At 34.8% G+C, this 72089-nt stretch overlaps 2 protein-coding genes and 1 pseudogene across 4 annotated transcripts; all 3 read right to left on the minus strand.

Annotated features, from left to right (window-relative positions):
• Positions 1–5770: 5770 nt before the first annotated feature.
• Positions 5771–11660, minus strand: LOC135585650 (probable inactive receptor kinase At5g58300). Of its 3 annotated transcripts, none has more exons than XM_065190174.1 (4): positions 11352–11660; positions 11061–11152; positions 8657–10006; positions 5771–6809 (listed from the first exon to the last, which is right to left on the minus strand). In XM_065190174.1, the coding sequence occupies exons 3-4, from the start codon at positions 9927–9929 to the stop codon at positions 6181–6183; spliced, it is 1902 nt and encodes a 633-aa protein (XP_065046246.1). In that variant the 5' UTR covers positions 9930–10006; positions 11061–11152; positions 11352–11660; the 3' UTR covers positions 5771–6180. The 3 variants fall into 3 exon arrangements, with proteins under 3 accessions (XP_065046246.1, XP_065046253.1, XP_065046259.1); XM_065190181.1 differs by having other exon boundaries at positions 11235–11660; XM_065190187.1 differs by lacking the exons at positions 11061–11152; positions 11352–11660 and adding an exon at positions 10635–10848.
• A 10236-nt stretch (positions 11661–21896) lies between these two features.
• LOC135677798 (uncharacterized) lies at positions 21897–33341 on the minus strand. Its single transcript, XM_065190197.1, has 5 exons — positions 33031–33341; positions 32837–32927; positions 31068–31191; positions 22633–23673; positions 21897–22470 (listed from the first exon to the last, which is right to left on the minus strand). The coding sequence occupies exons 1-5, from the start codon at positions 33215–33217 to the stop codon at positions 22057–22059; spliced, it is 1857 nt and encodes a 618-aa protein (XP_065046269.1). The 5' UTR covers positions 33218–33341; the 3' UTR covers positions 21897–22056.
• A 1674-nt stretch (positions 33342–35015) lies between these two features.
• On the minus strand, positions 35016–42856 carry LOC103973310 (BTB/POZ domain-containing protein At3g08570-like; annotated as a pseudogene).
• Positions 42857–72089: the final 29233 nt, after the last annotated feature.

Here is a 72089-nt window from a genome sequence, read left to right on the forward strand (position 1 = left end):
GGAAGCCTAACATTTGTCATATTCTATTACTTCTTTCCCATTCCTGTAAAGGCCGTCAAATCCTCGAGTCAAACTCATTGAACGAGGAAACTGTCGTTGCTTTCGTCATTGCGAGTTTCGTCATCATTTCTGTCGTGATTGCCGTCATCGTTGTCGTCGTCATCATCATCACATCACCCTTCTCCGATGGATGCACTAAGCACATTGCTCGAAAACAAGGACCAACGGGAAGCCAGGAATGGTGTCGTGGCCACAAAAAGCTCCAAGGATATGGCCAAAAGGTGATACAGTGGCGACGTCTAGCTGAACAGCTTGTTGTGTACATGTTAGAGGCCGGATTAGTATTACTAATTTGGTATTGCATAGCAACACTGTTTGTTAGTGATGGCTACCGATCAATAGCTACACTTTCTTCCTCAAGGCTTTTCTTCTAAATCTGACATCTTCAGGTTGGTTAGTTAATCGTGTAAATCTGATCAGATTTAGAGGTTCTAATTCCCTTCATTAGATTGAGCATTTGAACCTTCACTATTACATCTTGTACTCGGGTAGCTTCTTATCCTCTAAAGCAAAAGCTCTATCCTATGTTGGGTCATCCATACTGTTTATTATAGTATTTTCTTCCCTCGTATGAGATCTGATGCACCTCATTGGATCGCTAAAAACAAATAAGGATTGCACTATATATATATTTTCTTTTTCCCTTTTTTTTTTTTGAAGATTTGGTGTGGATTGATGAAATGTTGAGGCCCAACAAGTTTGTTGTTTTTGTTTTTTGTTTTTGTCAATTTCCATGAGCAGAGGCATAGTTCTGGGAAAACAAGAGAGCTTATTTTCTTATTCATAGACAAAGCAATTTGCATGTTGTAAGAAGCTTTTACACATAACATGTATTAGTTCAGTTATGGTTAATGATTTTAAGCAAGTACTTACTAATGCTTCTTAAAACACCTTAACAAGTGTGATTACTTATTGGTTGAGGATAAATCAAATATATATATATATATATATATATATATATATATATATATATATATATATATATATATATATATATATATATATATATATATATATATTGTGAAAAATTTGCTTAATAGAACCTAATATCTAGAATAAGTAAATAATTTAAAGATTATGATCATCAGTAGCATATTAGTTCAGAGTTTAAAACATATCAAAGATGTTGAAATTGTAGAATCACAAAAGAGAATAAAAGAAATATATAGAGTAATTAATAGTCACAGTTTCACTTGAAATATACAAAAGAAAAAAAAAAAACTTAGAACTAATGCACTCATGAAAGTTTTTCAACTTTAAGAGAAGAATCTAAGTGTAGGAAGATACTTCTATAGTCATGACTAACACATAGAATGTGATAATTTTTATCTTATAGTTAGATCTAAATACCACAGGAATGAGAAATCAAAGAGACATGTTCCATGTGGGAATCAAATATAATAACTATGACACTAATAGATATATTGAAATATACCGTTCGGTATACAGTATAGTATTGTATCGAGTATTTCTCAAAATTCCGATATGGTACCAAAATTTAAATCATTGCTAATAACAACCTTCCCCTTCCTTATCACTATTCTAGGAGAAAAATTATTAGTCAGATTGCATTGCATTCTCTAATTGAGGTGCATTATTAGTAGGATGGCCTCGTTAAACTCCTCATCAGTCTCTTGAACCCAAATAGTATTTGTGCCATTTTAAATAACTTTTTAACTATTTCCATAGATGAAGGTAATAAGAAAAGATAAAATGAGAGAAGAGAGGAAAAGGTCAAAAAAATTTGATGCAAGAGGCACTTAAGAACTTGATTTCTTCATCTTCACACACACACACACATATATGTATATATATACATATATGTATATATATATATGTATATATATACATATATGTATATATATATATGTATATATATACATATATATATATCTACATATATATATATATATCTACATATATATATATATATCTACATATATATATATATATATATATATATATATATATATATATATCTAGTAATTACTGCCAATATATTTTTGGATCAAAATTTTAATATGCTGGTCTCTTCAAGGATTCAAACATGAGTTTTGGTTAACCAAAATATTATACCTCTTCTACAAAGTCATTGGGTTTCCCTTAAACTTCATCATACTGGTGATCAAGGGATTCCACAATTGATTTTTTTTTTCACCAACATAATAAAAGTGGATAAAATAAGACTTGTGTTATGATTCCGACTATGATAATTAATGGCCAAAATGATTGACCTAAAGTACCAAACGATAATGGACCTAATATGAATTATATCAGATTTCTTTCATTTCATACTCCCATGTCTTAACAATGTTTGTACCATCCCAAACAAAATTTAAGTTTGTACAATTTGGAATATCCAAGACAAGACTTGAAGCAATCTTTGAGAAAACATTGAACTGAAATTAAACGATGTAATGTGTGTGTATTATGTTATATATGGTTGTCCTTTGATAAAACAACAAGTACAAGGATGGATCTAATATTTTTGTACTTCGAAGTAGTTCTCATTGTACATTGGCTACTCATGGAGCTGCTAACTCAGAGATTAGTAACTTTATTACATTTAATGCTACCAAGTTTTCGAGGATTTAACACAATATTTGTCAACGTCTTACAAATTCTTTATGATATATAGAAGTCAGAAGAGGAGGCTTGCTTCTTTGTATAGAGAATAAAAAGGAAGAATACATGCATCTAGAACTTTTATTTCTCTTATATTTTAGTGAAAAGAAGAGACATACGAAGACATGCATGCCTACAAAAATAAGACCCTCGAGAAACAAGTCTAGCTTTTGATTGGTAAGACTAATGAAGCCTCTAAATTACGTACATAGGAAGCCGATCAGCATATGGATGATGCTATTTTAGTACTGACTGCAGCAGTCAATCGTACCTCCTGTTGTAAAAGAAGAAGTCACCTCGAAGGAGGTCGATGATGGTAATGACGACGATGGCTTTTGGACTTCTCGGTACGTCGGTGCAATGAAGGAGGATAACGTGGATGATGCATCAACGTTGACGGCAATTAGCACAGGAATGATGACGACACTTGTAATGTCAACGCAAGACGAAAGCATGCACCGGTTTCCACGTTCTATGAGCTTGGCACAGCATTGTTTGTCCCCTTGGCCAAATATCTAAGGTTGCAGGAACGGGGAAGAAGGAATGGAATATGACCGTGACTCATGGCTTCCTCACTTGGGTGGGACTCTCTAATGGATTCATTCCCATTGGTCTCCATCGTAGCGTCAGATGGATTACTCCGATCTTGTTCTCGAATTAATAATACATCATCATACGATTTATAGATTATTGTAATTGGGAAAGATCATTCGGACTTCGAAGTACTCCCATGTACATGTACTCTTGTTCTGGTGTTATGTTACCACCACCAACTCATCGAGATGTAACCTCGCATCACATTCACACACCTTGTCTAATACAAATATTTGTTTGACTTGTCAAGAACATGCGGATGGATGATTGGAGTGGATATTTTGTTTTCAGAAATAAAAGAAATCCAAAACAAAATTATAGTATTTCAGTTCAATTGAACCATCTATAATGACTTAAGAACATTATAGCTCTATTCAAAGATGTTGTAACTCCGTCTTAATTAATTCAAATTCTCACAAACATTAATTATTAACCTTATTATATTTATTAAAGTATATATAATATTTTATTTTGAGATTCTTTAGTGATTTTGAATTGAAAAGTAGAATATTTTGACATATTCCAAAATAAATGGTGATAAGTTCTTCTTTCTTTTTTTACATAACCTTAGATTTAGGCATATAATTAAAAAAATTAAATATTTATTTTATTTTTTTTAAAAAAATAGTTTCTAATTAAATTTTTTTTTAATAGACTTACAATAGCTTTGTCAGTAAATTAAAATATCATAACCCTTATTTTAAAAAAACGTTGTAATTAAGCTTCAATTAATTGATGTTTTCACTAACAATAAATATCAACTTTACCATAGGTTTAGAGGTATTATCAAATTATTAATATGATAATTTGAATGATTTTGGATGAAAATTATAAATGTCTTGGCATATTTCAAAAGAAACTATGATAACAATTCTATTTTTTTCCATTTTATCTAGAGTTTAGATCTAAATAATTTTAAAAACCTTATAATATTTATAATAATTTATTATGAAGGAATGATAATAAAAAATAATGAAACATTATCTAGTTTTTCATCTTAATTTGGCTCATATTATGTCTAATTACTCCATTGACCTAAATTAAATTATGTTAACTATTTAATTCTAGATAGCTACGTAATCAATAATCCAAAATATCTTATATGAACTCAGCTGGACATGTTAATTGGTCAATAATGTATCAATTATCATCTTCGTTTCGATCGATTTAACATGTTGGAATTAGGCTCATATATATTGACAATGGTAGACGAAAACAATCCTCGATAAATCTACTTGAACATTTGCTTTCTTAGATCCGATAATTATCATGTGAGTTTGGTCAAACTTTTTTTATTTTGCTTATATTATGTATCTTTTCCCTTTTTTTCTATTTATCCTAAATTTTCTCTGTTTTTCAGATTTGGTTGAGCTTTTGTCTCTTCCGTTAAAAAAAGGGAGCCAGTAATAATAATAGTTCATCCAACTTGTCAAGAACAAAAATATGTTTTCCGATCATATGATTACAACATGACATCATATATCTTTTTCAGTATAAAAATAAACTATAAAATTATAAAATAAAGTATAAATTTTCACAAAGAATCTCTTACTTTACTTTTTTTTCTCGATTACCACCCCTTTATTTCCTAATGGATGAGATTACCCCTCGCCTTCGTCTTTCGTCGTCATCCTCGCTTGCATGCTCTCATCGTCATCCTCGTCCGTACACCTTCACCCTCATTGCCCATGCACTTGAGATGAGAAATGATTATAGCTTTTGGCTTTTGACAAAAGTGTTGGATGGAGGCAATAAGGCGATCCTCTCCTCTCCTCTATGATAAAGTTTCAAACGTGAATGATATGCCTCACCAACGGTTTTTGGGAAGAGGAGAAGGATCGACGAGTATAGAACAACATAGGGGCGATCGAAATGCAATGGTCACTATGAGAGTGGATAATGAAGGTGGGACCGAGGGGGCTAATTGAGGTAGTGGAGAACAGCAACGAGGGTGAGGTAGCCACGACGAGGGGCGAAAGCACAAATCAATTGGAGCAGTGAAGGAGCGGATATAGCATCTAGCAAGGAGAAGGTTAGGAACAATTTCATCCTTTAGAAAATAAGAGACACTCTACAAGAATAGTGAAAAAAAAATTATAATCGAGAAAAAAATAATGCTAAAATAAAAAAGAAACTATTGCACCAAATTTTTACTCTATTTTGAAAAACTTGTCGAGATATAACATATTTGTTATTCTAAATTTTAATACAATCTATGTAAATCCCTCAAAATATTAAGACACTTTATATCTTGCCATTTATATCCATTCAAAAAATTCAATTAGTTTATTTAAGCCAAAAAAATGAAAAATAAAATACATTAGAACTCTTGAATTTTTAACATCAAAATCAGTTATAAAACTGTTAATCTAAACTAAAATTTTAACTAATAGATAATATGTTGTAGCTAATTGAGATTAACTAATATGAAAAATACACACATACATACATACATACATACATACATACATACATACATATAAAATGAATATAAAAACCACTTCATGTATCAACTCAAAAAATTACTACAGTTTCATGTCCCAAATCTTAATTGCCAAACTCACACACACACACACAGAAACCTTACCATAAGGCTACAGTGACCATTTCTACAAAAGATGGTAGTTTTGTATCAACTTTGGAAGGATCCTTCAAGTATACTTGATCTCATTCAGAATTTTCCATGTCAGTATGTGAATGAATCAAATATAATATGACATGATGGAAACAAATAGAACAATGAAAATTATCAACCACAGTGTGTATAAATAAACCCAAAGCAACTACTGACATTAATCAAGCTCAGCAAAAGCCATGCATGTGTATCTCCCCAAGCACTCAATGCTATTATTTTGCTTGCACAAGATTTCTTGATAAGCAACTGCTAAATCACTGAAGCTGCTACTGGCAGACCTCATCGTCATCCTTAGCCTTCTCCTCCTCTGAGGATGGTCGGCTCTCTGAGTTCGAGTGCCGAACATCCTCAATCATCCTAACCACATCTTCCATCGTGGGTCGTCGATCTGGAACTCTTGCAACGCATTGCATTGCAACATGAAGCATCTGAACCATGTCCTCCTCGATGTTGGGATACTTCATCAGCTCCACATCAAAAACTTCAGCAGTCCACTCTTCTCGCACCACAGATTGGACCCATCTAGGTAGGTCTACCACTTCATCATGGCCCGGAGTCTGAACTGGAGATTTCCCAGTGAGTAGCTCAAGCAGGAAAACTCCAAAGCTGTAGACATCAGACTTCTCAGTTGATTTTTGTTGCTCAAGGACTTCAGGTGCGCGGTAGCCCATAATTCTTGATGGTGTTGCTGCACAATTCATGAGCAGGGCAAGACCAAACTCAGAGACACAAGCACTGAGTTCTTGAGTCAGAAGCACGTTTGATGATTTGATGTTGCCATGGATGAGCTTTCCACCTCCTTGAACATGAATATGGGCAATTCCTCGTGCTACACCGAGTGAGATCTTCACCCTGGAGTCCCAGTCCAAGGGAGTTTTTGCAGCATCTCTACTTCCTGCACATTACAGTGGACAAACAGGAATGATCTCTCAGATATTCAAGAATTATGGTAACGCAGGAAATTTGATGTTTAAAACTCCAATCCGAATAGCAATTCATTCCGTTTAAGTTTCATTTTATATGGAAGTAGGTATTCTATGTCAAAAGAGAAATCTTCAAAATTCAGTATAAATGGAAACTCTGATGATAAATTATACTTGGACATATATTAATAACATGGTTCATCTAACAAGCATAGAAAATATCATGAAGCATGAATTTTGGTTGAATGTGCATTTTACATATTATATCTCCGTCGTTTATCCCATCTGGTCACAACTTATGTCTGACATTCCCTAGCAATTATAAACTAAATTTCATTTTCTATAATTTCCCCTCTTGAATTATATTTGAAAAGATTATGCATGTATTACAGACACTGTTAAATATCCGCAATTCAAATCAAAACCAATTCAACTTGGGTTTGATTGTGTTTTGTAAGGTGCGTTCGCTGAAAAGGTACCCAAGCAGACCTTAATAATATGTACACTTAGCAGCTTCAAGTACAAACATGTCTTCCATGAATTAGATCCGGCTACTAAGACTCCTGACAAGTATTAGATGTTTAAAATTAGTAGTGGATAGGAACTTGGATAAAATCTAAGACCTTGTTCCAGCAGATCTACAAAGAAATAGCAAGAAAAGGAAGCAAAATTAAAATATTCTGGAACCTCACTAGTGCATCTAAGAAAGTCATTCTCCTAACAAGGACCCTGAAGATATAATAAAATAGACCATATGATCCTGCATCAATGATCTCAGCTATGGAGTTTCATCACTCTGTTTTAGCAGAAAAAGATGCTCCCTTTTTCTTAACTAGCTCACAATCCTTCAAATGAAGAAGAATACATTAAATAGCAAGTAGGACATATAAATGACAGTAGAAGTCTTGAACAATGAATTAAATATAATGTAGTCCAAAATGTGATGAGAAAGAAGTCTCAGTGACCATAAACGACATTCATGTCCAAGCACATAGTGCAGATGATACTCCTCTTAATTGAATTATGATTCAAGTATGATAGAGGCTAGAGATAAATTGTCTAGAAAGTTGAAAGGTAAGAGTAATTCTGAGATCCTCCTTTTTATTTTTGTGTTTGATGGATTTAAGTATTCTGCATTTAGCTTTGTGCTAATTTGGTGGTACCATGGTAGAAATGTTCTAAGTTCACAATAAAAATGATCCTGAACTTCAGCACCCTAAACAGCAGAAACTAATGATTTTAACATGCAATTTGCACAAAAGAAGTTTCTATGTTCAACATGTAAATTATCGGTATCTTCAATTAAGAAAATGCCCTCAATTATTGATGTACTTGTTTCCACACTAGAAGGTAGAATTATGATAATTTGTTTGTTAAATGGAAAATAACATCTATCATACTGAATCATTATTCTATGGGTCACAAAAGAGAGAGAGAGAGAGAGAGAGAGAGAGAGAACATGAGAACTTGCAGGCATCATAGAGTGTCGGTCAGCTTAAAGGTGACTTAGTAACCATGCATTCTATTGGGTGAGGAATCTTAGCATTCATCATATAGAGAAACACAAGCTTAGCATAATGTATGCAAAATAAAACTCAAATAACATAATCAAACAGCCACTATATATATCAATCAGACTTCTAATTTTGCATAGTAATTTCATATAAAAGCAGGAGTATTTGACTCTTATATGTGCAATTTATGATGCAAACTTGGTTAAGAACTTCAATGTAACATTAAGGGACAGCATTGGTTTCAAACAAAATTTTTATCAAACTAAACATTCGAGAGAAGCAGAGTAGGTTTTTGGAAATTATACCATGCAACAGCGCAGAGAGGTTCCCGCAAGGGGCATAGTCATAGACCAAAAGCTTCTCATCCTTGGAGTAGTAAAAAGAACGAAGTGGCACTACATTTTGGTGTTGCCCAATCCTTCCTATTATTTCCATCTGCTGCTCAAACTCTCTCTTCCCCACCCCCACCTCCTTTAACCTCTTCACCACCACTGTCACCCCATCTTCAAGAACAGCTCTATACGTTGTCCCATAACTTCCTTTTCCAAGAACTTCAGCAGAAGCTCTTAACAGATCTTCTAAGTCAAAACTGTGAGTACATCCCTCAAAGAAAACCAACTTATTCTTCTCTGCCTCCATAGCACTACTGCTGTATTCCTCAGTTTTCTCACTTCTTCCACTGACTGAAGCCTTTCCTTTTGGTGCACCACTGCCATCTTTACTTTTTCTCTTCGAAAGGCATCCCAGGATTATAATCAGCAGCAGAAATAGAAGGCTTGATCCTCCAGCAGCAATAGTTATTATAACCCCTGTGCTTAGTTTCTTCCAAAAACTCTTTTTGGGCTTTATAGGTAGTGCAGTTGGTGATAATCGTGGAGATGGAGGAATTGCAAAGCATTGTGCTAGAGAAGTCCCACAGAGGAGAGGGTTCCCCAAGAACGACTCGGCAGGGAACTTCTGGAGGGATACTGGTATAGGCCCACTAAAATTGTTGTAGCTTAGATTCAGATGCTGTAGCATGGGAAGTTGAAGATCAGGGATGGGTCCAGAAAGAGAATTGTTCTCGAGATACAATGCAGTAAGCTGAGTAAGATTTCGAATTGTCAATGGAATTTCTCCGATGAAAGAGTTGTAGGAGAGGTCGAGGAATATGAGATTGGAAGAGAGGGAAGAAGGTATAATTCCAGAAATATTATTGTGCTGAAGATACAAAGAATGAAGAGAAGGAATGTATGGGACATCGGCAGGGAGATCTCCTACAAGGTGGTTGGATCGAAGACTTAAGGTATCCAGGGCACCAAGCTCACCTAGTGTGTCAGCAGGGATTTGGCCAAAGAGCCCAATCCCTGGCAGATGGAGGCTCCGCACACGGGTTCTATCTGGTGTGCATGTGATGCCAACCCAAGAGGTGCAGACCGGTGTCCGAGAACTCCAGTTTAGTTTCCGGCCATGAGGTACAGATGCAGCAAACTTAAGGAGGGCTTGCATATCAGAAGTCAAGTTACCAGCAGCCGAAGTTTGAAGACATAGCAGGAGGACAAACAAAGGAATCGATAAGAAAACAATCTGGTGATCCATAGCTAACCAGAAGTGATTGACACGAGAACATCAACTGCAATCAATTGAAATTATACACAGATCTTCATCCCTGACTACTGCAAACAGAAGAAAAAGAAAAGGAATTAGAACATGCTCACAGCAGTAGCGTCAAATATAACCTTAAAAGAAATAAGTCAGAAGAAAAGAGTGATCGAATTCATTAAAGCTAAAAAGTAGCCCTACTTGATTGCCAACACTAAAGAGAAGTATATACTTCTACAATGAATCTATTAATCAACAAAGAAATAAAAATATTTCACTATATCAATGACCAGTACCTATATTATCTCCAATTCTCCTTCATGATCTTCTCAAACATCCTAAGTTCTACTTCCCTGTATAAGCACAAAGTTCACTAGCCGAAAAAGATCCTCTTTACGAATGTAAATACACTTTTCCTAATAATTGCTAGGTGGGAAGCCACCTCAAACTGCAGATTGTTCAAATATTTATTTCCTAAGAAAGCATTCTTCTCTTTGTCTGGCATCTCTAGTATTCCTTAGATAACCTGGTCTGGTTGCACTAGATTATGAACTACTAAAGGGGAAAATTCATCATTTTTTGAAGATGAAGAACAAGATTCTTCTCAAAGAGAACACCAGAATTTTAGGTAAGGGAGAAAAAAAGCCACAAAGAAGATTTTCATTATAAAGCATATAGAAAGCTTGGCCAAAGAATTTGTACCAGCATGCAACAAGACGAAAGAGGAGCAAACCAGCAACAAGCCTTTCCACATAATCTACCCTCCGTTGAATCTAATCCACTAAAGTGAAGCGTCATTTGAGAAAAGAAACAATCACTACACTACAAGATCATCCTATATCAAAAGCAGAGGCACATTCATATTTCTCTTTTCCCCTTTCCCCTTTTCTTACCAACAAAAGGAAAAAGAGCTTGGAGTTTGCTTTGGACCAAGCAGGGGGACTCAACCAACCGATGGATGTGGTAACATGAACCAGCCTGGCTCATGGTAGACCCACCCATCAGAAAGGCACACAGAGAAACCACCAGAGAGAGAGAGAGAGAGAGAGAGAGAGAGAGAGAGAGAGAAGGATAAGCATAGTTGAATCACATTTTCTAATAGAAGGAGCTCAAGCCTTGGACTCTGACCTGATTCAAAGAGGAGAACATGGTCATACAATTGTTTCCCTTAAGCATTTCGCAGAGGAATCACCAGTACAGCTCTCGAGATCTGCAGGAACCTGCAAGCAGAGATGCAGACGTTCGAGACACATTCGAAGAAAGAAGACTGTAAAGGTCACTGAACACTGAATTGGAACATACCGACCAAAACCTTGAAGCTGAAACTAGTAAAGAACTATGAACAGACCAGCGCAATATAATTGCTCCACAGTTAGTGTACTCCACCAAGATACGAAGAAAGAAACGGGGGGTTCTTACCGGAACCTCGACTTCGCCTCGAAAACCACACCAATCACCGTAGAGTCCACGGAGCTAATCTAAAAACGAGATTGTTTAGAGCTTCCGATCGGCCACTGGAGCCGAAATGGAAGACGTCTCACGGAACCCGCAGACACCGCATCAAAATCCCACCTTTAGATATCTCCCCACGGCCCGAGCTACGAACGAAGCTTTCCCGCCCTCGAGATCCTCTTTCCACATCTCTCCCGAGATCCGCTCCTCAAGCAACCGAGTCCACCACCGGAGCTCGACTCGGAGCCGCTCTACAGACAGGCTCTACAGACAGGCGGGTGGTAAAAGGAGGCGGCTTCTCAGGAAAATGCCCGAGAAAGATAAGTAAATTACCATTTTGGCATTGCATTCAATCACGTGCATGACACGAGTCGGAAATCACGATACGGAGGTGATCGTAGCCGTCAGATTGGCGACCTTTTGGCGGTTACGAGTCATGGACTTGGTGGTGGTAGTAGTAGTAGTAGAACACAACTCATCATTGGGTTGGAAGTCCACAGTATGACACCAAAGATCCTTTGTACTGCCACTGTTGGCAATGTGATCACATAAATTGTTTTGTGGTTAGAAAGAGGGAAAAAAACAAGAAACAAATCCCATGGTGTGAGGATATATAAATGCATTAATTTTTAGATGCTGACATGTGTGTGTTTTGGTTGTATCCTTTTGAATCTTAGTGATGCCATAGTAGAAAATTGGAGGAAGCCAAGAGAAACTTGTTGGCTTTCTCAACCATACACTTTGTTTATGACAGTGATTTGTCAAACAAAAGAAGTCAATGGAGGGGATTAGGTAATCTCATTGGCATTGTGAAAGCTACTGGTACATGATCTGTATGAGTTACAGTAGGAGCTGAAAGTGATTAAGTTATTGGTGATGGATGATGACACTTGGATTTCTTTTGTTTAAGCACAATTATTGGTACTGATCCCATCTTATTAAATGCTTGATCACATACTTTGCCTATCTATCTACTCATTGCATAAAAGAGATTAATTTGCTTATTCATCTACTTGATTGTCAAATAAATGCATATTACATTCTTATGTGTTGTAATCAATAAAATCATCTTATTGTGTTTAATTATTAAAGAATAATATCATAATTAATTGTAATACTAATAGTGTTTCTGCTTCTACCAATATGAATATGTACATTAATCTATGTACTGTGTTATACTCACTAGGGTTAATCATACTTAAACTCATAATACAAATAGTGTTTCTGCTCATAGTTGACTCATATAATATATATATTTGCAGTTAATATCATCTATACATTATACATATTAGTGCCTTGCTTTGTGCTTTAACTATTCTATAGAAGCTATCTAGCTCTTGCATCAATTAAATGGATCTTGTATTCCATTATGATTAACATGATTTTCTTACATATATTATAACTACAAACTAAAGAATGCAATGGTTTGACTAAGCACATTTACCTAAGAGTACATTTATGAATATATATATATATATATATATATATATATATTATAGCTAAAAGAAAAATGTCATTGAAGCTAGTAGCAGATGAAGAATGAATGTGGACCACCTACTTGTCCTTGACTTTGTGATAATGGATTGTGAAACAAGTTACTGGAACATGAAGATGGAGATGACAGCATAGTTAGGGCATCTGAGCATGTTGCTATAAATTATGTCCTCGATTGTGTACTAACCCGCCTTTGTTAATGTGCCTTCCTACCCTAAGAATTAATTGTCCTACTTAATTTTCCTTAACAACTCAACCACTTCTCATAAGATAGTTCTCTAGGTGAAAAAGGAATATTTAGGTCATTAGATGGTATAATATATACCTCAAAAGACATGGATTGAAAATGCATATAAAATGTTGAGAGATTGCCTTAAAAATATCTTTAAAATTAATTTTTTTTTTAAAACATCCCTTATTTATTTATTCTCGTAAAGAGCAAAATAGTCTTGGATTTAGTCTTGAGAAGATAATAGTGATTTGAATCAAGTAAAAACTCAACTATTTATGTCATCTTCTCCTCAATGCGATATTTTTCTTCTAAAGTTATATTGACATTTGAGCTCTCACCTTAGCTTTGTCTTCATATATACTATTCATTGACGATGTCTTTGTCTAGACATCTTCATCTTTTATCTATTTATCTTTGTCTTAGATATCCAATATAGAAAAGCTTAGGAGAAAGTGCCCGTAAGGTCTTTATTGATAGTATTTCCCTTTAGAAGCTCTATTCATGATATCCCTACAATTAACCCTATAGGGTTTTCTCAACATTTGTAAAAATCCTAAATTGATTCCTACAAACCAAACTTCATATAAATAGCTATTTCATATAAATATCTGTGTACTTTAATGAAATTTGATGACCAAGGATATTAAGTAGGTATTTCATATAATTTTTTTTGTATTTTATTGAAATTTGATAGCAAAGGGGAAATTATAGTTAATTTTTCTGTAATTTATTCTTAGTTAACTTTAGGCTTTTAAGGATCTAATGACTATAAATTTATCATTGTTAAATAATTTTAGTCATGTTATTTAGAGCTTATTATATTCATAGGAGCTATAAAGGATAATATTAAGGATATATCTATTGTACATATTGTATATATTGTAAAAATGATAATATTAAGGATATTTGAGACTTTTATCAAATGTATATATATATATATATATATATATATATATATATATATATATATATATATACATATATATATATTTATGTATGTATGTATCTTATTTTGTCAAAGTATTTATGATTTGCTGGTTTCATTATTATCAATTATTGATAATTTAAATGAGTTCAACTGGATGTTAATTTTTTTATTTTTAGAAAAAAATTAATAGTCAGAGATAGAATATATAGAGTCAAATGAAACAAGACAGTATCTGTCGATTATTTAAGAGAGTGCTTACCGCTATTACCGGTATGATGAATTAATATTTTCATAAACATTTAACATTTATCTTGATGGCTGATGGTTTTGTAAGCATGTATTGTGCTTGGCAAATATTCATATCATTTGTTATCATCATACATGGCGCTATTATGATATTAAGGTGATTTAACCCTTTACCTATTATATAGGATATACAAGTTGATGATGTACCACAAAAAGATTTTTCAATGGAGGAAGGCCAATTTCCGGATGTTGCACCTGAGGTTGTCCTAATAGCAAAGTCAACTCTATGTGATGCTACTTCCAAATGCCAATCTTGTGATCGATATCTTGGGAAGCCTAGCAGGTTTCTTATAACCTTAGTAGAACATGAGCTCAATGATATCATTACCGAATTCCTTGGTAACGAGGAGAATTTAGAATAAAAATGAATTATATATCTAATAAAATTAAGTAGAGGTCGCAGTCCTAACAATTTGAGGAAGTAAAGAAAAAGAAAAACTAAGGAGAGCTGTTGTGAATAAGAAGATTGAGTTAGATAAAACTATCAAAAGATAAAATTGGGTTCAAGGTAGTTATTATAGTGAAAATTTTGGATGAACAAAAATGGAAGAGAGTGTCAAGGAGATTCTTATAATTGTTCATGAGGGCATTAGAAACCATGAGGAGAATATGGAGGAGAAGAATAAAGTTAATGATATGACTATATGATACTATGACATGATGACCAAACTTTGAAAAAAAAAAAAAAAAATAGACATGGATATCATTATTAAGATAAGTTTAATAATTTATTAACAATGAATAATAGTTTTTCTTAATATTATCATGTTAGATAGAAATGTATATTTTTTATATATGAATGAATAACCATAGCTGAACTAAATAATTACACCATGGTTTAACTTAGTTGAAATGTCATGGATGAAATTATAAAAATCTATTGAGTAACTGTGTCTAAAACAAAATGCTTTGCGAGTATTACATAATTCTAAAATTTTTAGTTTAAATAATATATCAATATAATGATTATGTAATTTTTATTACGAATGATTCGTATACTATTTGAGTTTGATACTCTATCAACTTGTAACTGTTAGAAGAGGATAGAAGATACAAATTATGGAAAAAGTTATATTGCATTGACATGTTCTCTCCCTATTTATACAGGTTAAGAGGAAAGATTTTCCTCAACGTAAAGAAATTTTCTTATACAATTAAGGATATCTTATCTGCTATTAGTAACCATCTCATAGATGGAAGTTTTGATAGAGTTACACTTTTATTGTAATAAATAAACTCAGAAAGGAAAAATTAATTTACTATTATTATGCATTTAAAGTGCCTAAATAAAAAAATAAACAAAAGATTCTAGATAATGATTCCTCATAAATTATCATACGATAAGCATGGATAGATCACACTCCCAGTAGAATATAGGTTGTTATCAATTCTCTCCCTTCCTTTCCTCCTTTTACTAATCCGATAATACCTCAATAGGACTATTATTTGTTGAGGTTGCTATTATGTCTTTAGATGTCAAAGACAAAGATAAAGTTATTAGTTTTTTAATGGTTTAGAATTCCATGACAGATCATAAGATTGTTGCTAGAAAAGGGCCACTAAGACTTTCTTCCTCTTCTCCTCTTCTTCTACTACTCTTAGTTAGGAAATTGTCCTAGGTTGGCTAAAAGGCTAGATAGAAGAAAGAATGTCATTGCTATTGTCCTCCTCTTCTCTTTCTTTTCTTCTCTCCTCTCTTCTCAGCTTAGGGTTGGTTGGATGATGACTTAGATGACTTTAAAATATTTTAGATGGAACTCTCCTCCTTTTATAACTTGAGATAGGGGTGGAGTCCTAGCTAGTTAGGCTATGGAGAGTTCTAATATCTTTAGAACTTAAAAGAATCTTAATGCATTTAGGATTTGGAGCTACATTGATTCTAGTTGGACTTAACCTCTTTAGATTTGAATGAGCTCAAGGTGGGTCTAACCAAATTAGATTTGAATTGGACTTCCATCGGAACTCAATTTGAGCTGAATTTAAGTGAGGCTTGAGCTAACTTGAATCTAATCTTTGTGCTTGATTAGGCTTGAGCTAACTTGATTTTAGCTTGATCTTAAATTAACTTGATTAGGATCTAATTGAAATCCGATTGAAACTCGAATCGGGTCAAATGGAGTTTGGCTTATAAAGTACATGTGAGTATTTGCTTTTCGAATTTTCACTAAAACTCAAGTAGGAGAACATGAAAGGATTCCAATTGCAGAATGCAGATTCAATGTTGATGGATAAATATTTTTTGAAATATTTAGCGACTTCTGTAACTAAATTATGGCTCTTGATTTGACATTGATTTATAGCTGATGTAGAACTAAAATATTGTAAGTGATTTGTAAAGTAACAAGAAAGTATATTGATAAGTTAGATAATGAATATGTTGATGGACAATTATTTGAAAGTGAGATTTTGTGTAATTATTTTGTAAATATGTTGACTAATCTAATAGATATATTTGTCAAAAGACATATTTCTGGATAAATATTTGCAAGTGATTTGTAAGATCAATGTAAATCTATTCAAAATCAATGTAATTGGCATAGTTTTTTTAGTTTTGATTTCAAACCTTTAGAAAACCTTGAAAATGAGTCCTAAATGAGCCTTTTTTTGAGTTTCTAAAATATTAATATCTCATTTTGAAAAGGTCCAGTAATAAATAGGTTAAATTTTTCTAAAAAAACACACTTATAGAGTATTTGGATGTTTCAAGTTGAACTTTTTACATGCAACATCTTAATTATGTCAATTTATTCATATGAGATAAGTTGTACCTTCTAAAAATCAATTTAAGCCCAATTACATTGGTTTTAAATGGGATTATATATTTTTTAAACAGGACCCAAAATTAGTGTAAACCTATTCAAAATGATATTTTTTATCTTTTGGAAACATTAATAACTTCTTTTGAAAAATCTAGCCATAAATAGGCTAAAATTCTTCAAGAAAAAATCATAGTTATGGACATTTTGATTATGTCTAGTGGTATGTTTGTACCTTAAAACAATAACTTTGAACCCAATTACACATATTTTAGTATGATCTCAAAATTAGTATAGCCTTCTTTAAACTAAGTGTAACTGGTCTCATTTTTTGAGTTTTGATTTCAAACCTTTAGAAAATCTTGAAAATAACTTATGAGGGCTTGAATGATATTTTTAATTTTTAAAATATTTATAACTATTTTTTTGAAATCCAATCATAAATGAGTTAAAATTTTCAAAAATGACCCAAAATATATTATCATATTCAAATGTCTCAAAATTACATAATGAAACATAAAATAATATTGTTACCAATTTTTACATAGGTGGAAATTTATATGAGTGACGATTATGTTGTTAGCACGTGCAACGATTTCTCTTAATATAGATTCAGCCATTATTGTTTTCTTTCTTCGTACGGCCTATAATATATATCTCAATGGTAATAATATAAAATCATCTTCTTGTTATGTCTAATATAACTTAATTTTAGTGAAAAAGATTTTTTCGTTATAGACCATCCTATAAGTTTCAATTGTATAATATTTTTGCACAAAATAAATATGAATTAATATTTTTATACCCAATAGTTATCATGACATGAGACCATAATAGTATTCCATAGATATCAAAATGACTATATGAATACTATTTTTTGTCCATATCTACCATAACTGTCTCACACAATATCTACTTATGATTCATTATTGGAATGAGGAAAACTCTACAATTTTTAATCTGTCACCTATTAGATAATACAGATAGAACCATTTGACCAACAATTTTCTTATAATTTCAATCATATAAGAAATAAGTAACCCTCGAACAATTCAATAATGAATTTATATTTTTCGGTCACAAGATTTTTCAAACGATGAAAAAACTATGCAATAAGTATGATTTGCTTTTCAAAAAATCTCCTTTACAAGTTAAAACATTCAATGATACACATATTCTCAATTAACGCAAGAATCACTCTCATGAATTTTTACTTTCAATCTCGTTGATAGCAAATATAATTAGAAATTATTTATTAGCTTCATCGATAATTATAATCATCATTAAAGTACTATGTTCAGTATCAATATTAGAAACAAGTCGCATATAATTCTTAAAACTCGTAAGACATGCTAAAAATATTCTTTATAAATAATTCTGATGCCATTATAAATAATTCTGAATTTGTAACTCCTTTACAAATGAAATTACATTATCATATGAGTAGTTTGAAGTCACCATAAACTTTCTTAAATGCAATATCTCATATAAGCCTTTTTGTAAGATACAATCAATTACTCTAAATTTTTTTAATATATGTAATAATCATTTGTCAAAACTTATTCTTTAATTTGCTTTGTAATGAAAAGAAATATTGCATTCTTTTGATTCCTATTTATTTAATCTTGACAAATTATATTGGTGCACTTTTATAAACTTTATAATTTTGAAACTATCGATTCCATCACAAGTTACTATTATCCAAAGTGGTGTTTTTTTTTTACCTTATATCATCTACTCGCAATATGTTTGATCTTAAAGTTTATACGAATAACATACTCATTTAATACTTTTTTGAATTAATTTTATCTCGAAATACCTGTACAAAATTAAAATTAGACAAGACATTATTGTATAACCTAATATCATTAATAACATGTATATATCACATATACCTAACAAATGAAAAGATTATTTGAGGCAAATTCATCTTCTTCAACATAAGGAATCATCATAGCATTTAAATATCAAGCCATCATCTTGACTAGTAAGTACTATATTCAGCCGTCGTTCCTTCATAATTATTATTATACATATCTTGACTAACAACATCAAATAGAATAAATATTAATGTTTATGTCACCTTCAATCACTTGTCTTATCCTTTCTTCATCAGCCACTTTTGTTTTCAGACAAGCCATCATCTTCATCATATTAATGTGAGCTATCAGCAGGCACTTCTTTAACATAACCTTAATGTCTCACATAGATTCTATAGCTATCAATGTCATCAAGAACAAAAAAATACTGGATGGATCATCCCTACTACAATGAGATCATTAGAACATAGTACTAATAATAAATACAAGAGGATAAGTAACTTTTTCACATAAATCATTTTAATATAATAAAAAATAATAAATTAGTTAAATAGTAATAAAACATTAATATATCAAATAAAATAGTAAAAAAAGAATAAAATAAATAAGGCCATAGGAACCCTAGCTAGATATTTATCATGCTACTATATTTTTGAAACCCTACTATATTCATCAAATATACACCTAAACTTGAACAATATACTACTTACATTGATGTTTCGCGTATAATGATGATTCCAGGAAGAAGACCAAGGAGAAGAAAGATGAGAAGAACTAAAAGTGTGAGAAGGAGAAGGGAAGGATCTCAAATAAAAGGATAGCAACCACATCTCAAACCTTTCGAACCCAAACTAAAAGGAAGGTATAATCTGTTCATTAATATGATATACATCAACCCAAACTAAACCAAGCAATCTCTCGATGAGACCAAACCCATCTGAAACGATTGAATAGAAAGCTGATTAGCACAAAGGTAAAATTATAAAGTGAGACAAAAATAAGACTCTTTGCAAAGTCATGAATCATACATATATAAAGTTCATTGTAGTCCTCAAACTCATGACAGAATTTAATTCAATCGAGAGTCCTTCTCGAAGTTATAATTGATGGAAGCAACTCGTAACACCCAAAGATTATTGTTAAGATATTAGCGTACCATACGTTTGAACCACAGTATGAGGATGGAAAGGAAGGAGAAAGCTAAAGACTTTCCATAAGTTAATGGTAAATATGATTCTTCTTTGAGGTGAATATGATCCAAAGCTTTATCTATATATATATATATATATATATCCTTGGTAACTAATGTCAGATTTATCTGAAAAGGAAACAGGTTTCTCATTGTCATGAAAGATACCTATGACAACTCAAGATTCTGAGATTGTTTATGAGCATTTCACTGATGCTTTGGAGTTATGATGACAGTGGCGGAAGAGGGGCATAGGTTGCAGCTCTTAACTCCAACACTAACTTCACAGTGTTCAAGGAGGGTCAATCGACTTGGACGTCATTGCCATGTGAACACAGAATACAATGAAAAATAATAATCCATTACACCAAACATCATCGGCTCATTTGCTAACCTTAATTTCATCAGATGAATGCTAAGGTAGCCTACCTACTATCCCTCCTTCATAATCACCTTGTTATCATGCTAATTACTTTTTATCCATAAATAATTTTAATTAATGTAAGGGTTGATAAGTATTTGATGAGTTTTAATTAGATTCAAATTACTTGCATGAGTCATTCTATTTTATTGTAATATTAGGATTAAGATTATAGATTCAAATAGTTAAAGAACTTTTTAGTGTATTATAATTTGTACACCATAAAAACCAAGATTTTGGTGAGAGAAGGAGAGAGAAAAACACTATTGATACTCTTGCGTTATTGAGATAGTAGTTTTTCAAATTTTATCTGAGAGTGTAAAAGAGATTGAGGGATCAAGTTTGAGTTAACTCAAGAGGGAGTGACTCATTACATTTATTTATTTATTTATTTTTATATAGTGAATAATTTAGTTTTCTTCTATCGGCTTTCTAGTATATTCTTTTATTGTTAATTTCTAAATTTTTTTTGTTTATATTCTTTCTAGTATATATATATATATATATATATATATATATATATATATATAGGGGGGCGGGTTTGTGGTTTTTCTGGTAGTAGAACGTCTCAAGTTTGAAAAATTCCCACCCTAATAATATGAAAAGACTATTTTATCCTCGTAACTTGAAATATTTTTATCATAATCTCCAATATAGCAATGTCCCTACTCACTTGTAGCCGCTTAGGTCATTAGCTCTCATCATGGTCAGTCATGACCCTCACGTGAAGAAGGCATAGGCGACTAACACTACCAACTCACATACGAGGCAAGTGGTTAAGGAAGGGGAGGGAGACAATCAATGTTGCTTACTAACCCATGTGTGGAGATGCAAATGGCTAGGAGAGGTGAGGTTGGGCAATCGATAAGGGCCACAATCGATCATGATGAGAGGGCAAGGGTCAAACGAGGTTACCAGGAATAAAGGTCTCATTAACGTAGGAATCTAACTACATTGTATGTAATCTTGCAAGTAAAAAAAAAAAAAAAAGTTGTTTATGCGCTCGTGAATGTGAGCTACATGTGATCAGTAAAGAGTATCCTAATTTACTCAAGTTTGACCATTTGCAATTAGTCATCTTCGCTAATAATATGGCATGCCTATCAAGGCAGTCCATAGTTTATGTTACTTTGCAATAATTGTTTTGCCAACTTCCTCAATCCTTAACGCAATAATTGTTGGTAGTCAGCCCTATCAAGGAAGCTTCTACAACATGGAATGCTTCCTGAGGAGGTTTTAAGGAGTCAGTGTTGACAATATTGCATTCTCGTTGATAGCAAGCACCCAACTACAAGGAAACCAATGTTCTCCAGCAAATACAAAGTCTAAAAGCCATGATGGGATATGTACTATATACATTATGGACTGGATCAAGAATTGTGGTCTATTCATATCAATTGGATAAAAAATATATCAATATCAGCATCCTCTTGTTGTAAGCAAAAACAGGCCTTTGAGAGAACACCAATCACAAATCAACAAAACAGACTATTATGAATGAAAACAGACTATTATGAACAAACTTGCTATAGGGGATCAAAGAGTTCAGGCAGAGGCTCAAATCGGTGATCAAATACCGAGCCCTGGTCAGATTTATCGTCAGCACCAAGAAGCCAGCTTGTGTTCTTCAAGTCCTCTTTCATCAGGATCACGTCATACTTGTGGCTACCATGTAGATCTGCATCATCCATTCTCTCCCTTGTCATGAGGTTTTCCCAATCTGAAGATCTGGAACCAGTGTTCATGTTGCACGATACTGCTCCGTTGAAGGCCCCAGATGTTCCCTTGTGACCACCATTTTCAACAAGAATTCCACCATTAGTGACAGGAACAGTCGTCTTTGATGCTCGAACAGTTCGGCCACTGGACATCGTAGACTGAATACTATGAGGAAAAACTGATGCACCCCGAATGCCTCCAAAGCTCTTCTGGCGGATGTCCTACACACACATATTGAAGACATAGGAGTGTGATCTACTATTCATTAAGCATGTATGACCTTATAGCTTTGTCTAATCTTAGTTCAATTTAGGAGGCAAGCACTCCTGTAAGAAGTTAAATGCTTGATGAAAATATTATTCCATGCACAAAATGGAACATACCATATGCTTAATAGCCAGTGATGACTTTGAAATTGTTCTTCCAAATCCAGTGCTCTCTGTAGCAGAAGCCAGTTTAGTAGTCCTGCGAGGTCCAGCTTCAGATCCCATAGGCTTTTGGTCCTCAGGTGAATTGGAGTGAAGTGTGTTGCTGTGTAGAGGAGCTTTTGGTGTATTTTCTGGGAACTTACTCCGAGATTCAAATGGTACAGAAATTTTTCGTTTTGAACTGGAAGGAACCACTGCTTCAGAATTTGAATTTGCCCGGACAGCAAGTGCCATTCCTGGTCGTGCCCTGCTGGCAGATAGAGAACGTTCAGGCAAATTTGTCCTAAGATTTGGTGGCACATCAATAGGAAAATCTGGAAGATCAATTGGCTGCACTGGAGCCCGAGGTCGGGGGGAGCTGGGACGAGAAGAAGATGCTGAAGAAACTGGAGCCCGAGACCATGGATTTGGGGAGACGGGACGAGAAGAAAATGCTGCTGAACCTTTTGGAACTTGAGGCTGTCGATTTGGGGAGCTGGGACAGGAAGAAGATGCCGAATGTGGAATTCGACCATTACTAGCTGAAAGCCGCCCAACAGATGGAGAGCGCCGTACTGTCGAGGCCGATGTTGTTGCCCGAGAAATTGGCAGGCAAGTGGCCGTTGATGGTCGGGAAATTGAATGGGCTGCCACCAAACTAGAGTTTGAGTTTGCACTAGTAGAGAATTGAGATCTAGAAGTTGGAGTTGCAGGCCTAGAATTATGTGATGGTTCAGGTTTAATACATGGAGGGCCAGAGGTTGATCGAGTTTTGACAAGAGTGAATGAACGTGTTTGCAATGGATAAGAGACTGGTATCAATGTCTTTGCAGTAGAAGGGGTTACTGGCCGTTTGATTGGGGTTGATGGTATTGAGGTGACTGAGATAGAGTTTGTGTTAAGGACCAAGGTTTTGTTATGATCAGATATATAGCAAGATGAGAGAGAAGCATGAGTGACCGAACTACTTCTGGCAGGTCTTGCAGAATGGCCATTCTCTGTTTGAGATGCAGAAAGCTGCACAGTAGACAGTAGAAGAGCAAGATATTCAATAAATTCTCCTTGAGCAAGAATTTTCAATATACAAACAAACAGGGTTAAAGGAGTTTGGCACTTTCAAGTGGTTCACAAAATTGCAGAAAAGAATTAACATGTCGATTTCATCTCCTTATGTTTTTTCTATCTCAGATTTATGTTCAACTATGAGTTCTTTTATTTTTCAAGAAATGCCAATATGAATGAAAAAGGAAACTTTTGTCAAAGTGATTTTGTGACATGAAAAATTTTATCGTTCAACAACAAAATTACAAGTTAAATACTTGTTGCCATATAAAGCATCTCAATCGAATAAATAGGGGAAAAAGTGACTTCAAAAGAAAGAAAATACTTCAAAATAATTACCATAAAGCATAACCTCAATAAAAATTAGTGGACTTGTGTTAGTCGGAAAATAATGGCAACATACTACTCCAAACTTCTACCAAAACAATGGCAACATAGTGCTCCAAACTTTTACCATCCTTCTGGGTAAGTGCATGTAAATACCTCCTGTATAGGCCTACTTACAAGACAATAACTCACTCATGGTTTTGAAAATCACTAAATCTCAAAGATTATCCTTCAGTAAAATTATGCATATCCAGTCCAACAAGTTGGAAAGAAAAAAGGAATGAATGATTGTCTGATATAACTTAGAAGCTGGTCCAAACATGCAGGTAGGCATGATGTTCATCAATTCATGAAGAATATGAGCAATCAGATGGAGGTTAGCGTTAGGATCGTAAAGGCACTAAGAGGGGAGGGTGAATTAGTGCTTTCGAAACAAAGTTCCGATTTGAAAATTTTGATCGATAAAACCCGTAATGGAAATGTGTTTAACTAAAAATATGAGTAAGGGTAGTAAGTAAGCAAATCAGTAAGTAATGACAAGGGGAAGCAAGAAAATGATGCAAATTGATTTATAATGGTTCGATCGTCCCGACCTATGTCCACTCTCGATTCCTCTTCCCTCGAGGCCACAGGCTTTCACTACTGATCTTCTTTTCAACGGGCGAAGATCAACTACCCTTGTTACAACCCTCCTTTTCACAGGCTTAGGAGAGAACCTTTACACCTCTCTTCTCATTTTAACAAGCTTAGGAAAGAACCTTTACACCTCTCTTTTACACAAGGCCTCAGACCTCTTTAGTATAATCTCTACACTCAAGGAGGAAGAGACTCAAACACTTTTCAAGAGAGTTTATAGCACTTTTATGCTCAAGAATTTCTGCTCCATCAAGCAAGAATGAGTGGGATATTTATAGACCTCAAATGGCTTCAAAAATAGAGCAAAAAATTCAAATCCCCGAGTTTTTGAGGTACTAGTAGTGCTACCGTCGACGTCAGGCGATCCTACCGCCGAACAGAGCACGAGAATCTAGGCTCTAGCGGTACCACCACCGGCCTAGGCGATACTACCATCGACACTAGCGGTACTACCGCCAGGATTCTCGGAAAAGCACAAATAGTGCTTTTCGGCTGGTACCGCCTGAGCCTGGCGGTGCCACTACCCAACCCAAGCCCAAGTCACTTAATTGGCCTTCCAACATGCCCAATTCGATCCTGGTTCAAGCCCAATGGGCTCCTAATCAAGTTGGCATGGTTACGCCCCAAAACCAACTCAAGTAGACTCTAAACTACTTCGATCAAGACTTAACAACTCTAATTACAATCATGAAGTCTTCAACATGTTGTCCGGCATGTCATCTGTTCATCTGGCACTTCGTCCGAACCTCTGATGCATCGTCCTTTCCTTCAACATATTGCCAATCCATCAGCATGTTAACCTCCCACAACATTCGATCTTCTTGGCGCAATACTTGATTCTTCCGACCCGATACCCGAACTCATGGCACGAAGTCTATCCTCCGACACATATACCAATCTTCCGGCTCGATGTCCAATCTCTGACATGATGCTCTCCAACCCAACGTTTGATTCTCCTACTTCAACAATTTGTCTTTCGATGGTTCAAGTCCATGATCGAAGTTTCTCCTACATTACTTATCTCAAACTCTTATTAGTCCATAAACTCATCAATCAATTTTATCATCAAAATCCGAGTTCAACAATCTCTCCCTTTTTTATGATGACAACTAATTGATGACAGAGTTTTAATTAAACTCCCCCTATTTATATGTCATTTTGAAATGAACTCGAATTCAAAAAATGATAACATTTCAATGCTACTCTTTGAATTCAAGTCGAAAGAATTTTAATCAGAAATCATAGTAAGTTTCAATAATAATCATTGCAAAGATCATATGCAAAACATCAAAGTTAAAATGTCAAAATAATCATTGCACACTTCGTATACATAGTTAAAATGTCAAAGTAATCATTGCATATATCATATGCATAATTCCAAATCATCGTAAGTTAAAACATCATAATTTTTTATGCCATCAAAGAGTACAATCAACTTCTCCCCATTTGTCATCAACAAAATGGAGAAATGTGCAAATTACTACTTCTCTTTGAAATGTACAAGCTACTACTTCTCTCTCCCCCTTTGTTATCATAAAAAAGAAGAGAATGATACCATGGTATCATAGTGCTACTTCTCTCCCTTTACATAAATGTTCCAATCATAACATGAAAGATAAGTTCAAGTTATGAGAGGTCAATTGATGATGGGTATTAACAAAACTCCTTTTTTATATCATCTTAAAAATGTGATTATCTTGAATTCAAAATAGAACTTTTTCAATAGTACTCTTAAATTCAAGTTGAGATAAATTCGAATTGATATATCATTACAAGCCCAAATATTTAATCATGCTTCAAAAAATAACTAGTAAAATTTAGGCATGAGTCTTTACTAATGAAAAGTTATAAACGCATTATAAGTCTCCTTGTTCAACATAATCGCTATTTCTCCTGTTTTATCATCAATACAAATATGAGCGAGCTTCTTCTTCTTCTCATTTGTTATCAACAAATTTGAGTTTATAAGTCATAAATACAAAAGAATCGTACATAATAAATCTCAAGTCGTAATCATCAAGATTTATATAAAATAATAGGAGAACAAATATCATGATTCATTTGGATAAATCTCCTATAGTAAAAAGAATCATACGAGAACAAATAATAAAATATCTTGATTCATATAAAATAAACCTCAAGTTATAAATATCAAGTGAAAGATCATGATTCATTTGGATAAATCTCCTTCTTAGTCATTAACGAAAAGAAAGAATCATAGGAGATTGAATATAAAATAAATCTTAAGTCATGAATCTCAAGAAGTTAAGTGAAAGATCATAATTCATCTAGATACATATTCTCTTTAGTAAATAACAAAAAGAATCATAGGAGAACATATAATAAAATATCTTGATTCATATAAAATAAATCTCAAGCTATAATATCATGATTCGTTTGGATAAATATTCTCTTTAGTAAAAAGAAATAATCATACAAGAACAAATAGTAAAAGTTCTCGATTCATGCATTTGAATAAATATTTTTCAATGAAGAGCGAGTTTGAATACCTTTTTGATATATCTCCAATAATTAACTCCTTAGGATGTGCATCTACATGCTTCCATTCCTTGGGTAAGGTTTCTTTGAAAATGAATGTGTCTAAGTTGCTTTGGAGATAAGAATTTAAATTCAAATTTAAATTATCAAATTCAAAATCATCATCAAAATCATTTTTCTTACCTTTGAGAAATTTATTGAAAACAACGTAGATATATTCCTATAAAATTAAAAAAAACTAAAGTTCTTTAGTTCCAATTTGTGAGATTAATTTCATATTTGCATGGCATAATCTCCTAGGCTAGAGTCATGCATCGTCGTTTAAAACCGAAAAACAAGTTTCGTCATGAAAATCATCAAGATCAATAGTATAAACATTATCGCTCCTTAAAGCAATCATAGATTTATTTTCATGTGGTATCTCTATGATGCAAGTATTAGATTCAAATTTAGTTTTATATCCCTTATCACACAATTGACTAATGCTTAATAAGTTTATGTTTTAAGCCATCTACTAACAAAATATCTTCAACAAAAAAAATTGATTTGTTACCAATATTTCCTTTGCTGATAATTTTCCCTTTATTATTATCTTCGAAGGTGACATCCTCCATCTCGACTACTGAGTTTTGAGAAATGTGTTGAATCTCCGGTCATGTGCCTTGGGCATCCACTATTAAGATACCATCTCTTGCTCCTAGCTCTTGTTTGGAGACATACTTACAAGAAAGAGAGGTTTGCTTTAGGTACCCATTTAACTTTAGATCCTTCATGGTTAGATCTACATTTCTTAGCTTTTGGCATTAAATCATTTATGGTTCCTTTAGGAACCCATACTAATTTATAAGAGCTATATTTTTTAAATGAACATGTATAAGCATAATGACCATATCTTCTACAAAAATTATATTTAACTTTAGGGGGAACATATAATATGGGTCCTTTTATAAACGTAGTTGACTTTTGTTAAGTGTCGTTGCTCACAAAATCGATTCCTTCCTTTCTATATACATAATCTCTATTAGCAAGAATCATATTTAATGATTTATTTCCAATTTTAAATTTTTTTAATGTTTGTTGTAATAACATAGTTTCCTTTTTGAGTGAGCCTATTTCTTTACATCTAGTGCAAGATGTTAGCATGCAATTGTCATATTTATTTTTCAATCCATCAAATTCATTAAAGAGAGATACATGATCATTTTTTAATAATTTATATTTCTTATCGATTGTTTTAAGTTTATTATATAAATAATGAAATGTATCAAATAATTCATTATAAGGTAAAGAAATTTCAGTTGAGTCACATACATCATCGCTGAAAGTCATCAATGCGTAGTTTGCTACTTCGTCTTTATTGGTTTGCTCTTCGTTTTTTGATACACTTGATTTATCCCAAGTTGCCTTGAGTGATTTCTTCTTCTTTTGTGCTGGTAACTTCTTCAATTGTAGATACTCATTGAAGTGCCCTAGCTTTTTGCATTCATAACAAATTATTGTATCCTTTTTAAGCTTATTTTGTTTCTTAGATTCCTGTCTTACAGAATTTGTTTTGTTCTTTTTCATGAACTTTTTAAATTTTCTTGTGAGAAGGTCATCATCATTAAGCTTTCACTCGAGTGATCTTCTTTGGTTCTAAGTGTAATATCCTTCTTGTTCTTTGGAAGGTTTTCCTCTTGTTCGTCATGTGCCTTGCAAGTCATTTCATAGGTCATTAATGATCCTATGAGTTCTTCAAGAGGAAAGTTGTTAAAGTCCTTTGTTTCTTGAATTGCAGTTACCTTTGGATCCTAATTTTTTAGAATAGATCTTAAAATTTTATTAACTAATTCAAGATTAGTATAACGTTTACCAGTTTTCAAACCATTGACAACATCAGTAAAGCGGGTATATATGTCACCAATGGTTTCGCTTAACTTCATTCTAAATAATCAATAACTATATACCAAAAGATTAATCTTAGATTCTTTTACTTTATTTGTACCTTCATGAGTAACTTCAAGTGTGTGCCAAATATCATTCCATTCATTTATCAGTTTAGAAGATTTTTGAAAACCACATTCAACGACATTCCATAAATCAAAATCTACAGAAATCAAGAAAATCTGCATTTGCGTCTTCCAATAAGTATAGTCCGTCCTAATAAACATAGGAGGACGAGTGATAGAGTGATCCTCTTGATTGCAAAAAAAAATCATTTAATCTCTCTTGGGTGTTAAACCAACTGAGAGAACTATGCTCTGATACCAATTGTTAGGATCGTAAAGGCACTAAGAGAGGGGGATGAATTAATGCTTTCGAAATAAAGTTCCGATTTGAAAATTTTGATCGATAAAACCCGTATCGAAAATGTGTTGAACTAAAAATATGAGTAAGGGTAGTAAGTAAATCAGTAAGTAATGATAAGGGAAGATAAGAAAAGGATGCAAACCGATTTATAGTGGTTCGGTTGTCCTAACCTACGTCCACTCCCGATTCTTCTTCTCTCGAGGCCACCGGCTTTTACTACGGATATTTTTTTCAACGGGCGAAGATCAACTACCCTTGTTACAACCCTTCTCGTTTTCACAGGCTTAGGAAAGAACCTTTACACCTCTTTTACACAAGACCTCACACCTCCTTAGTATAACCTCTACACTTAAGGAGGAAGAGACTTAAACACTTTTCAAGAGATTTTACAACACTTTTATGCTCTAGAATTTTTGCTCCATCAAGTAAGCATGAGTGAGATATTTATAGACCCTAAATGACTTCAAAAATGGAGCCAAAAATTCAAATCCCCGAGTTTTCGGGGTACTAGCGATACTACCGTCGGCACCGGGCGGTACTACCGCCGAACAGAGCCCAGGAATCTGGGCTCTGGCAGTACCACCGTCGGCCTGGGCAATACCATCGCCGACACTAGCGGTACTACCACCGGGATTCTCGGAAAAGCACAAACAGTGCTTTCCGGCTCTCATGCGGTACCACCGCTTGAGCCTAGCAGTGCCACCGCCCAACCCAAACCTAGGTCACTGAATTGACCTTCCAACAGGCCCAATTCGACTCTAGTTCAGGCCCAATGGGCTCCTAATCAAGTTGATATGGTTACGCCGTAAAACCAACTCAATTAGACTCTAAATAACTTCGATCAAGACTTAACAACTCTAATTACAATTATAAAGCTTTCAGCACATTGTTCGGCATGTCATTTATTTATCCGACATTTCGTTTAAACCTTTGACACATCGTCCTTTCTTTCGACGTATTGCTCGATCTATTAACATGTTAACCTTCCACAACATCCGATCTTCTTGGCACAATACCTGATCCTTCCGGCCCGATGCCCAAACTCACGGCACGAAGTCCATCCTCCGGCACGTCGACCAATCCTCTGGCTCGACATCCAATCTCTGACATGATGCTCTCTGGCCCAACGTCTGATTCTCCTGCTTCAACGATTTGCCTTTCGATGGTTCAAGTCCATGATCGAAGTTTCTCCTGCGTCACTTATCTCAAACGCTTATTAGTCCATAAACTCATCAATTGATTTCATCATCAAAATTCGAGATTCAATAGTTAGTAACATGACATGAATGCTTTGAATGTTTCACAAGTGATGGAAATTTCTCGTTTTAGTCATGTATATTAAGGCTCATCAATCATCTGATTAGATTCAATGGTAAGGGGCAAAATTGACTACATAAAAGTTCAAATACTTAAGAGAAGTTACTAGTATGCAATTAAATCAAAGATAGTGGTTATCTTCTTCAATGAAAAGTAGGCACATGGATAGATACATAAATCAGGATACCAAATCATCATTATGAATAAAAAATTCTATAAGTGGAATTAATTTAGAAAAATATGTAATTGAAAAACCAAATTCAGATGTACATAATACAAACCCTAGATGCTCTTGCAGTTGAGGATGATCTAGCAGTAGAACTATGCTTAGGTGCAGCAGCAGGTAATTGTTTCTCAATAGAAACCAAGGAAGCAGCATGTGGAGTTGCAGGGGGAGTTAGAAGCCTGTTAATAATTAATATAAATTGACATGTAATTAGCTCCAAAATTTCATGAATAATGTTGATAAAAGATAGTCAACTTGTAATGCACAAAAAAGGACTGAAAAATATAATTCTAGCAACATCTATACCACAAACTGTTTTAGTGAAGATAAGTATCAAATTTAAATTCTTAAAGAAATGATTCCATATCTATCGTCATCTTCAATAATGCATATAAGGCAGTTATGACTTACCAAAGCTGAGTAACTTGCACTATTGGATGAGCAAGTAGTTAATCTATGTGATTTTAAGAATTTAAATTTGATACTTATAACCAAGACGGGACTGTGATTCTGCTTAAGCAAAAATAGAACTGTTTATGGAAGTTCAGAACTAGATAAAATAGAACTTCTTAATACTAAATGTATTAAGAAACATTGGAGTGTAGAGACATTTAGTTTCATTTAAAATCTGAGAATTTGGTACTAAGAAAAGTACAAACTAGTGTAAGATGATAAAAAGAATATAAAAGATCTTATCGCTGTAGTTGGGTATAGCAATCATGCATATTTCATTTCTAGGGAGTCAAATTCATCCTATGTTACAGTAGTAGTTTTACTTAGTAGTGTGGTCAACTCATCCGCCGAGAGGATAGCATTGTGCGCAACCACCACAAAATGACAAGTTATAATGTCCCAAATAGTTGGAGTCGCAAACATGGATCTTTTTCTATCATTGAACTTTGTGTGAAGCAATACTTAAAATTAAATCAAGAACATTTAAATCAATGTTTCTAGTAAAGTCTTCCAGGTTTCCCTCTTTGTATCCTCACACCACTTCTGACATTTTAACCTGTTGAAATCATTGGCACAGAGCTTATATGAGATATCAAAATATTGCTTTGCACATTCCTCAGATATTTACACATCAATTACAATAATATCATGAGTGAATACCAAAATCATAAACAACAGACAAGAATGGCAATATATGGATCATCCACTTGTATAAAACACATGCACCAAATACGAAGTAGAAAGAAATATGAATCAAACTATACAAAGTCACTAAGTAGGAAATTGATTTCCAAAAAAAATCTGATAGAACTGGTATTCGTCAAGGCGCAGACCAAATGAAGATAGAATTTCAGAAGTAATATTGCTTGCAAAGCTATGAAAAAGTGATGCTTCTCTAGAATTTAAAAATTAATCTACAATAAGAATTTCAAGATTGGCATTCATTGTCCCACATAACAGATCAGTTCATGTCTGGTCAAATTGGATGGTAGTTCTTTGTTTTGAGTAGGGACACAAAGGCCAAGACCAGGCACTTAAGTCCTATTAGAGTTAAACAAGGGGGTAACACCTGGTAGTGACCGAACTCTTCGCCCTTTTACCTAGACGTCAGGGTATTTAGCAGTTGAGCTAAGCTTGGTCGATATTGAATCTGTTGTACTTGTTACGATGGTTCTCAATCATGCCCAACTATAAGCTTTCTGATTGGTCACGTGCAACTCTGGAATGCCAGTGTTATAAATGCCCTAATCGAGTCTTGTGAACAACTTAGCATAACAAACAGTGAAATCTGCAGTGTTTTCCATCAATGATTCACGAACTCAAGAAAACCTTCAGAATGAAGTTTAAACGGATTGATCCTGCAGCATTTACCAATCATAATCGTGCTTCCCGAAGTCAGCATCGAGCAAATCGTCCATGACGCTCCAATTAATCTTGGCTTTCCCAACAGATTCATTCGATTCTACAAAAGGAACCACGATCAGAGAGAGGTAAATCAGCAAGCATAACAAAGACCGATGGCAGCGGCGTAAAGGAAAAGCAACAAATTCAATGAGAAGAACAACCGGGTCCTTCCTGGCCGTCGGATTCGAGAACAGACCCGATCGGAGGGCTAGCGATGCGGCCCGTGAGAAGAGATCTATCACCAAGCCGCTGCCCTCCGCTGGCGTTTCTCCTCTCCGGCCGGAGCAGCAACGACGCCGCCGGGACACTCCTCGCGGAGATCGGGGAATCCTTGCAGATGTGACTCATTCGGGAGCCGCCGCTGATGACATCGGCGCCCTCCGGAGGCCTTCCGAGATCCGATCCAGAGGAGGTGGCGATTAAGAGAGAGCGAAAGAAGCACCTCAACTGCGCGAGGAAGAAAGCATGTCGTGTTTTATTGATATGGCATAATTGCGTATACGTCCCTCTAAAGCTTAGTCTAATATTATATCCACTCAAAACCTTAAAAAAAATACATGTAGTTATTCTCCTTTAGTGACTGTAAATTAATTAGAGTTTAATTTATATTATACCTTATAAAACACCATTACTTTTATACTTTTATGAAATTTAAATACGATTAAAAATGTAGAATTTTATATAATGTCAATGATGGTGACAAATGCATATATACTCTACGAAAATTTGCATTGGTCATTGATAAATGCATATGCATAATATAAAAGAGGAACTGAAACAGAAGATAGACATCGAATTCAATATAACTGCTACCTAACGGTCAAAAGGAATTAAAAGGTCAGGAGCCCACGTAACCAGATACATATCACTGCCTGATGACGCGGCAGTTAGTTATTGGTCGACATTCGGGAAAGCCAGCGGGGCCCGTTCACTGTTTCCTCTTTTCCCGGATTCGGGTCGAGCGTGACATGCTGGAGACCATAGAACACAGAACAGGGGCTTCCATTGGTCTGCAGCAGGGGCCTACAAGGGCCATAGGTGCAGCAGCCAATGGAAGTGATGTGGGAAGGTTTTCTTTGTGCCAAACAAGAGTGATGTATGGATGGATCCAAAGAAATACATCAAATAACTATGTTTATCAAAGTGATTAATGTGGATTAATTATTATGTGCACTGTAGACTCATTGTGATCTATCCGTTCTGATAGATAAACATAACCAGGACATGATTATAGCTTTCACAAATAAATATGTTCCTCCTTTTTTATGTATTTCTTTGGATCAAGTCATACCCAAACAATGGTTATAAAACATCCTCTCTTAGTGTGTGCATTGAATTCTTTCTTGTCCTAATATCTTGAGTTTGTGTTATAACCCTTTGCCTTCACGTTTCTAGTTTTTCCAATTATATATATATATATATATATATATATATATATATATATATATATATATATATATATATATATAAAAGAACAAAAGAGAAAAAGAAGATGTACTGTAGAAGCACCAACTATATACAATAATTGTAGTGATCTTTTATCATGCATGTTGAATGTTTGCTGGAGTGCAGCAGCATTAATCTCTATGACTTCCTCAAAGCCCCTTCATTAAGCAAACAAGGGGAAAATACGTTTGTTCACCATTCTTCGTGCCTTACAAAACTCCTTACAAAAAATTCTTTCAAGCCTTCTGATAAGACAAAAGTTTTCATCCTGATTTTTCACATTTAAGAATCTCTTCCATCAAAATAAGATACTAGGAAAGCATCCAGCAACAGAAAAGAAGTTCCAATCTTTCATTATGAAACTGTAGTAATATTTTGATATATTGATCATCTTGTACTGATAAATCATCGTTCTTATGCTGGGAGATCTGATCAAGACTCTCCACATAATTTAGGCTTAAGCAACTCTACTTGGCTGCACCACATGGGAGGAGTGTACAAAACATACATGAAAGAATCAATGAATCCATCATCTTCAGCTCTTGCAGATAGTAGTTTCCAACAAATCATTATTCCATCACTATGCAATTAGATACACAAAAGCTTAAGCACATATTTTTCATGAACCAAATTACCAGTACATTCAAGTATGGAAAAACTCTATAGTATTCAAACCCATTCCTCTCTTCCTCCTCTCTCTACATTTACTTAAGCTATAGCTGCTCTTATGCCACAGGCATCATGATCTCTGATATCATCTAACTTGACTTAATTTCAGTCAGTGCATTTGCTGTCGAACTCAGTATTTTTGTGAGACAGATTGCCTTTGCCGCCTCCAACTCTTCCCATCCGATCCTTGTGACTTCCTTGTGCTTTTCCAGTGTTTTCCATGAGTTGGGCCAAATATTGCTATCTTGCTAATCCCTTTGGAAATGGATGTAAAGAATGCTCTACTATGTTCTGCTGAGCTGTTATCCCCCATTCCTTGCTTCATGAACGCTTGTTCATTCTCCAATTCACTAAGCCTCACCCTCATTCATGATATTTCTAACTTGAGTTCCCAGTTTTCCCTCCTTAGAGAGGCATAGTTATCACTGGGAGAGATTGCAGCATATACTACACTACTGCTGTTGACCATCCTCTGTGAAAAGGATGCCTCACAATCATTACCTGAGATGGTAGACTTCAGTTGAATCTGCTCATAATAAAGGACACGAACAATCATCTGGAGTGGTAGCCGATCATTTTGGGCTGCATGATTGGAGGCTTCTTGGGAGAGCTTCTGGCAGTCTATGAGCTTGCACAATTTCTTGCATTCAGACTCGGTCATTGACGGATGGGCCTAAAAGGATAAACAGATTTGGTCAACTTACCAGATACGCAACTGTATTCTGATTTATAGAAGGCCAAAAAATTTTCATTAAGATATAGCAAACAGTTAGAATAAATATTATATCATCACTGGGAACTATGTCTCCAAGGCTTGTTAGATGTTCTTTGGACATCAGTTGTCTTACTACCTTCTTTAGGAGCAAAAAGAATCTGTCAGGTGCCTGGAAGCTGTCCAACATGGCCATTAGAGTTTGATAAAAGGCATAATTCTTTAGTGATAAATGCTAAATAATCTTTAGCATAAAAAATAGAGTGGTATTCATTCAAGAAGTAAAAGAATTATATGAAAAATTAGCCATATTTGGATATGGCTATGACAAAGCATATTGACTATTACGATGCAACTCCTGTACATGCCAGTGCACACATATGCGTGCATCCACACATGAACATGCATCGATGCAGCCACAACCACAAGTGCACATATATGTTCATAGATTCAATCGGTACCTTTAGGTATACGTCAATGGCTCTGTAAATTCCATCATCGATAACACGAGCATATTCTGGCAAAAGTTCAATGAGTGCCATGAATTTGGGCAGTTTTAGATATGGATCTGGTGCAATTTCAGCAAGATAACCATCAATGAGCCTCCCAACTTTCAATACTGAACTGTGACTAATAGATTTTAGGCCTTGTGATTTATATGAACACTGTGATGATTCCTCATAGTCTTCCTCGTCAATTCTTTTCAAGAAATTTACCAGTATCCGGTGGACAGTATCAACATCAAACACTGAATCGCTTGCTTGTAGTGAAGGAATGAGGAGATCATCAAGTGAAGCCAGTTCCAGTTGGAACCCAATCCTCCTTTCAAGCTCCTCCTTACAGCTAAGACCTGCATCCATCTCTACTGCCATCCTCAAAATTCTAAACAAAAAGTAGAGAGGAACAGATGTGATCTTTTCTGTTGCTAAGAGACCAACAAGAGCTTCTACTATTACTCTCTGCTTGTCACCAACAACAACGCCAAAATCCCATGGCTGTTGTTTTTGGCTATCCTTTAGAGTGTTCTGAGCATAATGCACTATTGATTGAATAATGCTATCTGCTCTGACACCTTTTCTCCTCATGGCAGTTATAACTTGCTTATAAAGTTCAATATTTAGTACAGAAAGTTCTTCCACCCACCAGTACCGGCAATGCGTCTTTTCAGATCTGCTATCACATTCCAAATGAGCTAAACCAGAAACCAATTGCTCCTTGCTAACATTGTTTGCAATTGCGTCTATACATCTGTCCAGGAGACCCACATCCTCCGCCATGGGATGCAAGTCATCACATGCACATAAAACTTCTAGTGACTTCTCAACACTTTGTGTTAGTTTGGCAAGTCCCATAGTCCCACATCGGGAAAATCAGACTTGTTGTCTCGTCTTGGAACTATAAATAAGGGCCTGGGCTTTGAAGTCAGATGCACCACAAGAGGCACCACAGGCACCACAAGAAAAACCTAAATGTTTGCTTTGGTTTAAGTCCATACTCATTTAAATAGTTTGGACTTATAGTTTGGTTTTTCTTGTTTAGTATTTTCGGGTGTTTTATGGCCTAGGAACATCTTCCTAAGGCATTTGTAATTGTCCCTCTTTTGCAGTAGTAATTTGCTCCTCTTTCGTCCGTGGATGTAGGTCAAAGTCAATTGACTTTGACCGAACCACGTATATCTGGTGTTTTGGTGTAAATTTCCTGGGGCTAGCTCTAACAAACTGGTATCAGAGCCTGGTTCTGGGATCTTTTGGCAACGATGATAATAACAAAGATTGTTGTCGAGAAATTCGACAGAAATGTCAACTTCGGCTTGTGGCAACTCAAGATAGAGGCCATTCTGGTTCAAGACGGAGTTGATTTGGTACTACAGGGAGCCGAGAGCATTCCAGATGATATGTCAAAAGAAGAGCTTGCGGGTATGGATAAGAAGGCCCGATCAAGCATCATTCTAAATCTCTCTGACGAGGTTTTACGGGAGGTAGCTACGGAGACTACGGCTAAGAGCATGTGGGACAAGCTTAAAGCCTTGTACATGAAGAGGACAGTGGAGAATCGTCTCTATTTGAAGCAGAGTTTGTATATGCTTCGGATGATTGAAGGTATATCTATACTCTCGCATTTTGATAAGTTTGATTCTTTGGTTATGGATTTGGAGAATATAGATGCAAAAATTGATGATGAGGATAAGGCTTTGTTACTCTTGTGTTCTCTTTCCCAATCTTTTAAGCATTTCCGTGATACTTTGATTTATGGAAAAGAAACAGTTTCTTATCAAGAAATTAAATCTTTACTGAAATCTAAGGAGCAGATAGACAGGAATATCACTGGGGAAAGTAGAGAGAATCAGGTTGAGGGTCTGGTTGTTAGGGGGAGAATGGATACAAGAGAATTTGACAGTAGTAGATCTAAATCTAGATCTAAATCCAGACATAGAAATTTGGAATGCAGATATTGTCATAAAATGGGGCACATTAAATCTGATTGCTTTAAATTGAAAAATAAATTAAAGCAAAAGGAAAAATTTGTTGAAAAAACTATTGAATCCGCTGAAGTTAGTGTAGCAACTGATGAGATTGTTGGAAATATTTTTTCTGCTATTGATGACAGGACGAGGTCTAAAAATGAATGGATTTTAGATTCAGGTTGTTCTTATCACATGTGTCCCAATAGGGATTTGTTTTCCACATATGAATCTTGTAATGGTGGAATTGTTTTGATGGGCAATAATGCCGCATATGATGTTGTTGGTAGAGGTACAATCCGAATTAAAATGCATGATGGTATTGTGAGGACGCTCACTAATGTTAGACATGTTCCTGATTTAAAAAAGAATCTCATCTCTTTAGGTACCCTAGAGGCCCTTGGGTGTAAATACACAACTGAAGGTGGAGTTATGAAAGTTTCTAGAAGTGCCCTTATTGTTATGAAAGCTTGTAGGTCTGGTAGCTTGTATATTCTACAGGGAACTACTGTCACAGGTTCGGTTGCAATTTCGTCATCATCATTGTCTGATTCTGACATCACCAAATTATGGCATATGCGTTTGGGTCATATGAGCGAAAAAGGTTTGAGCATATTGAGCAAAAAAGGTTTGAGCATATTGAGCAAAAGGGGTCTACTTTGCGGACAGAGTACTGGGCCACTTGATTTTTGTGAACACTACATTTTTGGAAAGCAGAAAAGAGTCAGCTTCACTTCTCCGGCAGTTCACAAAACGAAAGGTACTCTTGACTATATTCATTCAGACCTTTGGGGTCCAGCTCATGTTCAATCTAAGGGTGGTGCCAGGTATATGTTGACTTTCATTGACGATTATTCCAGGAAAGTTTGGGTTTATTTTCTGAAGCATAAAAATGATGTTTTTCTAACATTTAAACAATGGAAGGCTTTGATTGAGAAACAAACAGGTAAACAGATTAAGCGGCTTCGAACAGATAATGGCATGAAATTTTGTGAAGGTGACTTTATAGAATTCTGCAAAAATGAAGGAATCGTTCGGCATCGCACTGTTAGGATGACGCCTCAGCAAAATGGTGTGGCCGAACGTATGAACAAAACACTCTTGGAGAGAGCGAGGTGTATGATCTCAAATGCAGGGTTGACAAAGGACTTTTGGGCAGAGGCGATTAATATGGCCTGTTACGTTGTCAACCGTGCTCCTTCTGCAGCACTTAACTTTAAAACTCCAGAGGAAGTTTGGTCAGGTACTCCTACTGATTATTCTGATTTAAAAATTTTTGGGTGTCCAGCATACATGCATGTAAATGAAGGAAAATTAGAGCCTCGGGCTAAAAAGTGCATTTTCCTTGGGTATGCTTCTGGGGTGAAAGGATACAGATTATGGTGTCCTGATCCCAAATCCCCAAAATTTATAATTAGTAGAGATGTTACTTTTGATGAATTGTTTATGTTATCTTCTAAAGAGGATTCTACTAGTTGTACAAATGATAGTGCGCAGAAGCAGGTGGAGTTTAAGATTGGTAGTTCAGATTCTTTTAAGTCGAACTCTTCTACTCAAAGAATACCAGTAGGTGGTCCCGAGTCTACTGATGCAGATGATCCAGAGGAAGAGCAATATTCCATAGCCAAGGATAGACCACGGAGAGATATTCGACCACCACAAAGATATGCAAATTTGGTTGCATATGCTTTGTCTATTGCAGAAGAGACGAGTGAAGTTGGTGAGCCTACTTCCTACTCAGATGCAGTTTCTTGTGATAATTCCGCTAAGTGGTTGATTGCGATGAATGAAGAAATTGAGTCTCTCCATCGGAATAGAACTTGGGATCTTGTGAAGCCGCCTTCGGGTAAGAAAATTGTTGGATGCAAATGAGATACCATTGCTGAGGGGAAAGTCCTTGTTCAGAAAATTCATACGAAGGACAATCCAGTTGATATGCTTACGAAGCCTGTTTCAGTTTACAAGTTCAAGAAGTGCTTGGACTTGGTTGGTGTTCATTGTTGGTGATTGCCCATTAGGGCTTTTATGAAGAAAGTGGAGCAAGTTTCGTTGGGACATGCCAAGGTGGAGATTTGTTAGTTTGGCAAGTCCCATAGCCCTACATCGGGAAAATCAGACTTGTTGTCTTGTCTTGGAACTATAAATAAGGGCCTGGGCTTTGAAGTCAGATGCACCACAAGAGGCACCACAGGCACCACAAGAAAAACCTAAGTGTTTGCTTTGGTTTAAGTCCATACTCATTTAAATAGTTTGGACTTATAGTTTGGTTTTTCTTGTTTAGTATTTTCGGGTGTTTTATGGCCTAGGAACATCTTCCTAAGGCATTTGTAATTGTCCCTCTTTTGCAGTAGTAATTTGCTCCTCTTTCGTCCGTGGATGTAGGTCAAAGTCAATTGACCGAACCACGTATATCTGGTGTTCTTGTGTTCTTGTCTCGCTTTTATTCTTTCCGTTTTATTGTCTTGTTGGGTTGCCAAAATTACCTTGTGGTAAATTTCCTGGGGCTAGCTCTAACACTTTGAGATACAATCTCATCTAAGTATGTCTCTATTCGGGCAATTAGGTTGCATTCCTTATATTGTTCTGTCATTTCCAGATATTCTGCTATGCAACGGAGTTTTGCAACATTACTAGGGGTGATCTCGAAATTTGTTCCATAACAGAATTTAGCAGCAAGTTCAAATGCTTCAGCTCCCCCAGGAACCCCATGAAGTTCCAACCTCGAGAGGTCTGGATTCCTGGATTCATTTGCCATTTTCCAAAATTTTCCACTCCGCAAAACCAGAGGAAACTATAAAATACATATCAAACATGTATGATTTTCATCAAGGTAGTATGTAAACTGAATTAAGATTCAGCAGGATGTAATAAGAAACTATGCAACAAAAAAAAAGACTACTGCCATGTTCGCTTGTGTTGCTGAGAAGAATTAATTTATTGAGAGCAGACAATAAGCAACACAAATAATCTGCAAATGCCATAGAAGGATGACAACTGTGGCAAATTCTAGAAAAGTTAAGCTAACGGCAATCTGAAACTTGCAGATATGTTTATCAATCTGTTGGACCACATAAACATTTAGATACAGTAATTCAAATTTTAACTATATCTTTTGGGCATTGTAAATCTGTATTGAACTTGCACTCTCCTTTATATCACTGTTTACTATCTGTGTTAATATTGATTAAGCTAGTATCAATTCTGTGTTAATATTGATTAAGCTAGTATCAATTCTGTGTTAATATTGATTAAGCTAGTATCAATTCATAAGTTTGCTATTAGCATCTATTAAAAACAAAATGATTTTTGCTACATGACCACAAGTTAGCAAGGCCGATGATCGATCAACCAATGGATCTGTTTGGGTTTCATTTTGAAATATATATGCAAGCTTCACAAATGCACCCTATTCAAATTAAAAGCATTTACGAATAGTTGCCACCATCACAACATTCTTTATAGATATTTTTTCATTGCTGCTACTTTTGCATGAAAAAGTTGGTCAAAGCAAAATTTATGTTTAAAAGTCTTGTGAATAATCGCAAAATCTATGTTATGTTGGAAATTAGTCCTAGCCATTTCCTTTTTGCAGTTTCATATGTCCCTGTTAAATCAATTCTCTTAGAGACATATCTTACTAGTGGATTCAGTCTTCCCTTTTTGGATACTGATTACAACTCGTAAATATAAAATTATTGTCTGTTGGCAATTTAGCAAGCTCTTGATACTCAAGTCATAAGACTTTTCAAGTTCCAACTAGTGCAACCCACTCCACCCAATAAAATCCAAAAACAAAATAAACCCTAAAGGAATGAGATTCTTCAGAAGAACAAGTCCACTAAAATTGTAAGCACCAAAATCGAATTTTTCAGAAGAGAAGCCTCAAGTAGATATCACTAAAGCATTTTGGAAACACAGGTTACTTTCACTTAAATTTAAAGAAATGGAATTACAGCTGATTAAACTGTGTGTACCTTGTGCAACAAGAATGATTGTCCATCCACATGAACAGTTAAATCCCCATCAACGTCCGAGAATATCCTACACAAGAATCATAATTTTCAATATGGGAAACACAGCATTGCCCACAGTTCAGCTAACACGATCCACAAACGAGGTTGCCAGACCGGAATTCATCAAAAGTGCCCTTATTTCTTGTTCAAACTAAAGAACATTCATGTTAAAACAAAAGGTAAAGATATCTTCGGAGAACTAGTAGAATTAGTAGTCCAAGGTAGAAACAGGGGTTGGAAAAGAGGCTTTCAGTAAAGAGCTTCCTAAATGGCTGAGAAGGAGCAAAATGCAAAACATTTGAACGACTTAAAGACAAACTTAATCCCCATTAAAGCCGTAAGGCGATAACAACAGCAATTAAAATCGCGTTCTTTGCTCACATTTCATCATCCGTTACAGACCACAAATCAAAAACTACTAAAAGCATATTGAAAATCGCATTTTTCTTCGATTTATCCCAGCAATAACACAAAAAAAAAGACACATTCGAAGTCAAACCAAACTTTTGAAGCAAAACCCACAAGAACCAATGCGAAGTCGAAGCTGATCACCTCCTGCTGATCGAACCACAGAATCGCGGAGAGGTGGACGGCTTCGTAGCCGGGAACAGTGCAGATCTCTCCGGCATCGTCCCCCACTCCCTTCTCCCTTCCTCTTTTCTCTCCATAGCATCTTACCAGTCGTCACTTCGGGGAAAAGCAGGACGCGAAGACAGATGTGACGAGGGAAGGATAGGAGGGAGGGAGGGAGGCAATATAACGAGCTAAAGCTCATGTTCGAACATGCCCCTGCCTTTGTTGCTATTTACATTGACGCCACCGCTCTGTTTATCTTAGAAATATAATGAGCATTATAATATATATATATATATATATATATATATATATATATATATATGAACATTTTTTAAGGGTTTAGGAGGAATTATGTGGAAATTGAAAATGCAAAATTGGATGAAGTAGTAAGTAAGCCTTTGCGGCATGTACATTTTGGTGCATGGGATGGGGGCAGTTGAGGAGGGCCCATCCCCATCCACCTAGGAAAGCCGATGATGTTGATGGGGTCTTATCAAGTTTGTGCCAACATGAAATAATTAATACATGTGGTGGGTGGGTCGGGTTCACCTTCCTCCGATACGCTGAAACAAGATCACGTGGTAAGCCTGCTTGCACCAAACGGGTCAAGAATCCTCGACCCGGACAAGATCCGACCCACTAGATTTTCGGATAAGACCCCATCAAGGTGGAGGGAGGGAGGCTTCTTTTGGTGTCTGTTGTGGACTGTTTGCACTGTTCATATTACTGGGAAAAGCTGTTTTTCTTAATAATAATAATAATAATAATAATAATAATAATAATAACAATAATGACAGAAAGAAAACAGCTGTGATTGTGAGAGACGAGTGTGTGTGTGTGCGCCATGGAATTGGTCGGGTCAGTTTGACCTGACCACTTAAAAGATCGGGGTTTGAAATTTATCATATTTGAACAATGAAAAAGAAATGGGATAATTATCCATATTCTTTGAATAATTTAAAAGATAAAAAAAGTGATTAAAGATAAATTAAGTCATTTTGTGGCTGTTATTTTAGAAGGATAAAAATATTCTTATATAAGAAAGAGTCCATCTGGAAAAAGAAAATTTTAATAATTAGGTTTGATAGAGAGAACAAGATACGAGGAATGTTTTAGATTCTCTTGAGTTTCTCTTTAGGATATATATAGAGATTGTATACTTTATGATTGTATACTATATATAAATTCTTTCATATTTATATAAAAAAATATACAAGAAGATTTATGCATAAATAGGAATAACTTAAGGATCTTTTAATTAATCTCATAAATAATAAAAAAATAATAAGTTATCAGTTGCGAAGTAAAATATTAAGATCTTTATATATGGTTAAAAAAATAATTTTATAGGGTTAAAAATTAAGAAAGAGAGAGAAAGAGGTTTTATTGAAGTAATGAAGTTAAATATTTTACTTTAATAATTTTATAAATCTCAATATAATATTTGAAGGTACAGAAGAGTAAAAATAACTAATTATAGTGATAATATATAATCAGTCCGGTCGATGACTTACATTTATATTTAAATCTGTTTCTAACATCAGAATAGAGATATCTTCATCTAAAATATAATTCAATAAAAATGGAACGAGTGCTTGTGAGTGCACGTCTCCCTCGAAAATGAATTTAAACATAGCATACCTATTTATATCACATCAATAAAAAATATCAGATATATTTTATATGTACAAGAATAACATTATAATAAACTATACTTTTAGCTACGATAAATGTTGACATGTACCTATGTAGTTTTAACTACATCAAGCTCTAGTTAGAAATTATGGAAATAGGGGCCATCACGAGAAGATATGTGTATTTGCAATCATAGGTAGATGTATATATTTTACCACAGTGATTCAGCTGCAATAATAGATGTTTTTTTTCTTATAAATGAAAACGGTCTCAGATTTTGAATTAATTAATGAGTTAATGATATAATTCATAAAAAGTGATATAAGACTAACTATAATCGTGAAAAAATAAAACAATTAAAGAGGAATCGAATATTAAGTCGGAGTTAATGATCGAGCATTGGGCTCGATTCACTGAAGGTTCAGACGATGCATCGGGAGCTCATCAGAAGATCGTCGGGAGTGCGTCGGAAGTTTTGCCGGGAGTTCGAATGAACAATTGACGTATCAGACAACTATAATTGCTTGCATTGTAATTGTTTAGTCTTTATAGTTAGGATTTCAATTTGAGTTAGTTTTAGGAGAAATCCTACTAACTCAATTAGGGGCCAACAAGGCCCGAATTAAGACTAAATTGGGCCTATTGTTTGGCTTATTCAATGATCTTTAGTTGGCCTAGCAGTGGCACCACTTAAGACTCAGCCTCCCAAGGAGTCAAGGTAGTGGTACCGCCCTATCAAGCAGTGGTATCACCTTATCAAGCGGTGGTACTTCCAGAGCCTAGTCTTTGAGACCTTATCAAGCGATCGTATCGCTCAGGCTGGGCGATGATACCACCCAGTATCGGAGAGTAATGGCGGTGGTACTAGTAGTACCCCGAGAACCCAGGATGAGATATTTTTTGGCTCCATTTTTTAAGTCATTTAGAGTATATAAATATCTCTCTCATCCCTACTGAGCATACACAACATCTTGAATGAAAATTAGTATGAAACGCTATTGTAATTCCTAAAAGTTCCATTTCTCTTGCTCTAAGTTTTGAATTTAGTTTGAGAGAAGGGTGAGTGACTTATAAAGGGTAGTGTTGAATCTCGGATTTTGTTGATGAAACCAATCGATAAGTGTTTATGTTTTAATCTGCGTTTTGAGTGACGTAGGATGCTTCGATCAGGATGAGACAATTAAAGCAGGAAAAATCATATTAGGTCAGGAGAAAACAGAAGATTGGACGTCGGGCCGGGGGAATGGTCGACGTATCGACAAAAGGCTTCGGGCCATGGAATCGAGCATCGGGCTAACAAAAGCGGATATTGCACCAAGGATATCGGAGTTGCGAAGTCAACTGGCCGATTGGGCAATAGGCCGCAAGAGAAGACGATGCGCTAAAGAATCGAATTAAGCGTCGAGGGACTAATGACATGCCGGACAACATGATTAAATGCTTAGTATTAATTGTCTAGATTGAAGTATGTTTTACATATGTAGGATTAACTATGATAGTAAGGCATAAAGCAAAATGAAGTCCCGGAGTCAAGAACATAATTTTGTTGGGAGTTCGAGAGTTCGTCGGAAGTTCAGACGTTCGTTGGAAGTTCTGTCAGAATTGACCGAGAAGTCCCGAAGCTTGCCAAAGAAGCTCATCGGAACTCACCAAGAAGATCATCATGAAGTCTAGGAGCTTTTCGGGAGTCCACTGGAACATTGCCGAGAGATCGTCGGAAGTTCGCCGAAAGATCGCTGGAAGTTCGCCGAAAGATCGTAGGAAGCTCACCGGAAGAAAACTTGACTTACGGACTCTGTTTAGCTTAGTAAATGTCTTAAAATTCATAGTTAGCATATAATTGAGATTAGAATTGGGCAAACCCAATTAGGGGATAGTTGGGCCCAATTTTGGGTTGGTTGGGCTAAGAGAAAAACCCAAACAGTGACAAAATAGGTGAAACCATCGTGGCATAGTCTCTGAGACTGTGTCAGGCGATGGTACCACCTAGCACAGTCTTCTAAGCAGTGGTACCACCAGACTGGGCGGTGGTATCACCCAATGTCAGACTGCGGGCGGTGGTACCGCCCAGAACAGGTGGTGGTACCGCTTGCACGCTGAAATTTCGGGGGTTTGAATTTTGGGTTCCAAATTTGAATCCATTTGGAGCCTATAAATATCTCAACTATTCCTGCATAGATAAGCAAGAAATATTGAGTAAAACCTTATGATTCTAAAGTTGTAAACCTTAGAAAGTTGATTTCCCTCCTCCCAAAGCTTAAAGAGAGTTCTAAGGGAGGTGTGAGAGGGATACCTTGTAAAAGAGGGTTGTAAAAGGTTGTCTCCTAAACCTGTGAAAAGGAGAAGAGGGGTGTAAAAGGGTAGTTGGTCTTCGTCCATTGAAAGAAGACCGATAGTAGATGCCGGTGGCCTTGACGGAAGAGGAATTGGTGAAGTGGATGTAGGTCACGACGATTGAACCACTCTAAAATCTGGTTTGCTTTTCCTTTGAGCAATTTACTTTAAACTGCAAACAATTTTACTTGCTTACTGCTTTCAATAGTTTTACAAACTCACTTTCAAGTCAAGCATATTTTCAAGATTGGTTTTCAATGAACAAGAAAATTTCAGAACCGACGTGATTTTTACCGCTGCACTAATTCACCCCCCTCTTAGTGTCGATTGCTTTCCTAATAATTGATATTGGAGCATCGTTTTCTAATTTGGTTTAACACCCAAATAGAAATGACTCTTTTCGGCTTTCAAGAGGGTCACTCTCTCATTCGTCCTCCCTTTTTTAATAGGATGGACTACACATATTGGAAAACTCGAATGAGAGTTTTCTTGCTTTCTTTGGATTTGAATTTATGGCATAATCGAATTTGGATTTCAAATGTCTTCTCTTCCAATAAACTATTGGAATGATTTGGAGAAGAAGATGTTTTCTCTAAATGCTCTATTTTGTGCCTTAGACAAAAACAAATTTAATCGGATTTCTTTGTGCGAAACGACTTTCGATATTTGGCACATTCTTGAAACCACACACGAAGGCACAAGTAGTGTTAAGGATTCAAAAATTAACTTTTTGATGTATGATTTTGAACTTTTTTGAATGAAGCCAAGTGAAACGGTTGTTGACATGTATACCCGTTTTACGGATGTCGTCAATGATTTAAAAGTACTTGGTAAAAGCTTTTCGGATTTTGAACTTGTAAGCAAAGTTTTATGCTCACTTTCTAAAACTTGGAACTCTAAAGTAACGACCATACAAGAGGCCAATGATTTGAACCGTTTTCCACTCGAAGAACTAATAGGGTCATTGATGACCTATGAAATGATATGCAATGTACGTAAAGAACTTGAGAACCACCTTCCAAAGAACAGGAAGGGTTTAGGATATAGAACAATTGAAGACTACTCAAGCATAAGCTCAAGTGATGGTGAACTTGAACTCCTCACAAATAAATTTAAAAAATTAATGAAACAAAAATTAAAAAATAAAAATAATGCAACTACTTACTTTGAACGCAAGAAGAAGAACACAAATTGGGATGAATCGAGCTCCTCCGAAGACGAGGAGAAAAACAAGAAAAGCGAAATAGCAAATTATGCCTTAACGACTTTCGACGATGAGGTAATCAAAATGCCTTTAATTTATTTCAAAATTACATGATATTTTTCATGAGTTATTTTTAATTTAGTTTAGAATTAATTTTCTTAAAAAATGCATGTTTAATAATGAAAATGCAAAAAATTAGGAATCATGCTTATCATTCTAGTAATTTTGAAAATAATCATGAAAATTACATGTTTATGATAAACAAAATGATTTTGATTAAAAATACCTTATGAAATCATGTTTGATGATATCATGCTTAATAAATTTCAAAATTATGCATGATGATTTTTGAGATTTATGGATTATCGATTTTGACGGTAATGAAAGTGGCCTTTTCGGTTTTAAATGTTGATGCATGTTTTTATTTAGCATAAATGAAAAAGGCATGTTTCTATGAAATGAATCACATGAATTGAAACAACTAAAAAGAGAAAAATATTTTTCTTGAAATTTTTTTTTCTCTATCTTATTGATTTTGATGAATCTATTTGATTATCTTTTTATGAATCTCTTGAAAATGATTTTGATTTAACGATTTGAATTTGAATGAGTTTTTATTTAAATCATGATCTTGATATCTTAGAATTACTTGAGATTTTTTCAAGATCTCTTCTTTGTACTCCTATAATTATTTTTTATATTTTATAGGAGATTTACTATATAAATATTGTCTTTTGGTATTTATATGGTCTTATCTTTCATGACATGATTTCTTTATATTTATGACTTGTATGCCTTGAAATGATTGAAATATTTTATACCATTATGTTCTTCCCTTCTTCTTTCTTGTTTATGATGATAAAATGGAGAGAAGTTTTGATCATACATGGTAGGATGTAATTTGACAAAATTAATACCATCATGATTTGAAATGCTATGATTTGTTACCAAAATGATGTATCATGAATGCTTGAATATTATGTACGATATGCCCAAAGTGATGATTGATTTATTATTAGTATCATGCATGAAGTAAGAATGAAATGTAAAGTTTTAAAATTGTGCATGCTGTAAATTGAAAATATAATGATGCACAAACAAGATTGATACTTTACCTTTGTCATAATATGAAAATTGATATAAAGAGTCTTACCTTCTTTTTGACAATGACAAATGGGGAGATAAAAGTTGCTAGCTCACAAATTGCAAGAAGAAAAACTTTCTAGGAAGTAAAGTTGCTAGCTTATTCAAAAATGATGCATGCAATACTTCAATTAAATTTAAATTCAAGGTTTATCTCAATTATGACATATTGAAATAAGAATGACATTTTATTTTATCATAATTCAAAAATTGATGAATTGCACCATTGTTTAGTTATTCCTCTCTTTTTGCCAATGAAAAAGGGGGACCTAATATATCATATTTCAAAGTTTTTTATTACAAATGCTTTATTTTAAATGAAAATGATGCCTTAGGAAAATTTGATGTAAAATTTGATGAATGTATCTTTCTTGGATATTCCTCCATTTCTAAAGCTTTTCATGTTTTTAATAAAAGAACTTTAGTTATTGAGGAATCCATCCATGTTGTTTTTAATGAGATTTTTAAAATTAAGAAAAATGATTTTGATGATGATTTTAATTTTGATGCTTTAAATTTGAATGAAAACTCTCGTCCCTTAAGCAACTTGGATGCATCTTCTTCCAAATAATCCTTACCTAAGGAATGGAAGTATATAGATACATATCCTAATGAGATAATCATTGGAGATAATGTTTAAATATGTTCTTCTTTTAAAAAAAATTTATGCAAATGTGGCCATTTTATCTCAAATTGAACCGAAATGTATTGATAAAGCCTTAAAAGATGATTTATGAGTTATTTCTACTAGTCATAGGTGCCCTACAAGCTAATCAGATGAGTGATGGTATGTGTGACATGATATATATATATTTTTTTCTTATTATATTTTGATATTTAATCACTTTATATTGCTATTGCATATATGCATATATATTGTGATATCAATAGATCTATGCAATGGGAATCAGATCGTGATAAGATCACAATAATAAGACCGATTCACCTTTAAATACAAACCTTAAATAATCTTAATCATAGGTTACTCAAAAGGGACATCGAGATAATCGGATAGATTAGTGCATTGTACACTCGTCCATATGATAGAGGCAACTATTCGTGTGAGGACACTAGGGCTATAGTGCACGTGTTTATTGGAGAATGAGTTCACTAATTGATCCGCTCATAGAATGCTGAATGGTTAATGATACCTCATTGTCAAACAACGGTTCCGTTGTCACAATGGTGTACCTGGTCCTTAGACTTGAGATATCAAGGATGTTTTTTATAAGTACTCCACTCTTTAATACTAGACTTATAGGCTTGGAAGTTCTAAACCTAGCACACTCGGTCATCAGGAGTGGTAGCTAACCTTACGAGAACTATTGAGTATCGATAGAGGATCATCCACTCTTGGTATCATGAGAGGAATATCCTATGTGTTCTTGCTTAGACAAATCTCTAGCCAAGGTTATTCGGATTGAAGAGAAAGAGTTCTCCGGGAGAATTCGATTAGAGCGAGACTCGAGTAGAATCTATATGAGTCTGACAGCACCATGCCCGGTATATGGTCTCTAGGATAGTAGATGGATGAGGGACTCTAGATATATGGTAACTGAGGATAAATAAATCCAAAGGATTAAATTCCCCTGTATCGTCTAGGGATTGTGGCGTAGTGACCTAGTACGTCTACAATCAATGAGTCGAATGAATTATTATGAAGATAATAATTCATTAAGCCAGAAAGAGTTCTAATAGGTATGACTCACGATCAACTCAATATTGGACCTAGAGGGTCACACATATAGAGGACGTTGCAGTGAGTAGAGGTTCAAATATGAGATATCCATTGGAGCCCCTATTTTGTTGGATATCTAATAAGCCTCTGAATTATTACATCATATGCATGAGATCCAATAAGTGTTGAATCTCGTATTTTGATGATGAAACCACTTGATATATGTTTATGATTTAATCTACATTTTGAGTGATGCAGGATGCTTCGATCAGGATGAGACAATCAAAGCAGGAAAAATCATGTTGTGCCGGAGGAACATGTCAGAAGATTAGACGTCGGGCCGGTGGATCGGTCGACGTATCGACAGAAGGCTTCGGGCCGTGGACTCGGGCATTGGACCAAGAAGAGCGGGTATTGTGCTAAGGATATCGGAGTTGCGGAGTCAACTGGCCGATTGGGCAATAGGCCGCACGAGAGGACGATGCGCCGAAGAATCGGACGAAGCATCGAGGGACCAATGACATGCTAGACAACTTGGTTAATTGCTTAGGATTAATTGTCTCGATCGAAGTTTTGTTTTACATGTGCAGGATTAACTACGATAGAAGTAAGACATGCAGCAAGAGTTGCACCGGAGTCAAGACTATGATCACGTTGAGAGTTCGAGAGTTCGACGGAAGTCTGGACGGTCGTCGGAGGTTCTACGGGAACAAATCCGAGAAGTCCAGGAGCTTGCCAAAGAAGCTCATCGGAACTCGCCAAGTGGATCATCGCAAGTCCAAGAGTTTGCCGGAAGTCCGCCGGAGCATCGTCGAAGGTTCGTCGGAAGTTCGCCAGAAGCTCACCGAAAGAAGGGATTGATGCACCAGAGCAAGTTGCAGTAAATGTCTTAAGAAATATCGTAGTTAGCATGTAGATTAAGTTAGGAATGGGAGGTGATCCCATTAACTTAATTTGGGGGTAGTTGGGCCCTTGACAGACTCAAATTGAGCCGAATGGATCAACCCATTCGGACCAGAATTCTTGCTAGGCGGTGGCACTACCAGGGTCGGCGGTGCAACCGCCCTTGACAGGCGGTGGAACCGCCTGAGCTCGGTCTCCGAGCTTTGCCAAGCGGTGCAACCTCCCCTGACAGGAGGTGGCACCGCCTAGAGGCTCAGTCTCTGAGCTCTGCCAAGCGATACAATCGCCCCTATCAGGCGGTGGCACCGCCCAGAGGTTCAGTCTCCGAGCTCTGCCAGGTGGTGTAACCGTCCCAGTCAGGCGATGCAACCGCCAGACCCCGGAATTCCGGGAGATGATAGTTTTAAGCTCGGAATTCAAACTGATTTGGGGCCTATAAATATCCCACCCTTTCCTGCATGAAAGGGCACTGAAAGCTTGATCTTACTATGTGATTTTAGAGCTCAAAATTGTTGTAAAATCTTGAAGTTCTCCTCCCACTTTTCTTCCAAGTTTTGATCTTTCAAGAGAGGAGAGAAAAGTTTGTAAGGGTTGTCTCCTAAGCCCATCAAAAGGAGTGAAACTGTAAAAGGGTGGTTGGCCTTCGCCTACTGAAGGAAGGCCTCTAGTGGACGTCGGTGACCTCGTTGGTGGAGGAAGCCAAAAGTGGATGTAGGTCAAGATTGACTGAACCACTCTAAATCTCGATTTGCATTTACTTTGAGCATCTTATCTTTACTGCAAATCTCCTCACTAGCTTACTGCCTTCTGCTCATTTACGAACGTGTTTCATAGTTAAGTATTTTCCGAATCGGCGTTAAGATGGAAATCGGTTTTATCGTACGAACATCATATTTCAGTTTGTGCTTACATTCTAATTTCTATCTTAACTGCAAACTACCTTCCTTACTTTACTTCAAATATATTTCCATAAGCTTTCAAAGTTATTATCTGCACGAAACAAATTTTATGTCAGAATCAGATTTCAACGTATAAACGCAGTTTTAATCGTCGAAAGTTTTCCACTGCACTAAATCACCCCCCTCCCCCCCCTCTTAGTGCTCCTGATCCTAACAATAAGAGCCACTAAGAGATTATTGGATAGAAATCTATTAATCTAAATGGCTTAGGTAGTTGGATGGAGATTCAATATCGAATAGGATAGGATTCATTAGGGTTAAATTGACAGGAGCCTCTATAAATAGGATGGAACCAAACACCTATAAGCCAGAGGTTTCTTGATTCCCACCTCCTATTCTCCTCTCCCATTCTTCTCTTAAAATAGTAGGTGTAGAGTTTTGGGCAGTGATTGGAGGAGCGTCGTCGCAGTACTATTGTGTGGATCACTGCTAGAGAGGAGGGCGCTTGACCTTCTTCATCCTCTTCTACAGATCTGTAGGGATTCAGGGATATACGATCTCCCAAGGTAAAACATAATCTTTTATATATGCAGTTTTCGATTTTGCAGATTTTGTGCATCAATCTTTGCACGACGATGAACATATCATTGAGAAATTTGGGGATATTTATTTTTTGTTCTTCTACTGCGCATGTGCTATCACCCACAGATTTTCTAACAATTGCAATGTAAGATGAGTTAAATCAATTTGAGAGAAATAAGGTGTGGAAACTTATTCCTAGACCTAGTGACCATTTAGTAATTGGTACTAAATTGGTATTTAGAAACAATGCTAGATTAGTGGTCAAAGGTTTCAACTAAGAAAAAAGTATCAATAATGAAGAAATTTTCGCACCTATAGCCAGATTAGAAGCCATAAGGTTACTCCTTGCTTATACTTGTTGTAATAATTTTAAGTTATTTCAAATGGATGTTAAAAGTACTTTTCTAAATGACTTTATTTCTGAAGAAATTTATATTAAACAATCACCCGGATTTGAGAATGCTCTTTTTTCTAACCATGTGTTTAAGTTATCTAGCGCTCTCTATAGATTGAAACAAGCCCCAAGGGCTTGGTATGAGAGGCTTAGTTCTTTCCTTATTCAAAATAATTTCTTAAAAGGCAAAGTCGGTACTATATTATTTATTAGAAATTCTAAAAATAAATTTCTTGTTGTTTAAATTTATGTTGATGATATTATTTTTGGTTCTGCGAATGAGTCTTTATGTGAATCTTTTGCCAAAAGTATGAGTCAAAAATTTGAAATGAGCTAAATGTGTGAATTAACATTTTTCTAAGGATTGTAAATTAAGCAACTAAGTGATAGAATTTTTGTTAGTCAAACTAAATATACTTTAGATCTATTAAAATGATTCAATATGGATAGTTATAAGGCTATTAACATATCAATGAGCACTTTCACAAAGTTAGATATGGACCATGATGGAGAAAATTTTGATCAAAAGATTTATAGGGATATGATAGATAGTTTACTATATCTCATTGCAACTAGACCGAACATTATGTTTAGTGTTGGACTTTGTGCTTGATTTAAATCTAATACCAAGTAATCTCACTTTAAAGTTGTTAAAAGGATTTTTAGATACCTAAAAGGAACTTCTAATCTAGGTTTATGGTATCCAAAATCTAAAAACTTTAAATTAATTGCTTATGTCAATGCAAATTTTGCTGGATGTAGAATAGATAAAAAAAAGCACATTTGGAACATGTCAACTCTTAGGTCATGCACTTGTCTCTTGGTCTTCCAAGAAATAAAATTTGGTTGCATTATCTATAGTCGAAGTTGAGTATATAGCAGTAGATACACGTTGTGCACAAGTTATATGGATAAAAAATACTTTAGAAGATTATGGAATTCACTTTAAAAAATCCCTATAAAATACGATAATACTAGTACAATATGGTTAACAAAAATTCTCATTCAACACTCAAAAACTAAACATATTGATATTATGCATCATTTTATTAAAGATCATGTTAATAACCATGATATATCTTTAGAATTTATTAATACAAAATATAAATTAGATAATATTTTTATAAAACCTTTGATTGAGGAACAATTTAATTTTATTAGAAGAGAATTATGCATGTTAAATCTTCCGAATGTATGAGTTCCTCTTATACCTTTTCCAGATTTTTTTTTTATAACTTGAGTTTCCTTTTAAATCGAGATTGTTTCTGATCTGATTCACAAAAGAAGAGATTTGATTCATGGATTTTTGGCATACTTGATCTTTTATGTGATGATCATTTCCTTGAATCCTTTCTCCTTATGAAAGTAAAAAATTTATTCATTGACTTTTGATATACTTGATTTTTTATGAGATGATCATTTTCATATGAATCCTTCCTCTTTCTATTTATGAAAGTAAAACCTTGATTCATATACTTTCGATACTAGTGACTTGATGTGATGAATGAATTCCTCTCTACATCTTCTTATTTTTTATGACAAAGGAGGGGAAAGAAACTTGCTAGCATATCAAGAAACACAAAAATATTAGCTTGTATATCTTAAGAAGAACCAAAAGTGCTTGCACATCTAAAGAGAAGTGCTAACTTACCTATTTCAAGAAGCAAAAGTTGCTATCTTACACGTCTCAAAAGGTGCTACTTTGTTTAACTTCGTTTGCTAGCTTGCATATTCTAAGGTGATGTAAAACTTACGTATATAGTTCAAATATTTGTTGAATATTTCTCATTTTTGTTGATTACAAAGGGGGAGAAATGATGAATGTTTGGTATCATGAAATAATGAATGGTATCAAGCCCAAAATGATATTAATTTTGGTATCATGCATGAAATGATTGTTGAATCTCGGATTTTGATGATTAGTCAATTGTCATTTGTTATCAAATCTATAGGTTGAGATAAGTGTGCATGATTAACTACGATGAAAGTAAGATATGCAGCAGGAGTTGCGCCGGAGTCAAGACAATGATCACGTTGGGAGTTTAAGAGTTCGACGGAAGTTCGGACAGTCGTCGGAGGTTCTGCGGGAACAAATCCGAGAAGTCCTTGAGCTTGCCAAAGAAGCTCGTCGGAACTTGCCAAGTGGATCGTCGCAAGTCCAGGAGTTTGCCAAAAGTCCGTAGGAGCATCACCGAGGGTTCATTAGATGATCGATGTAAGTTCGCCGGAAGCTCGCCGGAAGAAGCGATTGACGCACCGGAGCAAGTTGTAGTAAATGTCTTAGGAAATATCGTAGTTAGCACAATGATTAAGTTGGAAATGGAAGGTGATCCCATTAACTTAATCTTGGGGCAATTGGGCCCCTGAAAAACCCAAATTGGGCCGAATGGATCAACCCATTCAGACCCTGATTTCTGCCAGGCGGTTGAACCGCCCCAGCCAAGCGGTGGCATCGCCTGGGCTTAGTCTCCGAGCGAGACAAGGCGGTGCAACCGCCCCTGACAGAGGTGGCACCGCCCAGAGGCTCAGTCTTCGAGCTCTGCTAGGCGGTGCAACCACCAGATCCTGGAATTCCGGGAATTGACAATTTTGAGCTCGGAATTCAAACTGGGTTGGGGCCTATAAATACCCCACCCTTTCAGCACTGAAAGGGCACTCAAACACACCGAAATCCTGATCTTATTCTGTGATTTTTAGAGCTCAAAATTGTTGTAAAGGCCAAAAGTTCTTCTCCCTCTTTTCTTCCAAGTTTTGATCTTTAAAGAGAGGAGAGAAAATTCTGTAAGGGTTGTCTCCTAAGCCCGTCAAAAGGAGTGAAACTGTAAAAGGGTGGTTGGCCTTCGCCTATTGAAGGAAGGCCTCTAGTGGACGTCGGTGACCTCGTCGGTGGAGGAAGCCAAAAGTGGATGTAGGTCAAGATTGACTGAACCACTCTAAATCTCGGTTTGCATTTACTTTGAGCACATTATCTTTACTGCAAACCTCCTCAAAAGCTTACTGCTTTCTGCGCATATACGATTGGGTTTCAAGCTTTGCACTTTCCGAATCGGCGTTTAGACGTAAATCTGTTTTATCGTATGATCATCATATTTCAGTTTGCGTTTACATTTTGATTTCTATCATAACTACAAACTGCCTTTATATCCTTGCTTTAACTGCATATCGCTTAATCAAGTGATTTACGAATCAACATTTAGACGTAAATCAGTTTTTTCGTACGAATATCATATTTCAGTTTGCGCCTACTATCTGATTTGAACCATAATTGCAAACTGCATTTATATCTTTGCTGCATCTCGCTTAATCAAAAGTTAAAGTGATTTGCGAATTGGCTTTCTTACTGAAATCACTTTTATCGAACGAACGTAGTTTTTTTAATCGTAGAAGGTTTTCCGCTGCACTAATTCACCCCTCCCCTCTTAGTGCTCTTGATCCTAACAATTGGTATCAGAGCGGGGTTAACTCTCAAACGGAATAAAACCCAAGAGAGATGGCATACGCCGGAAACCAAGAGGGCCATTCTATTACACGTCCACCCATGTTCAATGGGACGGACTACACCTATTGGAAGACCCGAATGAGGATCTTTCTTATTTCTATGGATTTTGAACTTTGGAATCTTGTCGAAAATGGATTCTAGAAGTCTTCTCTTCCAATGATCGATTGGAATGAATTGGAGAAGAAGGCTTTCGCTCTTAATGCAAAGGCTATGAATGCCTTATTTTGTGCACTTGATAAAAACGAGTTCAACCGTGTTTCGGTTTGTGAAACCGCATTTGATATTTGACACATACTCGAAGTGACTCACGAAGGCACAAGTAGAGTGAAAGAGTCAAAAATCAATCTTTTGATACATTCTTTCGAACTTTTCCGGATGAAACCGAGTGAGACTATTGGCGACATGTTTACCCGTTTCATGGATGTCGTCAACGGTCTTAAAAGACTCAGAAAAAGTTTTTCGGATTTTGAGCTCGTAAATAAGATTCTAAGATCCCTTCCTAAAAGTTGGGATCCTAAAGTCACTGCTATTCAAGAGGTGAAAGATCTAAACAACTTCCCTCTTGAAGAACTAATCGGGTCATTAATGACCTACGAGATGACTTGCAAAGCTCATAAAGAGCAAGAAGACATCCTTCCAAAGAATAGGAAGGATATGACACTTAGAACTTTAAAAGACCACTTGAGAGAAAACTCAAGTGATGAGGACCGTGACGATGACTTGGCACTTCTAACAAGAAAATTTAAAAATTTATTAAAAGAAACAAGTTTAAGAATGAAACAAAAAATAAATTTGAACACAAGAAGGACCAAGTTATTTGCTACGAGTGCAAAAAGCCGGGACACTGCAAAAGTGATTGTCCCCAAGTCAAAAAGAGAACATCAAAGAAGAAGGCGCTTAAAGCAACGTGGGATGACTCGAGCACGTCCGAAGAAGAGGATTCCAACACCGAGCAAGTTGCTCATTACGCCTTAATGGCCATCGGAGAGGAGGTAACAAATTTAATAGATGCAGATTTATCATTTGATGAATTATTAAATACCTTCCATGACTTATTTGATGAATGCAAGATTATTAGTAGAAAATACAAATTGCTAAAAAAGGAGCATGATAGTCTTACTTGTAATTTCGATAAGTTAAAAACTGAATATCATGATAGTTTAGGTTCATGCATAAAATGCCATGATCTAGAAACTCTCCAAAAGGAAAACTTGCTACTTAAAGACACCTTGAAGAAATTCGAGGTTGGTAGCAAGTCTTTAAACATGATCTTTGCAAACAAGGGTCACATTCTCAAAAGAAGTGGAATCGGATTTGTGAGAAGTCCTCACCAAAATCCAACCACCTTCATAAAAGGCCCTATCTTACATGTTCGACACCAAAGCAAATGCAACTTTTGTTGCAAACTTGGACACAAAACACATTATTGTCTATTCAAGCAAATTAGTCCAAAAAGATTAATTTGGGTTCCTAAAGGAACCATGATAAATTCTATGCAACATGATAAAAAATGTAGATCTATTTTTGAGGTACCCAAAAGCAAATGGGTACCTAAAGATCATCCTTTCTTGTAAAGACATAAAACATCATAAGCTGGGAGCAAGAAATAATATCATGCTATTTGGATTCTCGATATTCATGACCCGAGATCCAAAAAGAACTCGCGATGCTCTCTAGCCTAAATGACAGAAGAGGATTAGAAAATTAAAATTACCAATGCGATATAGATACAATCCTATTTGATCCATCAGAATTGGAAACCCATGATTCTCACTTCACATATCATCTGGATTTTCGAACCCATTGATATCATCCGTTCGTTACTTTCGAATCCAACTATATTATGAACTTACTAAGTTTGTCATGAACTTGCAAGGCTTACCAACTTCAACAATCGGTCACAAACATGTGCACGACATTTAGAGTATGCACGTCACAAGATCTATCTTGATCATGTAAAATTTCTTATCTTACAATGAAAATTCTTACGTAATTACGTAAGTAAAGTTAATTGCTCTAAATGAAAATTCTTCTCAAGTCAAAAACATTCAAATCAGATTACACTGCAGTCAGAACAAGTGCTCACCACCTGCAGGCGGTGGCACCGCCCCAGCTGGAGGTAGCACCTCCGGCTTTCACATGTTGCAAGCGGTTGCACCGCCCCAGCCAGCGGTGCAACCGCCCACAATTCTGCCTCTTTTTAACCTGAGCTAGGGCCGGCGGTGGAACCGACCCCAACTCACTCCCTTCCCCTCTTTACTTTTCCAAAGCTTCTCCACCTCCATTTCTACCCTCACAACATCCCAAATACTCTTCATTTCGAAGCAAAAGATCAACAATCTCTCCTTCTCTTGAAGATCTCACTAAGGTATTCTCTAAGAAGCTCTTAAATTCTGTTTTTGATTCATTTACTCTTGCTCATTACTATCCTCCTAAACAGCAGTAGTTATGAGGTCTAGAAGATCATCAAGGGACAAAGGGAAGAGGAGATTAGTGGAAGATTTTGATCTTACCATTTTCGATTCAAAATATCATGCTGAAAAGTTTTCCTATTTCGAATTTAGAAGTATCAATAAAAGAAAACATGTAGATTTAGATGAACTAAGAGACTTAGAAACAATCCAATGGTTTGCAAACCTAGATCTACTCCCTATTTTACAAATTAATGAACCCATCTATCCAAGACTTGTTAGCTTGTTTTAAAACAATATACAAGTAGATGAAGAAGAAAGAATGTCTACCTATCTCTTAGGACAACACATCTCCATTACGGATAAACTCATTTGTGACATGATAGGCATTCCTATAAAAAATAGAGGACTTTACTTTAGAGGATCATGGGATGATGAAACTGTTGGGACAACATATGTTGAAGCCTTTGGAACAATTTTCGCTAATCCCAACTTAGCATTTGTTCCTAAAAGTTGTGAACATCTACTACCACTAAACACTAAGGTACTTCATCATATCCTAACTAGCATCATTCTCCCTAAACAATACCATCATGATGAAGTAAGCCAAATAGAATTAGGAACTATGTATTGGATCATGAAAGGACATGACATTTGTCTTGGTTATCTTATCCAACAAAACATGTTAGAACTATCTAAGAAAGACATGATGCTTCCATATGGTGGTATAATCACTAGAATACTGAAAGCCTACGATATTCCAATACCATCCGACGAAGAAGTAATAAAAGTAGATAGGTTTAGCATAATAAATAAAAATCTACTTCACCGATTGAGATGTGTTTATAGAAACGGTAACTGGGTTAGAATGCCTAGAAGAACCGATCCCCCTCAACCTGAACCAGAACCGGAAACACCAGTCTTTAGGGGTACTCAATCTCCTCTGATCTGTCCCTTTGAGGAAACACATTCATTTGAGCAAGCTACTGCATCATCTGTCGAAGTTATTGGGATTCGGATGGACCGATTTGAACAAAGACAAGAACGGCTTGAACATCGACAAGATCAAATCCTATCTGAGCTGCAGCAAATTCATCGACAATTTGACTCTTTATTTAGGCACTTTAATTTTCCACCTCCTGAATGAGCTTGTATGTGAACACAATCACCTATTGTTATTGTAAACTCTTTATGTTACTCACCATGATGCCCTTTGCCTTGATCCTTGATATGGTTACCTGATGTATTTATTTGTGAGCATATGCAGAGTTACAAACATCTCTCATTGTTTAATCTCGTTATTCATTGTCGGATTTTACATTGAAACTAAATGTTTTTATAACTACTTTGAAAACCTTGTGCCTTGGTTTCCATGATAAATATGATTTGAGAAAATGATATACCAATGCAGTTGATGAGTCATGACATTGTCATGATATTATTATTGCCATAACACTAAACATCAACTAGCTGATATTTTTACAAAACCTCTAAGTGAAGAACAATTTGATTTCATAAGAAGAGAATTAGAAATGTTGATGTGTACGAACACATAAACTTGTTGAAATTATTTTTCTGACTTTATTGATTTATTGATCAATTTCACTTAATTGCTATGATGATTTTACACAATTACATGTTAAAAATTATGTGTTTGAATATAAAAATTTCCATGATGATAAGCATATTTTGTCTTTACGATCATATTTGAAAATCAATAGCACAGTCTCGTCCGAATGCATGAAAGTCTTAATTTCGTTTTCGGATCGGAGTTTCTCGATACATTATCCTCATCATTGTTGACATATGAAATACATCTCTCATACACCTATGTGAAGAATACTCTTTAAAGAAATGGATTTAATAAAATAATTTCTGATTATATGAATGATAGTGTTTTTACTAACAAGGATTCGTTTCTAATACATATCTTGATCCTTGTGAAAATAAAGCAAGATTTAATCCCTCATCAATTTTAACTTCATTTAAAGTAAACTCACAAATAGATGGTGGAGATGCGGGGTAAAAACAAAATTGATACCTCCATGTCATGTTTGCATAATTGACTCATTATTGAAAATAACATGAACCTAGTAAAGGCATCACACTTATGCTCAAAATTTGCTTATATTGTTCTCCTGGTATCACAATTACTATGCTTTTTGTTGATGACAAAGGGGGAGAAATATATGAGTATAAATACCATGCTTGCATCACCAAGAGATATATGAATTGATGCTATGATTGCTATAATATGCATTATGCCTTGTTTGTATCATGTCAAGATATCAAACAAAAAATCTTACTTCGCAGTTTTACATGTTGTTATCTTACAATATGATGAATTGCTACTATAACCATCATTCAAACTTGTAATGTAAAATTTGAAAATGAATGTCAAGCCTTGACATCATCTTCAGAGAGATACATCTTGATGGGAATCATGATGGGAGTATTGATAAGTTTAAATGATTTTAATTTATCAATATGTCTCTTGAATTCAAAGGTTTTGAATTCAAGAATGACTTATCTCAAGTATGGCATATAAATAGGGGGAGTTAAGGTTAACTCCATTATCAATTGATTGTCATCATCAAAAAGGGGGAGATTGTTGAATCTCGGATTTTGATGATGAAGTCAATTGTCATTTGTTATCTAATCTATATGTTGAGATAAGTGTGCAGAATTAACTATGATGAAAGTAAGATATGCAGCAGGAGTTGCGCCGGAGTCAAGACAATGATCACGTTGGGAGTTTGAGAGTTCGACGGAAGTTTGGACAGTCGTCGGAGGTTCTGCGGGAACAAATCCGAGAAGTCCATGAGCTTGCCAAAGAAGCTCGTCGGAACTCGCCAAGTGGATCGTCGCAAGTCCAGGAGTTTGCCGGAAGTCCGCAGGAGCATCACCGAGGGTTCATCGGATGATCGACGGAAGTTCGCCGGAAGCTCACCGGAAGAAGCGATTGACGCACTGGAGCAAGTTGCAGTAAATATCTTAGGAAATATCGTAGTTAGCACAATGATTAAGTTGGAAATGGGAGGTGATCCCATTAATTTAATCTTGGGGCAATTGGGCCCCTGAAAATCCCAAATTGGGTCGAATGGATCAACCCATTCGGACCCTGATTTCTGCCAGGCGGTTGAACCGCCCCAGCCAGGCAGTGGCACCGCCTGGGCTTAGTCTCCGAGCGAGTCTGGGCGGTACAACCGCCCCTGACAGGAGGTGGCACCGCCTGAGCTTGGTCTTCGAGCTCTGGCAGGAGGTGCAACCGCCTCAATCAGGCGGTGGCATCGCTGAGCTCGGTCTTCGAGCTCTGGCAAACGGTGTAACCACCCCTGACAGAAGTGGCACCGCCCAAAGTCTTAGTCTTCGAGCTCTGCCAGGAGGTGCAACCGCTAGATCTCAGAATTTCAGAAATTTACAATTTTGAGCTCGGAATTCAAACTGGGTTGTGGCCTATAAATACCCCACCCTTTCAGCACTGAAAGGGCACTCAAACACACCGAAATCCTGATCTTATTCTGTGATTTTTAGAGCTCAAAATTGTTGTAAAGGCCAAAAGTTCTTCTCCCTCTTTTCTTCCAAGTTCTGATCTTTAAAGAGAGGAGAGAAAATTCTGTAAGGGTTGTCTCCTAAGCTCGTCAAAATGAGTGAAACTATAAAAGGGTGGTTGGCCTTCGCCTATTGAAGGAAGGCCTCTAGTGGACGTCGGTGACCTCGTCGGTGGATGAAGCCAAAAGTGGATGTAGGTCAAGATTGACCGAACCACTCTAAATATCGGTTTGCATTTACTTTGAGCACATTATCTTTACTGCAAACCTCCTCAAAAGCTTAATGCTTTCTGCGCATATATGATTGGGTTTCAAGCTTTGCACTTTCCGAATTGGCGTTTAGACGTAAATCAATTTTATCGTACGATCAACATATTTCAGTTTGCGTTTATATTTTGATTTCTATCATAACTGCAAACTGCTTTTATATCCTTGCTTTAACTGCATCTCGCTTAATCAAGTGATTTACGAGTCAGCATTTAGACGTAAATCAGTTTTTTCGTACGAATATCATATTTCAGTTTGCGCCTACTATCTGATTTGAACCATAACTGCAAACTGCATTTATATCTTTGCTGCATCTCGCTTAATCAAAAGTTAAAGTGATTTGCGAATCGGCTTTCTTACTGAAATAACTTTTATCGAACGAACGCAGTTTTTTTAATCGTAGAAGGTTTTCCGCTGCACTAATTCACCCCCCCCTCTTAGTGCTCTTAAACCTAAGAATGATGAATGCTTTAGTATCATGTATGTTATATCCAAAATGATATTAATTTTGGTATCATGCATGAAATTATGAATGCTTTCGTATCTTGTTATACCAGCTATGAGACCAGCTGCATTCATTATATGGACAGGTATATAACACACCAATCTCTCCGGTTATCTTGATATCCCTCTCGAGTAACCAATGATCAGGATTATTTAGGATATATGTTTAAAGATAAATCGGTCTCATTATCGTGATCTCATCATGATCCGATTCCCATTATACAGATCCAAGGACATTACAATATATATATATATATATATATATATATGTATATATGAAATAGTCAATATAAAGTGATAAATACCAAAATATAATAAGCAAAATTATTACGTGTCAAGTCACACATGCCATCACTCACGTGATTGGCTTGTTGGACACCTATGACTAGCAATCTCCCACTTAATCTAAAGCCAATCACCTTTATGTCTGATCCCTATCAGACCCTTGTGACGCTCAATGACAAAATGAGATAATAGCTTTGTCAATAGATCTGCAATGTTATCTTCGGATGGAACTCTTTCCACTACTACATCTCCTTGGGTCATGATATCTCTAATAAGCTAAAACCTTCTCAGAATACTTCTAATGAGAGTTGGGTTCCCTTATTTGAGCAATCCCTCGTAGTTGTCGCAATATAAGGGAATCGACTCCTTACTACCTGGCATGACTCCTAGATCTGTGATCAACTTCTTTATCTAAACTCCCTCTTTTATTGCCTCTACTACAGCAATGTACTCCACTTCTGTGGTCGAGTTAGCAATAGTATCTTACTTGGACTCTTCCAACATAGTGCTCCTCCATTCAAGGTGTACAGATATCCTGAATTCGACTTGTTATCATCGACATCGGATTGAAAGCTCGAGTCTGTGTAGCCTTCAACCCTGAGGCTACTACCTCCATATACTAGTAAAATATTCTTAGTCCTTCTCAAGTACTAAAGGATACACTTTACTGCTTTCCAGTGCTCCAAGCTTGGATTCGTTTGATACCTGCTCGTGGCACTCAAAGCATGTGCTATATCAGGCCTAGTACATAGCATAGCATACATAATAAACCCTATCGCCGAAGCATAATGTATTATATCCATTTTCGCCCTTTCTTCAGGAGTCTTTGGGGACATACTCCTAGAAAGCGATATTTCATGTTTAATCGGTATGAGACCTCTCTTGAAATTTTTCATGCCAAACCTTTTGACAATGGTGTATATGTACCTGGACTAGGACAAGTCAAGCATCCTCTTGGATCTATCTCTATAGATATGAATCCCCAAGATATAGGATGCTTCCCCTAACTCCATGGAGAAGAGTCTAGATAACCAAGCTTTTACTATGGATAGCATTCCTATATCATTCCCAATGATCAGGATATTATCCACATATAACACCAAAAAGGTGATAGCGCTCGCACTTACCTTCCTGTATACATAAGGCTCATATTCGATCTTAATGAAGACATAAGATTTGATTGCCTCATCAAATCTTATGTTCCAACTTCGGAAAGCTTGCTTTAGTCTATAAATGGATCTAAGTAACCTGCACACCTTATCTAGGCAATCCTTGGACACGAATCCCTCGGGTTGTATCATATACACCTCCTCCTCGAGATTCCCATTGAGGAATGCAGTTTTCAAATCCATCTGCCATATTTTATAATCATAGTGTGCTGCAATAGCCAATAGAATTTGAATGGATTTTAGCATTTTTACGGGTGAGAAAGTTTCGACATAGTCAACACCTTGCCTTTGACGATACCCCTTAGTCACTAGCATTGCTTTATATGTCTCTACCTTTCCATATACTCTGATCTTTTTCTTAAAGATCCACTTGTAACTGATGGGTAAAATACCTTCGGGCGCATCAACTAGGTTCCAAACCTTGTTGGAGCACATAGAATCCATCTCAGAATTCATGACTTCTTGCCACTTCCCGGAGTCTATACTCATAATAGCCTCCTTGTAGGTCTGAGGATCAATATCCTCAACATTCTCTCCTCTAATATTTCCCACGTATCTCTCAGGAGGATGAGATACTCTGCCAGACCTATGTAAAGTTGAAACTTGTGTATTATGTACCTGAATAGACTTAAGATATAGAGTGGTGCTTGAGCTAGGTTTTCCAACCTCACTCAACTCTATCATGCTCTTACTATCTCCGCCAAGAATATGTTCTTTCTCAAGGAATATCGCTCTCTTAGCTACAAAGATATTTTGGTCATCGAGATAATAGAAATAATACCTACAAGTTTCCTTGGGGTATCCCAAGAACTTGCACCGCTTTGTCCTTGATTTCAAATTATCGGGGTTGTGTTTTTTAATGTGGGCAAGGCAGCCCTAAATCTTAACAACCTTAAGATCGAGCTTCTTCCTTTTCTACATCTCATATGACGTAGATACTACTAACTTAGTTGAAACTCTATTCACCAGAATGAGATGGGTACATCATGAACCGTACCATGTCTAATATCGTATGATTTCTCCTTTCAGTTACACTATTGAGCTGAGGTGTATAAGGAGGTGTTCATTGGGATAAAATCCTATGGTCATTAAGGAACTAGGTAAACTCTATACTTAAGTACTCACCTCTTCGATCTGATCAAAGAGTCTTGATACTCTTTTCTAGTCTGGTTCTCCTCTTCATTCTTATACTCTCTGAATTTCATAAAGGCCTTGAACTTATACTTCATTAAGTACATATATCTATACCATGAGAAATCATTAGTGAAGGTAATGAAGTAGGAGTAACCACCAATGACATGGGTTGACATGGGTCCACATACATCACTATGTATGAGTTCTAACAGCTTAGTAGCTATCTCTCCAATTATACTAAATGGAGAGTTGCTCATTTTTCCACAAAGGTAAGGCTCGCAAGTTTCATATGACTCATAGTCGAATGGATCTAGATATCTATCATTTAGTAATTTTTGAATCATTCCCTCATGGATGTGACTTAGCCTATAATGCCACAAGTATACACTATTTACCTTATCTCGTTTCCTCTTAGACATACAACTTGACTTGTTCGAGTCCTTTGTTGATTATTTTATATTAGAAGAATAATATTTTACAATAAACATTTATTAACTCATAATAATTTAAATCAAAATATGATGTTATCAATATTGTATTTATGGATAATAAACCAAAAAATATTTGTAATTATTTATCTTTGCTTTTATGTTAATTCTTTTACTCAAATCCAAAAAAAGATAAATTTTAATAATGTATTGTTAAAAGGAGTGAACTAAAAAGTCAAACATATTAAAAATCTTAAAAGACACAATTGTATAAAAAATTTACAAAACTTTAGTTTTGCATATTCTAAGATTATAACCACTTAAAGTTCAGGATGAGTGTCTTTTAATAGTCAAATGCTAGTTTATCATGGGCAACTAATAAGGTATTTATACTTTCTTTTTATAGCAACGTTTCAACACATTACCAAATAGTGACTTGAAATTAAAATTTTTTTCATTTAACTATCATGTAAGTTATTCATCATTAAACTATAAGAGCTTAGAATATTGTTATAATATAACGGCGTGAGGATTTTGTGTATTGATCTACTTTTGTAGTGGAAATTGGAACTCTAATCTAGTCTCACGAATTGTCAATTTATGGCAATAGACTATATAATTAAATAATATTGAGAAATATATTGGAACAATTATGTAATATAATGATAAAACTATATTTTATGTGGTAATAGTTATATCCAACCTTCTTTTCAAGAAAACATAGAACCGATTATTATAATAATGCTTTTCACGGATGAAAGTTAATATTTGAAATTTCATTTGGGTTATCTTTTCTACAAGCTCACATTTAACCATTTCAATTTTATCGATAATATTTGAGAGACATGTATTTTAATAATTTTTAATTCATCTCGAAGTAAAATAATGACAACACATAATGCATTACAGTTTATTCTTTATGATATTAAGACAATGAGCCTATAGGTGTATAGGGACTACAGGATTATGTAGAGGAGGAATGATAAAAGGTTTTAGAGACTTTTATTTTATTAGAGACTCTTAGAAATTATGATTTGAATAATATCTAGTTCACCTTCTACACGAACCTAGTTGATGAACCTCTTCGAACAAGTTAAAAATATCAAAATGTGGATGAAACTATTGTCAATTTGATTTATTGGCGATGTTTGTTCATTATTTTATAGCAGAAGCACAAAACATTTAAATAAACATTAAGTATATCATGATAATTTAAGTCATAATATGATGTTAACATGATTTTAAAAAAGCATGGCAAAGTTAGAAATATTTGTAAAAAAAAATCTTTCATTTTGTGTTAATTTGTTTCCCTCATGCTAAATAACAAAGATGAATTTTAATAATCAATTGTATAAAGGTGTAAACTAAAAAGTCAAACATAATCAAAATCTAAGAAGACAAATTTGATATTTTATTAAAATATCTTAAATATTTGTTTTGCCAACATTGACATTACAATCACTAAATTTCAAGATGAGCAAATTTTAATGCTCTAAGATTATTTTATTATAGTTAACTTATAATGTATTGAGTGCTTCTTTTTATAGAAATGTTTCGACTTGGAAAATGCTAGTGACTTGAATTGAGAATTTGTTAATTTAACTAGTGACTACGTTGTTCATTATCAAAACCAAACAGCTAATAATATAATTATACTTTAATAGAGTTAGTGTTATGTACATTGGTTTGTATTTGTAGAGGAAATGAAAATCTACCCCTGTTACAAGAATTACACATTTACAATAATAAACTATATAATTGAATAATATCGAAAAAAATATCCATCTTATTGGAAAATTTCTGTAACATATTGATATAACTTGATTTCATATGGTAACAGTGATGTCAAAACTTCTTTTCTTATAAATTTGGTTGTTTCTATTTCTAGAAATAAAAAGAGTGTAATCTTTGATATAATAATACTTGTCATTATTATAAACAATCTATAACTGCTCAAAATTGATATTTATAATTTCATTTGGATCATTTTTTCCTCAAGTTGACATCTAACCATATCAATTTTATCGATAGTATTAGAGACTTTTATTTTATTATTTTTTATTCATCACATATTTTGATAATGATAATGCATAATGCATTAAAATTTATTTTTTATGATATTAGAAAAAATTAGCTGAAGGAGATATAAGGTGTACTGGATTATAACGGGGAGGTATGATTAAAAGTTTAATATCAATAGATCTGATCTCATCCCCAACTATCGCCTCTTTGATAACAATGTCTAGTAAAATATTTTGAAAGAAGATCTAAATTTTAATAATCATATGATATTATCTAAAATGTTGAATAATATAGCATAATTAGTTTAAAAAAAAAAAGCTATCTTGATGGCATTAAAAAAATAGACAAATTTTCACAAACCACTTATTTTTATGGTCCACATTGAAGTCAACTTGGTGTTATTAATCATAAGTTTTAAAATTGAAACATGCATAATGTGTGATCGTATATTATTCTAAATATCTTAAGCAAGAGAAACTATATTATTACTAATATAAGATTTTAGCCAACTATTGTAATTCTCAAGATGATGTTGGAGCAATCTTTTAATATGCTAGTACAAAAAATTATATTGTCGTTAAAAGAAGGAAGATCGTTAGGCCAATAAGAAGTTGTCTTCGAAACGTGATGGATTAACATTTCATTATTAATAAAAAAATAAATTTTGCATTATTGAAGTAATGTGTAAATGGATGAATTATTCATCACAAGAGTGAGGTAATATAAAGATTAGGGTCAATTGAATTTTATGCATACGACTATATTATTTTAACACTTTTCATATAAACTGAAATCTTCACTGTATATAGCAACTTCCGTAGTATCTAATAATGTATAAAATGAAAGAAATGAAACGTATAAAAGTTGAACAAAGAATCGTGTCATCATACAATTTATAAATTATGCTTGTTATATCCATAAAGTAAATATTTTATAAGAATATTATCATCTTTTAATATGATACTTATAGTTTATATAACACTATTAAGCTATTATGACATGATACTTATTCTAATGAAGAAGTGAAGAAGTGACACAATTGTATAAAAATCTAAAATGACATAATTGAATAAAGATTTTACAAAACTTTAGTTTTGCCTACTCTAAGATTATTATCACTTAAAGTTCAGGATGAGTTTATTTTAATGGTTCATTCTAGTTTATCACTAGCAACTAATAAAGTATTTATACTTTCTTTTTATAACAATGTTTCAACTCATTACCAACTAGTGACATGAAATTAAAATTTTTTAATTTAACTGATTTAAGTTATTCATTACTAAAATATAAGAGCTTAGAATAATGTTATAATATAATGGAGTGAGGATTTTGTGTGTTAGTCTACTTTTGTAGTGGAAATTGGAACTCTAACCCGCTCTCGTAAATTATCAATTTATGCCAATAGACTATATAATTAAATAATATTGAGAAACAATACATTATATTAGAACAATTATATAATATAATGACATAACTATATTTTATGTGGTAATAGTTATATCCAACATTCTTTTCAAGAAAACATAGAACCGATTGTTATAATAATGCTTTTGACGGATGAAAGTTAATATTTAAAATTTCATTTGGGTTATCTTTTCTACAAGCTCACATTTAACTATTTCAATTTTATCGATAATATTTGAGAGATATTTATTTTAATAATTTTTAGTTCATCTCGAAGTAAAATAATGACAACGCATAATGCATTATAGTTTATTGTTTATAAAATTAAGACAATGAGCCTATAGATGTATAGGGACTACAGGATTATGTAGAGGAGGAATGATAAAAGGTTTTATATCAAATGATTTAATATCATCACCAGCAATAGCCTCTTTGATATAATTGGCTAAAGAACAAAATTAATTCAATTAGTAAAATATTTTGAAATAAGATCTAAATTTTAACAAGAATAGGAAGCAATAAAAACTATTGTCGAATATAGCAAAATTAGTAAAAGAAACAAGCTTTTTGATTTGCATGAAAAGAATTGAAGATAACACTTCACGTAACATATTTCTTATATGGTCCACATTTACTAGAATTTGGTGTTATTTATCATTAGTTTTAATATCAAATCTACAATAATACTAGATCATATGTTATTTCAAATACTATAAACAAATAAATAATAATTATTACTGACCTAAGATTTTTGCCAACTCTTCTAATGCTGAAGTTGATGTTGGAGCAAGCTCATCAGATGCTACCGGAAAAAATTGTATTGTCATTAAGAGGATGAAAACCATCAGGGTAATGAGAAGTTGTCTTAGAAACATGATGGGTCAATAATTGATTATTTGTAAAAAAAAATTATAATATTGAAGTAATATATGTTGATGGATGAATTGTTCATCACAAGAGTGAGTTGCTTTAAAGATTATGATCAATTAAACGTTATGCATATGGATTTAGTTTTTTGAAACTGACCATTATCGACTAGAAACTAAAATCTTTATTGTATATTGTAACTTTATTTATATGCAATAACATATCTCATGGTAGAAGGGAAATTAATATAAATTAAATAAAAAATTGTGACCTTATACACTATGCTTGTTATATTTATTAATTAAATATTTTTTAAAAAATAATGTCATCTTTTAACATAATGCTTATACTTTATGTAACAATCTAAGATTGTTGTATGGTAAGTTGAAAAAAATCTATTCCACATCCTTCAAATGCATAAATATAATTGAGAGAGGAATAAGCATCTCTTTTATAAATTGGCTAGTAATCCTTTAGTCATCGAATACTTTATGCTCTTTTTGTGATCAATTACACGAGGCATTATTCTAAACTCTACACATAAAAATCTTATTTGAAAATAGAATCAATTTAATTTTTTTTTACCATCAACTTTCTTGTAATTTCTGAAAATCTAAACATGTCGCAAAAATTCTAGAAATTATGATTTGAATAATATCTAGTTTACCTTATACATGAACCTAGTTGATGATCCACTTCGTATAAGTTAAAAATATCGAAATATGGATGAAATTATTGTCAATTTTATTTATTGTAGATGTTTGTTCATTATTTTATATCAGAAGCACAATACATTTTAATTTGAGTCATATTATGATGTTATCATAATTTTAAACAAGCATGGAAAAGTTAAAAATATTTGTAAAAAACAATCTTTCATTTTATGTTAATTTGTTTCCATCATGCTAAATAACAAAGATGAATTTTAATAATTAATTATATAAAGGTGTGAACTAAAAAGTCAAACATAATCAAAATCTAAGAAGATAAATTTGATATTTTATTAAAATATCTGAAATATTTGTTTTAC

Source organism: Musa acuminata, chromosome BXJ1-1 (assembly GCF_036884655.1).
Source record: "Musa acuminata AAA Group cultivar baxijiao chromosome BXJ1-1, Cavendish_Baxijiao_AAA, whole genome shotgun sequence".
Classification (NCBI taxonomy): domain Eukaryota; kingdom Viridiplantae; phylum Streptophyta; class Magnoliopsida; order Zingiberales; family Musaceae; genus Musa; species Musa acuminata.

Excerpts from the sequence above, each read along its gene's own strand:
- LOC135585650 (XM_065190174.1), bottom strand. The coding sequence starts at position 9,929 with ATGGATCACCAGATTGTTTTCTTATCGATTCCTTTGTTTGTCCTCCTG. Across the intron at positions 6,810-8,656 it reads CCTCTCTGCGCTGTTGCATG|GAAGTAGAGATGCTGCAAAA; the intron begins GTATAATTTCCA and ends TGTAATGTGCAG.
- LOC135677798 (XM_065190197.1), bottom strand. The coding sequence starts at position 33,217 with ATGAGTCACATCTGCAAGGATTCCCCGATCTCCGCGAGGAGTGTCCCG. Across the intron at positions 31,192-32,836 it reads GGGAAGCACGATTATGATTG|GCTTCTAACTCCCCCTGCAA; the intron begins GTAAATGCTGCA and ends AATTATTAACAG. Across the intron at positions 22,471-22,632 it reads CACTGGCTATTAAGCATATG|GACATCCGCCAGAAGAGCTT; the intron begins GTATGTTCCATT and ends ATGTGTGTGTAG.